The sequence below is a fragment of the Electrona antarctica genome (assembly GCF_951216825.1).
Source record: "Electrona antarctica genome assembly, chromosome: 11".
In the NCBI taxonomy this organism is placed as follows: Eukaryota; Metazoa; Chordata; class Actinopteri; order Myctophiformes; family Myctophidae; genus Electrona; species Electrona antarctica.
Genome location: NC_136792.1, coordinates 46,041,775 through 46,102,722, shown reverse-complemented (window position 1 = coordinate 46,102,722; position 60,948 = coordinate 46,041,775). Strand labels below are relative to the sequence as shown.

The following is a 60,948-nucleotide window of genomic DNA, read 5'->3' as shown; positions in this document are numbered from 1 at the left end:
TGTATGAAATCATATTATTCTTAATGCACAGTAAAATGATTAGACCTTTCTAGAGATTATTGTAAAGTGTGAGGTCTCCTCTATTGTACTTACACCTAATAGTTTATTGGGTCTCATTAGCTCTGGTTTAGAGCTATGTTACTCTCAACTTCCGCCACTCGCAAGAATGCAGACCAGCCTCTCGTCTTTAGCGTAAATAAAAAGAACGTTTTTGCTACACACCAAAACAAAGGCGGGTTGTGTCATTAGAAAGCCTACTTTCCTTAGTGGAAGCACTGAGTCCCCCACCACACGTATAAACGGTACTTTTTGGCCAAAAGAGGATTTTGTTTCCACCGGGAAAAAAATACTTTTAGTTACTCCACTGCGCCTTCTACGGATATTGCCCAGAGAATTGTCTCATAGAGAATATTTTTCCTCCCTTTCTGGCCAAAAAGTACCGTTTATACGTGTGGTGGTGGGCTCAGAGTGCTTCCACTAAGGAAAGTAGGTTTTCTAATGACACAACCCGCCTTTGTTTTGGTGAGTAGCAAAAACGTTATTTTTATTTACGCTAAAGACGAGAGGCTGGTCTGCATTCATGCGAGCGGCGGAAGTTGAGAGTAACATAGCTCTAAATGCAACGCATTAGAGCTATGGACCAGAGCTAGGGTCTCATCATCACTGACAATAATGTCAAACGACCTGCAGAGTGCAATCTGAGGCAGGTACCATGCAGTTGGTGTAGCGGCAGCCTCTTTCGGGAGCCCTGTTTAACTTTTCAGTATTTGGGGGAAGACGGTAATGTCCCAAATACAGAAAAGGCACACAAGGGTCCCGAAAAGCTTACAGAGTTGGTGCAATCCCAGCAGCAGGCTCTGGACCTGTGTTGCATGTCACTCCTTCACATTCTTGCTGTCCTGTCACTTTCCACTGTCTCATCTATAAATACAGTGCCATAAAATACTCAAAAGAAAACAAGCCTAGAATTCATAGACATTTCAATCAAAAATATTTATTTATTTAATAAAAGTTCTATTTCTTATAAGGTTGATCTTTTTGGTTATGCCCAATGTTTTATTATAGTACAATGTATTATTTGTAATATAACGATTCACAGCATGGTGTAAAGAACAGGATCAGTACACAAATCGTTCGTGAGAATGCAGTTTTAAAAAAAAAGGTTATATTAATTTGGTAGAGAATCGGCTCCTAAACCACAGTGTAAGACGAGCACAATATTAGAAATGTATTAACTGCTGTAAATCCTGTTAATGTCACCCAATTACAGGAAGATAAGAGGTATTCAAGGTATAGCCCAGAAAATGGCAGGTTGCGACCCCACTGGTAGTGGCAGGTGGATGGGATGAACCTCTCATCACAGCCCCAGGTCATCTTTCTGCACCTTGCAGCCCAACAAGGCATTTCCAGCTTCCACACACTCAGCCACGCAGCCCACTGGAAAACAGGAACACGTTAGATAACATAATGTTATGCCCAGCTGTTTTTCATCATCATTTAGCAAAATTCGCAGTACAGCTTCAACTCTTGGCCTTCCATGGCCATTCCATTCTTTGTATGTTCCCTGTTCCAGGGGAATCATCCAAACAGAATGCACAGATCAGCAAGAAACTGTCATAGTGTCGCACATTTTGGGGCCATTACCTTTCTGAGCACGAACCCAGGACACTGCCTTCATAGCCAGAAGCTGCCACTCATCCTGGATGTCCATCTTGAAGCCATGGAGCCAGATTAGAGCCAATATCGTGGCCCAAACTTCCTCTGTCACCTGAAATACCATGACATGCAGATGGTGACAGGATATGCCGACAACATAATAGAGAACAAATTAACAAAGAACACTGATCAAATTGAGCGAAATGTACTTGCACAAATCTCCCAATGTAACAGAAACATGTGGCTCGTACTTACTGTTAGAGGCTTAGACTTTTTGAACTCCTCATGAGTCTTCCCAAGCACAGCAGTCAGCTCTGGAACTAGGGTCCAGAAACCAGTAGCCTTCTGGAGGGTGATCACCTGGAGCAAGGGGTCTATGGGTGGCAGCCTGGGCTGAGGGGGTTCTTCAGGAGCTGAGGGCAAACCTGTTGATGTTAGTGCTCAAATAGTGTTCCGTTCCCTATGGGTACCGGAACCTGAACACGATGATTAATGCATCATACTGTAACTGAGGCGGACAAGCTTAGCCTTGCGTAACGATTGTAAAGCGACTACATGAGAAAAGGTCCTTAAAGTCGCTGAGAGGCGATGGGATGGGCCAGGTTGTCAGACGCGCTCCGCTCCACAAACAAAAGGAATTCGCTGGGTCCAAAACAATGTGTTTAAGGGGTTTTATTAAAGCAATGTAACTCAAAGGGTGCTCAAACATAAAGTAAAGTAACCACAGCGATCAACGTAAATAAAAGAAAGCAAAATAAAGCGGTCAACAAAAGGTATGGCGTCCCACACACCCCCTCTCTCTCTGTGTCCACAGCAGGTGAACAGGTGATGTTAAAGGTAACCTTGGGTCCGCCCCTATGCCCGTCAATCATCCACATCAACACCAGTGACAGCCTACTCATTCCTTGACCAATGTATAATCAACATAACCAAACCAATTCATGGCTCTTACACGCCAGCCCCTAATTATTAGGTTATTACATAATAATTACATAAAATACATGATAGGAGGCATGAAGTAACTAATCCAATTCCCAAACTTTTTCTCACATGATCTCTTCAGCCAAAAACGAGTCATTGTTCATGAGGCCAGATGTTCCTGCACAAAGTCATTTTCAGAGTCATTGTAAAGTCAATGTCAAAAGTCAAACCCAGTCAAGATGAAAGCAATCCAAGTAATTGTAATCATATTCAACCTGAATTCAACAGGTCCTGGAATAGTCCAAACATTCGTCCTCCTCTGCCTCCTGAATTAAGCAGATCTTGGTTATTGGCAGTTCCAGGGATCTGTTCATTATTTTCCATTCGTAAGGGTGGTAGGGAGATGTGACTAATTACCCCCTTCACACCTTTGCCTTTGTGCGGTTTTGAGAAGTCCTCTGGAATCCTCGTCAGTAGGGTGAACTCCACGATTTCCAGTTCTGCCTTCTCAAGATCATCCCCTGGCAAGCAACTTGAAACTTTCTCTTTCTCAAAGGTCTCCATATTATTTTCTATTGAACATCTATTTTGGTCCACGTCCAAGTCAGACTGTTCAAGGTCCACTTTTATGTCTTGTTTCTCACAAAGAGACAAGAGCCAGGTCATGAATCTTAAAATCCAAGCTACAGACTTTACCGTACGTGTCCAAGATTCCCAGTATGGGATCACGTGAGTCAGTGCACCAACCTCCTCCTTGGTCTGTATAGCATTGACCACAACAGCCTTCTTGACCTCAGGGTCATCCGATAGTGGTTGATGTGTTTCATCTGGATCCATGTGTAGCTCTTTCCTCCACGAGACATCCATGCGACTCGGCTTGGTGGCAGTAATGACCTTAATTTGCGGGATGGTGATGTCCCTTCTCCTCAATGGTGAGCCGGTCTGATACTGGCCATTGAGCGGTTTCATAAATATATGATCTTCTCTTGAGATGCCAAGTTGTTCATCACTGTTACGTTCTGGGAAATCTGTCTTAAACTGAGGCTGCCACAGTTCGTCCAAGTTCATGACAGACGCCCTGTTCACAGAAAACTCTGGCTGTTGACGATCATTTGCATTCTCGCTGCCTCCTCTCAGTGGTCCATTCACAGTCCAGCCCAGTCTGGTCCTGATGGCATAAGGACCATTATTAACACTGCGAATGACATGCAGCGGTTCTAAAGCCTCAGGAACATTTGTTCCTATCAACAGCTCGATGTCAGCATCAATCTCAGGCAGATGAACACGATTTAAATGAGGCCATCTCTGAAGATCCTTCTGTATTGGAATGTTCCTTTTGTGGACAGGCATGCACACCTGTGTGTAAGCCTTGGGCAGTTCACAGAAGTGCTTCTCATTCAAGGCAGAGACTTCCAGCCCTGATATGATGTGACTAGAAACAACTTTCTCTTGGCCCATTGTCTTCAAGAGAATATTTGTCTTCCTCCCTGTGAGGTCAAGTTTGTGCATTAGGGCTTCAGTACAGAATACTGCAGAGCTTCCTGGGTCCAAGAAAGCATAGGTGTTAACAGTCTTGCTCCCCTTCTTGGACTTAACCTGCACTGGAACAATAGGCAGCTTGCAGTCATTGTCGCCAGCCCCAGTAAGGCCACTCGATACTACTGTGCCGTCCACTGATAGCCCTGACCTCCTTTCAGCTTGGTCAGACTCTTTGTCCAGTTCCGTTAAAGTTATGTGAAGTATTGTTGGATGTTTAAGACCACAGGTTTCACAGCTCATCCGTTTTCTACAAAATCGGTTTAAATGTCCTATACACAGACAGCCAAAACAGACACCGTTTTCTCTCAAGAAATCCATCTTCTCTTGGTGAGGTCTTTTTCCCAACTGGGGGCACGAATCCAACACATGTTCTTCTCCACAGCAAAGACATGTCTTCATTATTTGAACATGTTCCATCTCTTCAACTTCACGCCGAGACATGGGTTCCACAGGGGTCATGGTAGTTGCATAGCTGGTTCCTCTCATTCCAGAATGAGGTTGTGAAGTATATTTGCTCACACCTTTAGTGGTAGTTAGTGACGGAGCATCCTGTATGTTTCCAAATATTGGGTCGGTTAAGATTCTCACTTGTTTCCCAATAAAATCAGTGATGTCCATAAATGTAGCTCTACGTTTGTGCCTTTCCTGCAGTTCACAGGCTACATTTCTCCACATGTCCCGGTGTTTGTATGGCAACTTTCTTATAATGGTCAGCATATTTGCAGGCATGTCTAGCTCGTGTAAATATTGCACCTCCTCCATGGCATTACAGCAGCCTCTAAGGAAAAGACTGTACTCTTGAAGGGCTTTTACATCTTCGATTTTAATGGGCGGCCATGAAAGAGCTTTGTCCATGTATGCAGATGCAATTTTCTGCTCGTTTCCAAACTCCTCTCTTAACAGGGCCTTGGCTTTAGCATACCCCCTCACAGGGTCCAGGTGCTGGCAGCTCCTGACAAGTTCCCGGGGAAGACCCTTTGTCTGCTGCTCCAGATAATATAGACGATCACTGTCATTTTGAGTATTATTCTCAACTCCATTCTCAAAAGCCTTAACAAAAGCATGATACTTTAATGGATCCCCATTAAAGATCGGTACCTCTCTCTTTGGCAAAGAGGAGAGGCATTGTTGCTGTATCAACAGTGTGGTTATTTCATTTTGCTTTCTCATAATGCCAAGCATCTCATTTTGACAGTTATTTGCATTTTCATTTCCAGAATTAACATTTGGATTTCCAGAATGAGTATTTGTATTATCCGGATGATTAGTATTGGAATTATTGAAAACATGTAGCATTGGTGTATTTCCATGGGGGATTTGTTGGACTGGGCGTGGCATATGTTCCTGGACCTGGTGCATAACTGACAGAGGCTGTGATTGTGAATGAATGGATTGAGTGTTATTTTTGTCTTTAGGCCTTGTTCCTGTGTCCACATGATTGTGTGACATTTTTGGTGTGAATGGATTTGCATTGAGGGTTTGCATTTTCCTTTGTGTTTTTTCCACATCTGAATTCATTCCATCCACATGTTTTATTTTTGAGGACCTCCCACTTATGACACTTTGAGATTGTAGCGCGTTTAGTTTTGCCATTTGTGCTGCAATGTCCTCGTCCATTTTCAGTTGCTCCTTTCTCTTGCGCAACCTTTCCTCCTCAGCTTCAAGTTCATGTTTATCTTTTAAAAATTTGTGTTTGACCTGCAATGCTGCCAAGTCAGCTTGAACAATCAGACATTCGGAAGAAACCCTAGAAGTGGTAGATTTCCCTCCTGTATCAGAGTTTTGCATTATGGATTTCCTTCCCACATTTGACACACTGTCATTTGGATGTACATCATCTTGTATGTCATGCGTCATTATTGATGCAGCTTGCGTTATTGAATGAGGGTCCTCCATTTGGCCTACTGGGGGAGTGGCCACATTTTCGTTAATCATGTCAGTTTCAAATCCCAAAAGTGAACTCGTTTCATTTGTAACCAATTGAATTTGCGCACCAGTGTCAACAGGTTCTGTTTCCTTTGGTTCAGTCAACCACTTTTCCACATCACATTTAAATGAATTGCTGTATTTTGCAATGCTGTAAAACCATTCATCTTGTTTTTCCTTTTCCTCGTCATCAGGCAATAAAGGCAATAATGTATTGTGAGACATTGTGGCATTTGCGTAATGTTCGTCCAGAGTAACCAACAAAGATTTCACCCTCAAAACATTTCCCCTTTTTTCCATATTTTTTTTTATTTGTGGTATTAGTGATTTCATTGTATTGACAGAAAGGTGGCGCTCCCGTTCAAGTCTGTCAATTTTGTTCAGCGCGGCCTTGGCCGTGAGCATAATTTCTCGTTTTCCACGTTCCATTTCTGACTGAGAACTGGTAACTTCCCCAGTATTTATTTGACTCATTTTCCTCTTAATTTCAAAGCTATTCGTGCAATTTAACACATCCACATTGCACACATTGAATTGAAAGGAAACCTATCCACAGAACATCATTCATCAGTATTCGGCAATATTCGCACACCAACAGCACAGCAGTTTGACAGACAAGCGGATTTGAATAGACGGCGGATTCCTTTGACAGCTACGAGAGGATTCATCAAACTTTACTCATGAGCGTCAACTCAACCCGTTTCGTGATCAGGTAGGTTAGGCTACTACCTGACTTTCGTGGTTGACTTTGACCGTGACTCACGGAAATCGGAATGTTTGTTGTCAGCAGCGGCCATGCAGAGCCGACGAGCCGTGATCCCCCGTCCTTGTCTCCGACCGTCTTTCTTCAATTCTTGTCCATTTGATCCGAACTTCTGCTGTTTAATGCCTCCGTTGACAATGCCGACTTTTGTTGACAATGTAAAGCGACTACATGAGAAAAGGTCCTTAAAGTCGCTGAGAGGCGATGGGATGGGCCAGGTTGTCAGACGCGCTCCGCTCCACAAACAAAAGGAATTCGCTGGGTCCAAAACAATGTGTTTAAGGGGTTTTATTAAAGCAATGTAACTCAAAGGGTGCTCAAACATAAAGTAAAGTAACCACAGCGATCAACGTAAATAAAAGAAAGCAAAATAAAGCGGTCAACAAAAGGTATGGCGTCCCACACACCCCCTCTCTCTCTGTGTCCACAGCAGGTGAACAGGTGATGTTAAAGGTAACCTTGGGTCCGCCCCTATGCCCGTCAATCATCCACATCAACACCAGTGACAGCCTACTCATTCCTTGACCAATGTATAATCAGGGATGAGCTGAAGGGGGTGCTACGGGGGGTCGTCGACCCCTTAGTTCCCAGGCTGGGGGCTCGCGCGTGCTCCACATGCACGAGCTCCACATGCACGCGCGAGCACTCACCGTCACCCGGCCGCGAGCCGTCAACATTAACACAACAATGGCCAGGTTGAGGACGTAAGTGAGAAAGCAATGTTATGCAAAGCACATTGTGTTCTCACAACAAGACAGGATTCCAGAGGAAACTGTGTTTTGTTGCGACGCCGACGCCTACAAAACCCGTGCATGTGGACGCTCAGTCTCAGCTGTTGTTGGGAAACAAAACGGCTGTGGTAGAAGATCCGAAAACCGCACCACCGCTGGAGGGGAGGAAAACTTTCAAAGCTCAAAGAAGATTATCAGTTGTTCAACCGTCTGTGGAAGCCATCACTGAGGCAAGTAACTGTTAAATCATATGTTATTTATTATCAGATGGGGCTACTATTTTTATTTTTCTTAAATTTGGCATATAATCATTACAAATGTGACTATGCACTAGTGTTACATGTTCTGTTATTAATTATTAAGTAAAAGTATCAATACTGCAATGTAGAAATACTTTGTTACAGGTTAATGGCTAGCCCCTTTCGGGACCCTGTTTACCTTTTTTATATTTGGGAGTTAATGGCCTGTGTTCAAAATGTTACTTGAGTAAAAGTACAAAAGTATTGGTATCAAAACGTACTTAATGTACCAAAGTACTAAAATGTTAAAATAGCAAATCTACAAGCTCTCAACACGTCTTACTGTACACCACTGCAATTAAGTGCAAATAAATGTGTTTGCTTTTCATTTAGCCTACTGTTCATTTAAATTAAACCTGTTAAACCAGTCATGGAATGTGTTTGAATGTGTCTCAATGACCAATTCAGGGCTCACTCAAATGTGGGGGATGGGGAACAGCTCTGTGTGGTTGAATGTGTTTACATTCCTCTCACAATGAAAGACAATTGGTCTCTCTTGTCTCTAACCTGTTGTAATTGTTTCTAATGTGTTCTTTTTTACTTTGTTCATTTTATAGCTGGGAGATAGTGGCTGTACTCCTGACAAGACTTCCTCATCCACCACTGATTCTTCTTCATCTTCACCATTCCCCGATTTATGGACAGATGAGAAGTGGGCTAAGAAGAAGGAGGAACACCCCTGGCTTGACTGTAAAGATGGGAAATTGGGGTGCAAGCCATGCTCTTCTGTTCCAGGTTTATCCGTCCACAAGGCCAAGGGGGCACATTTGTCAGACCAATGGAGTAGCTACAACGTTACACCCAGTGGAAAGGACAGAATCTACCTGATGAAAAATCTTCGGAAGAAAATAGGACTACACAAAGAGACACAGAGTCACAAGGCGGCAGAAAAGATACAAGCATCTGCAAAAGATCAGCCATTGGAGAAATGCAATGACAACAATAATGCATCAGTAAAGTAAAGTCATTGAAGTAAAGATGAAGTAAAGTTGTCTGATTATTTTAAGTACTTATGTGTGGGTGAGTCTATGTAAAGGAAAATAAAATAATTGATTAATTGAAACAAAAATAAAAACAACAAATTAACAATGCAACAAAATAATAAGAAATATAAATACATTAATAATCACATGTTGAATACAGTATTTCAACTAGCACTGAGCTGAGTGGCTATGTGCACATGCCCGCGCGCGTGCACGCGCGTGCACGTGCGCGCGCGTGCACGTGCACGTGACGTCATAAATTATAGCCCCCTTAGTTAAAAAATCCACAGCTCACCACTGTGTATAATCAACATAACCAAACCAATTCATGGCTCTTACAACGATACTAATATCACTGAGTGGATATTAATTGCAGAGGCAGGTGAAGACTGGCTATGCAACACTTCTACCACATGGGGTCACCAAAGCACAGTTTGGTGACCCCAAGAGAACGGGGAACAAGACAGAAGAATGGAATTCAACTTATGGTCGAATACTCAATACTCAAGCCAGAATGAATAATGTTAAAGGGGAATTTGTCACATTAATGGCTTACTAAATTAAGGGTATTGAGGAACAATTACAGGTTTTATTATAATGGGGCTACTACTATATGGGTGTTGTCTAGAATGGCAGACTTTGTTTTATTACAGAAGAGAACCAGTGTGATAATGTTGATATTCTCTATACACAATGCAACATTAGAACCACTATATTACAAACACACATCTATTTTTAACCATGTCACTTTTGTCTCAATTGACCATCAAGAACTGAATCATGAAGGAAAAGCCCCACAAAGATCTACAACTACTGTATAGTATGTTTTCAATTCTTCACCTTGGAAGGAAAAATATACAAAGTGAATATTTCAAGTGCTCCGACTACAAGGCCTACCATCCAATCATTCATCTGATATAGAGGGTATGCGTGTGACATCATCATCAAACCCGGAAGTTATGCAGGAATGCCTACTGACTCACTGAGTGGCAAAAAACTACTTTCTGGCCTTGACAGCCCATACATCCAAACAGAAAAGTCCTATCTGATTGCATTAAACAATGTTAAACTCACTTTGCATGTTGCTTTGCCACTCGATTTGCCACTCGATGTGCCATTCACTTTAAGCATGTGCATACCCTCTACGGCACCTCGGGCAATTAAATGATTATACTGTAGTTGAGAAATGGTTAAAAGCCCATGTTAATGTGTTAGGTCTCAATGATGATGACGTAATGATGATTTACACTTAGTGTTAATGATTCTACCCAAGGTTTCATTCTCAGAAGGGGATTTTGGTTACGTTTATGGATTTAAAAAAAAATGTATTTAGGCATCAGGTTAGCAAAGGTAATGGTTAGGCCTACATTATAATTATTTAGACATGAGTCATGGGTTTGATGTGCTTAACCCATTCTGGGCGGGGACCCCTTTTGGTGTTTTAACTGAGAATTATGTTATACTTTAGCTATTGAAAAATAGCAGATCTACAAGCTCATAGCGCGCCACCGAGTGGCGCGCTACGAGCTTGTAGGTCTGCTATTTTTGAAAAATCGTGAAAAAGATGCGGCACAAATCTTTGAATATATATATATATTCTTTCAGAGCGAATGTTTTTTTTATTTCAAGGCCTGAATGGGTTAAAGTGAAGGTGAGGTTCTGAGAGGGCATTTTGTCAGTGACAGTCTGAGATCGGACAACTAAATGATGTTACTGTACCTTCATCTTCACCACCACAGTCCACTTCTTGGCTATCCGTGTGCCTATTTAGGCATTTACGAATGTCTATAAATGATTACAAAAAAACTCAACATGTATTATTACAATCTAAAGAATTGACATTACAGCACCAAGACGCCGGCCTGACTGGTATGCGTATCCAGCTAATTTCATATCAACTGTATGATGATTGTGCCATGAGAAAACTCTTAAATAGTATTGCATGATGATGATGATGATGATGATAATGTAGAATGTAGCTTGAATTACGGACTTTCTACTTACAGTCATACAGCTTCATTGGTGCCCAACAGAGAACCATTGCAATCATGATACATGGTAGGCAAGCTAGGTTTGGGCCAGCCATCATTCTCCTTCCCTGGACTGGGTGGTCACCCAAATCACTGAATGCTCCTTTAAATGTATTAAAGGGATAGTTCAGATTTTTTGAACTTAAGTTGTATGAAATACTTGCCATTAATATAGTGGTTGCAACTGTATTCATTGATTGCCCGAGTCCCATGGTGGGAGTTCTGCTCTGGTTTTGGTCAATATTAAGTAGTTCCGGTCATTTTGTGGGGGGCACTGGGGCCACGCAGTAAAAGTAAATGAATCCACAAAACGAACGTAATTTGTATTGTTGACCTATTTCTAAAATATTAGCGCGACTTTCGTTCAACTTTGACCCCTCTATCACATGGAACAATTTTTTGGGCGTAGTGATATGGACACAAAAAACATAGTTCTGTGTGATAGAGGGGTAAAAAAAAGAACGGAAGTTGCACTAATATTTTAGAAATAGGTCAACAATACAAATTACGTTAGTTTTGTGGATTAATTTACTTTTACTGCGTGGCCCCCAGTGCCCCCCACAAAATGACCGGAACTACTTGATATTTCACCAAAACCAGAGCAGAACTCCCACCACAGGACTCGGGCAATCAATTAATACAGTTGCAACCACTATATTAATGGCAAGTATTTCATACAACTTAAGTTCAAAAAATCTGAACTATCCCTTTAACGATACCTTAACACTAACCTTAACTACAATTAACGCTAACCATAGGAACAGTGCCTAATAACATTTAGTATTTATTTAGTTGATAAACCGTAACTTTCATTGCTGAGGTAAAGGTTCTGTACAAATTAAGATTTAACAGAAAGAATACACAGTGCAGTGCAACAGTCTACAGTACAACAAAGCCATGATCATCATGCAAGCAGTAACTGTATACAACAAGAAAGCGATAATATGATAATGCTGCGTTGTGCGTTTCCTCCCTTAGGGCTTAGGGCACAAAACTTCAGCAGGTCACTTTGGTACAGTAGGTCTCTGGTGTTCCACCTACAGTAACAGACTTCACCCCATAATTAGCCAAAGAGTATGGTTGTGAGGCATCAGTCATGTTATCCTTGTATACTTCAAAAGCCACATGGTATAAAGCCTATAAACATATCTTCTCTATAAAAACGTATCCTTTTTTTCTGTCGGCCAGTCTTTTTAGATGAAGTTACTGTAGGTATTTTGTTTTGCTCTAAAACATTTGTTACTCTCCAAAGTGTAGGCAAAATCTAAGCCTGGCTTAGACTCTTCCTCCAATATCGATGGTCTGATGATTTCAGTTTCTTTGTTTTTTTGTGAAATCAATGTCTGCCAACTTTGTTCTGTTTAACCTGAGTTATGTTTAAAAATTGTAGTCAATATAAGCCTTGGCTTCAGCCTTTACCTTTTTGGTGCCACTAGTAATTAGTGGGTTTTTAATTTGTCCATGTACGTACATGTGGTCTCTGGTATGGGCCGAAATAAAACTTACTTGGCCTACTACTAATACATTATATATAATATATTATCTGACAACACTGTGAAGTCAACTTGGAGAAATGGAGAGCAAAGGGTTAAAATCTGGACTGACACTCATTGCCACTAGGTGCGTTTCCATAAAGCCGTTTCTTTGCGCATTAAGGCTCTTGCGCAAAATCTCCTGGATGGAAACACATCAACATGCGAATAAGTCTCCATTTTTCGCAAAAACACTTTTTCGCTTGGAGGTTGCGGATTTAGGCTTTTTCGAAAAAAGGGAAATGCGCAAATAGTGTATGGAAACACTTGCGGAAAAGGTTTTTAATTAGAAAGCATTGAACTCGCATTATATCGCTTTTGAACAGTTGGGAAATAAAATAAAACAACGATGGGGAGGCAGTGGAGTGAACGGTGCAGTGGAGTGAACCTAAACGTGTAGGCTATAGGCTATATAGCCGATGAAACAAGTTATTCACAACTGTTTGCAGCTGCAATCAATCAATTTACAGTATAAACGACCAGTATGCTCCAATCGAGTCCCGTGACATATAGGCTACATGTGCCCCGAATATATTAAGACAAGCATTACACAACAAATCGTTCTTTGTACGTTCTTTGACTGTAGGTGTCGTCAATACTGTGAAAGCAGCAGACGGTCGGTCAGCCGCTGACCAGGGATCAGATTACAGCGCAGTATATGGGGTCCCGTCCGTTAAACTGAGATACATACAGCATACAGCATACATACAGCGCATCAAATCAATGGTGTGAACATCGATTAGGACTACTTTACATGAGCCTCACTTAACTGGCAAAACAGTGCAACCTACTGCACATTTCATGAACTTATTGCATATGCGCATTTTATCAGTTTAATGGAAACACCGACAATTCGCTTTTCTTTTTTCGACTTAATGAACATACGCTTCCTTTTTTCGCAAAGGCTTAATGGAACCGCACCTACTGACACTCAGCTGATTGTCACCCAATTGCCTGACTAATCAGCGTCAGTGCATTCACTGCACCTGAGAGTAGGGCGTTGGCCAAACACAGGAAGAGAGGAAGAAAGAGGAATCCTACACAAACCTCCATGAGGAACAACAGTGTGGATCCAATCAGGAGCAACACACACTGAAACATCAGAGCAGAACGGTGCAGCCATGTAAAAGTTGGAGAGACAGCCGGTGAGACAGAACTGTTTATTTGTTTACAGATCATGCCGGTTGCATGCCAGTTCATGGACACTATTGGGACACTTGTTATTGTTTGTTGTTGTCTGTGATGACTGGAAGTCAAAGGAAACATGATGGCCAATTGGACATGAACAATGAACATGATTATTTGATTTAAAATACATTTAAATTGATTATTGATTGATGAAAACGTTTCAATGATACTAATTAATTCAGTTTATTGAATTTACATTTCATGAGATTATTATGTTTAAAAACTTAAAAACGAATTGAGTAAAATTGATTTAAAATGAATTGATAAAGAGACACTAAGTAAGAATGATATTTACAGGTGTTTAAAACAGATATGAAAAGTATGTGTATTGATTTAATGTGCATTATACTTACTGATAGATACATTCTGACATGTTGTTTACACGTCATGTCAAGTTGGCCACTCCATCATATTCTGTTGGTCAACTCAGATAGAACTTGGGCCCAGACCGTGTTCCATATAGGTCATATTTGGTCTTCTTGCCCTTTTTATCATTTTACTCTTAGCCTACTGCCTGTTTACTCCGGGTTGTTCTCCTTATCCTATTTATGTCATGTCACCATCCACGTGCCTAATCATCTCAGCCCTATATTATTATCATACTTATATTATGGGTTTCCGGACGCCAAGTTCAGATTCACTGTCTCTATTAGACTTTCCCCAGTCAAGTTAACTTGCCATACTGAGAGGTCTATTTTGATTTGAGACATGTATTTGACCTTGGTGCCTAGTGAGAAAGTAGATAGCAGGCCATTTCTCTCTGTCGAAGAGTTCACAGCTAGCAGGGAAAGAATGTTATCTTCAGGTTGCCATAGCAACGCCAGCCTCTGTGCTTTCCCGGTCTATGGCCATCAATGACGGAACCAAGGAAGATGTCACGATACCAGTCTCATCATCCATGTGCTGGTCCAATGAGTGCTCGACAACCAGCACCACCGTGGATATTGCGGAAATGAACTATCTATTCAGCCAATGAACGTTTATCAACAACTGACGTCAGATGCAGTATAAGCCAGGAAGATGCTGTGAAGAGGGGCAGTTCGGATCCATATTGGAACAATTGAATACTCTAAATTATAGTGATGTATTGTACTATTATTATTATTATCTGAACCATGTAGCACATTTTCTATGTAAATTGACTTTATTACCTACTAAAAATTACAGTTAAAACCTTAAACTTCCTCTCAGAACTTTATTTCGTCTGTCTCCAATTCGTTTTTAAGGTATCCTTCTATTTTTTATGGTAGAGTGACTGTCATTCAAGATTTAAAGGGCTACTCACTCATTTTTAAGGTAAATACAGCACGTATTTGGTCTCCCTGCTGGGTTATTGAAGATATATATATTTACAGTCCTTTCTAATTAGCATTACAGAATAGATATAATTTATTTTTATCCATTAATACGATCCTTGGGGTCGCCGGAATTTTATTTCCATCAATTGGTCGATCGAGCCGGAGTCAGAACCCTGCAAGTGTTAATCACTAGACAGGGGGACAGGAAAAAGAATCAGTGTTTTCCAAATTTACAGTTCTTTTTTTTCCCCATTTTTTTTTTACCCATCATAATTCTTTTTTAATTAGACATTTTTGTGTTGCCTCGTTTGAAGAGCTGCTCTCCATCTTGACTCCTTCGACGTGAACAACGATATAAGGTAGGAATCAATTTACAGAGAAAATGTGCTGCATATAGTACCCTACTGTACATCATAGAAATTATTTACGTCTTTAGTAAATAAAAGCAGACTCATATGTGACGGAGCTATCATGGCCACGTCAGATATGACGTCTGTTCCCTCTCCCCCTCAACACACCTTTTTCCCTTTTTGTTTTATATTCTTATTTTTATTATTTTTTTTAGCGCTGTGGCATAGCGTAGCTTTTGCTTTTTACTAGATAGTTTAATGATTATTATGATTCATTTATCTCGTTCCCCTCCTCAGCTGAGGCGATTTTTTCCCTGTCCGACTGTTTTAATTTACGCTTTTCTTATCTACATTTGTTTTGTGTCTCCCATTCCACTCCCGTTAGCGTGCGCTTACTTTGTAATGCATGTCAGTGCAGTCTCAGTGTGCGTGCATTTCTCCCTCCCAGTCTGTGTGTGTGTGTGCTGTGGGAACGCCATCTTGTTTTATAACTTCAGAAGTGTATTAGGAATAGTTATTTTTACAGTTTTTACTGCATTTAAATTTTTTATCATTGCCTTAAGATTACATCTGGATATTTTTCATAATATTACATGTAACATTAGGTACAAATTTCAGTGTATCCTATTTTGCCTGAAAGAGCAGCCCTGGGTCTGTCTATCTGCGTAATATCTCTCATGTGAAATGCACAGTGTGAGAACAGTCTCTTTCTGTCTATCCTCCCTCCTATATGTGAAATACATAGTGTGAGTGACATATGTCTCTGACATATGTCTGTCTCTCTCTATTCTCCCTCCAATAAGTGATATGCACAGTGAGAACGGTCTGTCTCTGTCTGTCCTCCCTCCAGGTGAGATTTACGGGGAGAACGCTGGGCCTGGGTCTGTCTCTTTCTCTCTCTCCCTGTGTATGTGTGGAATACTCCCTTTTTGAATTAAATAAATTATTTTCAGTCATAAAAGTTTTAACATTCAAGACAGAACTTATTCTCCCTATTTATTATTTTTTAATTACTACATTTATTTTGTCCAATTTAGTTAATTTCATTTTTTTACCTGCTAACGTATGGTCACAATAGGTTGTCTATCATTTCCAACTTATGTTTCAGAAAGTATGTACAGCTTTCTATATCTATAGTTTTGCTATCCCTCTCCTAACTTCATATTTTGTGACATAGCTCTTTTACTGCAGTCAGTAGGCATACTGTTGGAGTATTACAGTCTAGGTTATATATATTTTTTTTCCCCTCCTTTCCAAGATTTCTTTCCTGCCTTGAGTCGACACGAGAATAGAAAGAGTTCTTACTTATTTTATCTGGACCGTGACCCTCAATAGTATAAACTCTTAGTTATTCTCCCTTTTAGAATTTTCCCCCTTAAAGGAACATTTCACCATTTTCCAAAGTGAACAGATCACACTGTTCTTTCCATTCATTTTTTAAGTATATTCTCCTCTCTTTTAACTACAGGAGGGAGATTATGAAGCCCATTTTCATTTCTTTCATTTGAACACTTTCATACCGGCATTTATTTTATAAATTTATCTCCATTTCATCTTTTCCGGCTATAGGCAACTAATGCCTATTTTGCCATTTATGGGTACGATGTCTCTGACATACCAGTTAGCACTGGGGGAATGAGCGTTGAGGGTAGCCATCTCTTCAATCCCGTATACTTTGCTGATTCGTGAACTACGAGACAATTTGACCGTCTATTTTTGGCCATTAAGTGCTAGGAGCCATGAAGTGCTATCTGCTAGTTTATCGAGAGGCTTAACCTGTCACGTGTTTTTGTGTAGGGTTGTCTGATTTTCTTCCTCTGCGAGGAACACCTTTTTATGACTTTTGTGAAAGTCAATTTATAACCGGTGCAAATATTTGTTTAAATTTATCATTTATTAGTCATGTTTTTGCCCATATGATTTAACCTGTCTCACCCATGTGTTATAGTTTTCCTATATGGAATTCTGCCTGCCAAACTACACAGTAAACCCTCAAGTATTGTATTTTTTTTTTTTAACACCCAGTTACATTGTTATTATTCATTCTCACCTGATATTTTTCCCTGTATAATTCTGATATTTTGTTTTCTTTATGGCTTACCCACAGGATTTCCAGAACCACTATCACTGGCGTAGACGTGAAGGGCGGGGTTTCAGAGGATCGAGGTGAGTGATATGCTGGTCATAGTGCACTCTCTTGTTCTCTCTGAACCTCAGCCTTGAGTACTGTATTTCCCAGTGATAGTGAGTACTGGAAACCCAGCCTCAGTTCATTAGTAATTATTGATTATTGGTTATGTTTTCTACCTCACCATGCTTTTAAGGTTAATTTTATTTCACCATGCCTCTAATGGTTATTTTATTTTTATTTAATTACTCTGATTCACTCATTATTATTATATTTATTTTGCACCAACCACACTCATTCTCGTACAGTTGTTTCCCCCCCCCCCCCCTTCCCCCTTCACCCATTGTCCTTCCATTTTCTTATTTTCTTTTACTTGTTTTTATGTTTTGAGAACACTTGCTTCTTTGTTATATAAACAGCTATCTTATCACCATCCCTCCCAGTTTTGGGTGCATTCCAATCGGGAACGCAGCCTTCCCAACTTAAGGTAAGGGCGGAGTTGATAGATAAATTCTGACATGTTGTTTACACGTCATGTCAAGTTGGCCACTCCATCATATTCTGTTGGTCAACTCAGATAGAACTTGGGCCCAGACCGTGTTCCATATAGGTCATATTTGGTCATCTTGCCCTTTTTATCATTTTACTCTTAGCCTACTGCCTGTTTACTCCGCGTTGTTCTCCTTATCCTATTTATGTCATGTCACCATCCACGTGCCTAATCATCTCAGCCCTATATTATCCTTTATATTATTATCATACTTATATTATGGGTTTCCGGACGCCAAGTTCAGATTCACTGTCTCTATTAGACTTTCCCCAGTCAAGTTAACTTGCCATACTGAGAGGTCTATTTTGATTTGAGACATGTATTTGACCTTGGTGCCTAGTGAGAAAGTAGATAGCAGGCCATTTCTCTCTGTCGAAGAGTTCACAGCTAGCAGGGAAAGAATGTTATCTTCAGGTTGCCATAGCAACGCCAGCCTCTGTGCTTTCCCGGTCTATGGCCATCAATGACGGAACCAAGGAAGATGTCACGATACCAGTCTCATCATCCATGTGCTGGTCCAATGAGTGCTCGACAACCAGCACCACCGTGGATATTGCGGAAATGAACTATCTATTCAGCCAATGAACGTTTATCAACAACTGACGTCAGATGCAGTATAAGCCAGGAAGATGCTGTGAAGAGGGGCAGTTCGGATCCATATTGGAACAATTGAATACTCTAAATTATAGTGATGTATTGTACTATTATTATTATTATCTGAACCATGTAGCACATTTTCTATGTAAATTGACTTTATTACCTACTAATAATTACAGTTAAAACCTTAAACTTCCTCTCAGAACTTTATTTCGTCTGTCTCCAATTCGTTTTTAAGGTATCCTTCTATTTTTTATGGTAGAGTGACTGTCATTCAAGATTTAAAGGGCTACTCACTCATTTTTAAGGTAAATACAGCACGGTATTTGGTCTCCCTGCTGGGTTATTGAAGATATATATATTTACAGTCCTTTCTAATTAGCATTACAGAATAGATATAATTTATTTTTATCCATTAATACGATCCTTGGGGTCGCCGGAATTTTATTTCCATCACTTACATTAGTTTTTTATTTTCCCTTTAAGGTTTTTCACCTGCTTGCTTACTCAATGCCCATGCATGTACAACTGTACTCAACTACAAAAACTAAGTAAAGAAGGAAACCGTGTGGTCATTGTTTGAGTGAAACCCAGTTAAAATCTCCTTATGGTCTGTACCATCCCTTTCAAGCAGGGAAACTGCAAAACACACTAAATAGCTTGACAAACACTGTTATATTATATTATCTTACACTATTCCATTCATTATTATTGTTATTGCTACTACTTGTATTTGCCTGTATGTCCTCCCTGTCCCTTCTTTCTATGTCTCCGACAATACATGTAAAAGTGTCTTGAGACAACTTGTTGTGATTTGACACTTTAATAAAATTGAATTGAACTACTACCAATACTACTCCATACATACAGTACATTTTAATTGTGTTTGAGGTAGTATTCATGCTGGAACAGTCACGTTTTCACAGACCCCAGCGGTACTTACTTAAGTTACTTGACACTGGGATATCTCTGCGTATCAGAGGTCCTTGTACGGCCTCCCCACTGCCTTTGTTGACGGCGATGAAAGCAGTGAAGGCACTGCTCACTCCTGATTGGATGCTGAGTTCCACCACCCTCTTCTTCTCCTCTGCTCCATCCTGCTGCCCTTGCTGGTCTCTCTGTTCCAGCTCCAGGGAGCGAATCAGGGTCCGAGCGCCCAGCCTGTGGACTGTCAGTCTGCACACAGGAGAATAAAGAGGGTTGTTTTGGGACTAAATGGTCACTTATTGTGCCTCACTGCTCGATGAGTAAAGGATACTTTACCCAGTGTCCTTGGTAGGTTTGAGACTGAAGCCAAGCTTATCCTGAGAAGGTTGATCTGCCAGGCTGTACTTCACTGTCACACTGCCTTCACTGACCCCTGAAGCCTGGGGAGGAAGAGAGAGAGACATTGGATTCAAATTCAACTGCATTATGAATTGTTTCTGCCGTGCAAATTGCAACGTAAACTCAACTTCTTTGAACATGAGAAAATAATATAAAAAGTACTTACAATAGTAAGACACACACACACACACACACACACTGCCCTTACATCTCCAGTGAGCTGGGCATAGATGAGCGACCTCTGGCCCCGGAAAAGGGTTGTGATGGGCGGAGACAGAGGCGTGACAGACATTCCCTTTGGCAGGTCCCATGAAACAGAAATATCCACCACAGCTGGCTGCAGGGCAAAGCGAAGTGACTGCATCACCTGTTGTAAACGAATGAGAATGACAGACCTCAAACAAGATGCAGAAAGCGGTGCACACAATACTGTAAATATAACGCCACGGTGGAGAGCTGTTATTGATTTGGAATACTTTGTGACATTTTGTCTTTCCTATGCCAGCGGGATATGGCTGCACCTCTCACAGATTATAGATCTTACTTTGGGTTGCAACCTTTCTGTTCCAGTGATGAACTGGGCATGACCTCCTCCCTGCTTGGCCATCCCAGTGATGAGAGCAGAGCTGGCCCCCTCCCCAATCCCAAAAGTGAAGCACCTGCAGTAGAATAGGATAGAATCAATATACGGTACCGTGTGTAGTGTAACACAACAATGCAGACTTGTCAGTTGTAACTTGTTTGTCCATACAGGCGATTATGTGGGCCCACCTGTGAGAACTGGCATTACTTCTCACCAGATCGAGCACTTCCTTGGTATTACACACCTCGCCGTCAGTAAAGACAAAGAGCTGGGATGACAAAACGGACAGCTTCATAAAATAACACTTATTTGTCTTCACTTATTATATTCACGTATGTGTGACATCAAATTTCTCATATAATCACATGCACGCGCGCGCGCACACACACACACAGGTAAATCACAGGACAGTATCCCATGCTCGCACCGTGTGCGTGCGTGCGTGCATGCGTGCGTGCGTGCGTGCGCATGGTGAAACACTGGTGTGTGTTTGCGTGCTACCTGTCTGGGCTGATTGGGAACGCAGGGCTGCTTGTAGATGTGTTCGAGAGGACTTAGGATTTCTGTCCCGCCCAGATCAGCTGACATAGTCTTGACCTTCTTCAAAGCTTTATCCATGGTGCTCTGGCTGTACTCCACACTCGCACTGCCATAACAGAGTGAGGGTATGGAAACAACTAAATCTTTATCCTTAAACTAATTTGCCATTTTTTACTATTTTATTATTTGCCATTGACAATGAAAGGAGAAATTTGGTCAAATGTCCGCCAAATATGACAATGATATGATAACAAGAGCGCCCCTCACTTCACACAGGTTTGTGTGTGTGTGTGTGTGTGTGTGTGTGTGTGTGTGTGTGTGTGTGTGTGTGTGTGTGTGTGTGTGTGTGTGTGTGTGTGTGTGTGTGTGTGTGTGTGTGTGTGTGTGTGTGTGTGTGTGTGTGTGTGTGTGTGTGTGTGTGTGTGTGTGTGTGTGAATAATTAGTGCGTTTGTAACTCACGGAAAGATGTGGTCATAGTCACTTCCAAAGCCAAATATGTTGAAGTAGCAGCCCATTGGCAAGCTTTTCAGTAGCAGTAGCAGTGTGTCCTACACATTTTGATAGATGGATAGAAACATATACAAACACAGCAACATCCTCAAGTGTTCATTCATTTTGACTGTGACAGCTTGAAGTTGTCTTGTGTGACACAACCTCATCCTGTGACCACGTCTTGTATGAAGCAAACGATACAAATTAATTATTGTGTTGATTCGTATTGTCTATGGTGTAATATACCACTGCCGTTCACCCAGCTCGGCTATTTCTAATCCCAAACCGAATAATATAATTTATTTGTGCAAACAGATATTACAATAATTAATAAATACACTCATGTCATTATGTCATTAATATATTGTTATACTTCTCTATTAATTTACATTACTGAATGTTTTGTGTTGGAACCTGGGGCATCATAGCAAGTAAAGCAAGCGTATCTTCCATCTGGCAGAGTCAGGTTACATAGCAAGCCCTACATAAAACTGTTTATCGTCAAAGGCAATAGGCCTATATTCTCCTCAACCCATTTTGGGCGGGAACCCCTTATGGTGTTGGCATTATGTTATGCTTTAGCTATTGAAAAATAGCAGATCTACAAGCTCATAGCGCGCCACCGAGTGGCGCGCTACGAGCTTGTAGGTCTGCTAATTTTGAAAAATCGAAGAACGACTGACAGAAACATAGCTTTTTCAGAAAACTCTGAAGATTTTCAACTGTAAAATAGAAGGAGCAAACAAGCATGCAGCAGTACCCTGGCACTGCCAATGCGACCCTCTCCCCCGTGACAGGATGTCTGCATGCTCCCTGAACGATCCACTAAAAACAGGAACTCCCCACATGGAGCCAGTGATGCCATCACAGCTTCAGGGAACTCGGGGTACAGGCTCAGCATGATCACTGGGTCACCCATCAGAGAGCCTGGAAGACAGGATAGGGGATGAGGATAAGACACATTGACACCTTTAAAATCAACAGGCAAGTCCAATTTACTAATTGTGTTAAATGTCTCATTTATTTTGGATATTTTCCAAGTACACGAGTTTCGCTGGAGGAACTGTAGTTCTAAAGATTTCTGACAAGACAACTTTATCGTTGGATGTCGCCTATATTTGAAATGTTCTTTATGTGACGCAATAAGCTCCCCGAAAATGAAATTGAAAATGATTTTTATCACAGCAACATATACTACAAAACAAAGAATAAGAAAAGAAAAACAAATGGAGATTACCAGGCTTGGCAGAATCCTTTCCTGCCTCTACAATAGCAGCGGGCTGGTGGGCGTCTTTATAATAAACCAACAGTTCAATGTCTCTGTCAAACTTGTGCCCATCGCTCTGCAGGCGTTCTTTGCGAAAAGGTGCGAAAAGAAAAGTCCCCTGTAAGATGCCACTGCCAGCCAGGCGGACCTGGGATTATAGAGAAGACAATGTCAAAACGTGTGTGTGTGTGGGGGGGGTGGGGGGGGGGGGGGGTGGGGGGAACACGGATCACATTTGGAACTACAGCATCCAGGTTGAGGTTATGTGCTCAGATGAACCACTTGTACTTGAGCCCCCTCTGGTGGTACTCAGAGGAGTCGCCCCAAAAAAGGAGGAAAAAGACAAAAGTGGAATGAAATATTGATATTAATACAGGTAGTTGTTCTGACCAAGCAATTTGTTGAAATAGGCTCTCCAGCCGTGCTGAAATGAGCATGACAGCACACCTAGCCGTAAGATTTTTGGACGCTTCATTTTTCAAACACAGTTCTTATATGAAGAGATCTAAAATCCCCCTATGGGGATTTCAATGCAAAGAAAAACATTACTTTTACTTTACAACAAACAAGTGAAAGTAAAAAAATCACACCCGTGTGAAGTGAGTGGTGCAACTCCGTGTGGGGGTCCCCGGAAGTTCCAGACCCACAGGACCACGGCCAGGGTGCCGGCCCGGTTCCGGCCCGGTTCCGCCCCACGTCCGAAACGGTAGAGAAATGAGAGTTACCATGTGGGGGTCCGCGGGGAATCCCCGGGGGGGCCTCGGAACATCCAGACCCCCAGGAATGCGGCCAGGGTGCCGGCCCGTTCCGGCGAGCCGCCCCACGTCCGAAACGGTTGAGAAATGACAGAGTTACCGTGTGGGGGTCCCTACTGTACCCTCTACTCTACTGTACTGTCACTGTACTGGCACACCCGAAATCATCATATATACAGTTAAAATGTGCGTGTGAGTTTGTGTGTGTGTTAGGTTATGCACAGGTGGTGAAAAACAACCATGCTGTTTTCGTGCTCAGACATACCCACCCACCCAGCCACACATATAGCTCCGTAAGGGAGTGGTTGCACCACTCAAAAACTGACTGACTTGCTTGTTGATTTTGATTAAGTTCAATGTCTTATTCAGGACAATGCGTCAATGGCATGGTTAATAGTCAAGGCCAGTGGTGTAATGGTGATTTTTTTTTTGCACGTCACGCGCATGTACACACACGCATGTGCACTCGCGCGCACGCGCCTACATGTGTGCAAGCACACAGAACAGCTGATAGCCTAAGCCTATATATTTTATAGTGTATGAGAGTTTTAGACACACAAACACAAAAGTAGACTTAAAATAATCAGACAAACTTCTTTACTGCGATGCAGTAGAAAAACTAAAACTTTTGCTTTGGATATTCATCTTCTTTGATGGAGGAAGAGGCAATATTGTTGCGTTCAGAACACCACATAAGCAGTAGCCTACTGGAGCCATACTGCTGTGCTGTGTTGCTTATCGTGTATGAGTATGTGGGTTCAGGTAAACAGTTAAACATGTTGTTATGCAAAGTAGTAGCCATTTGATTTGGCACGGTACTTGACACGCCGTGAAAATAGGGGGCTGAGCCCACCGCCAGTAAACCTAGACCACTGGGTACTTGGTGCGTCTTGGAAAGCCGAGGTTAGGTGCATCTTCTCTTGAATCTAGGGGGACGTGTTCTAGTGTGCACAAGCGTGCACCATTCCGTTCCTGCGCATGCACGTCACAATCCTTTTGGTACCACAGCGTGGTACTGCGTTCTACGAGCATGGCACCACTGCTCAAGGCTGTGTGTGCCTCGATTGAAGTTCAATGTCTTATTCAGGACAATTTGGCAATGGCATGGTTAATGCTCGAGGCTGTGTGCCTTACCGTGGCCTGGGTCTGCTCTGTGTTGAGGTACTGAAGAGGGTCCAGGGAACAGTTGGACTCTACTTTAGAGATGGGCCGAGGAGAGGTCACTCGGGCAGAGAAGGACAGACTGTAGGGTTTGTAGACCACACAGACAGGCTGTTGACTGCTCCATCCACTGACACTTTCACCACCTGAGAGAGTAAATGTGACAAAATTTGACTGAGGGACTGCCATTGAATTTTCGTTTTTTTTTCATGTCATATGAAAGCAGGGAATCATATCTTCAAATTGATATATTGGTTGTTCAGTTTGACCGACCAGTTTTGGAGATATGGCTTATAGAGTAATATCTTGCAGAAAACGGCGAGTTGAGAAAAAAGGCTTGAAAGGTTCACTTCTGTGGTCTCTAACATTACACCTAGCTACATGTTTAAGCATTTATTTCATATTTACATGTCGATTTCAGCTCTGACACTTATTTCAGACATGCTCTAATATGTGAAGAGTCTGCCTGTGCTATTAACTCATTTTGAAAGGAAAAAAAGGAAGAAAACAAATATTTTCTCCTCTGGTGAAAAGCTGGAATTTGCGCAATGGCAGGCTCTCAGTCAAATCTGGTCACAAATGTAATTACAGTACCATTACACACTACCTATCAGCTATCATCTGCAAATTGTCTCTTTTCTTCCATGGCCACCTTCACGACCCCCTAAAAAAGAGACCAGTTAGAGACCAGGATTACTGCATGTTTTTTGTCAGCGTACTTGGAGAGAACACTCCCACAGCGCCCTTAACGGGAATTGAACCCAGGACCTTCTAGCTATGTAGCCTGGGAAGCATATTCCTTTTCTGGTTTATGATCTGGTCGGGAGCGGATGATATCTTACATAATGTTGTAGTCACTGGTTTGTAGTCATCAGGTCGGAACCAAAACCAGAATAAGAACTGCCCAAAATAAGTCCCTGCGATAATAATTTTTGGGCCTACTCAATAAAATCCTTGATGCGACGATTTAGAGACCAGACCAGGCTTTCATCCGAGGTGGAAAGCCTGGTGACACGAGGTGACTAGCTGTGAGGCAACAGCGCTACCGACTGCGGCACCGTACCCCCTATAATCGAACATTTAATTAACAAAGTTGACTCTGGTCATAATGGACCAGCTGCACCTTGAAAATAGTAACTTGTGCTTTGGAAGTTGAGTAAGGTACAAATGGAGAGCAAAAGATTCATAAATGTTTGTGTGGGGGATCTGCAAAAATTGTAATCAAGACGTCCTTCATCTTGAGCAACTTAGAACGTACAGGTCAGAGTAAGTGCCATGAACAATTTAATTTAGTTAAGGACGTATAGTGCTAAGAGGACAAATATCATATGCTGGTTGTTTCCTACGTTGAGGTTGGTAGTGGGGGTTGTTTCCTACCTTGAGGTTGGAAGTGGGGGTTGTTTCCTACCTTGAGGTTGGTAAACGTTCAGTTCACTAGTCTACACTCTACTCTACAACTGCCTTCATTTCATCTGATTGTCTGTCTGGCAGGCACTTAACAAGCGATCGTTAGAGAGAGGGGCAGAGAAGAGTGGCTTTGCTCAACTTGATTTATACTTATATTCTCCACTCTGATGAAGGTACATGTTCGATATATCATGCAGCCTTACTTATTAGCCTATATTTTGATTTTCGGAGACTCCGATGATTAATCGGAAAATCGATTAATCGGTGGCATCCCTAGTAGCGGGGGTTGTTTCCTACATTGAGGGTTGTTTCCTACCTTGAGGTTGGTAGCGGGGGTTGTTTCCTACCTGGAGGTTGGTAGCGAGGGTTGAGAACAGCAGGCAGACAGAATCTCAGCCCATCGTCAGCCTCCACAGTCAGCTCAATAACATACACCAGCCTGATGGAGGCACTCTCTCCTGGAGGCAGACTGCCCACAGTCATTGAGAATACATCAGGGCTCTCCTCACTCTCCTCCAATAGATAGGCCTGCTGGCCTGAGCTCAATGCGTCATCATACTCCTCTCGAGCCTGAGCAATAAACACATTTATAGACGTAGGGAAATGAAAAATAATGTTTTCACACTTTTAGAGCATATTCGTTGTCGTCATATGGGCACACCTAACAATCTATGACAAAACAATGGGAACATTTCCATCTTTGTGTATTTTGAATGCCATCGCTGCACGTTGGGATTACACAGCTGGTTTTGATTACAGAACTACTCTGTTTTTAATCTCATTCAAGATGACATCCAGACAGTGTATTACTCATTGTAAGTTTTGCTGCCCGTATCTCCGACTTAATTGTAAACAAACAAATTAAACTCAGCGCATGCGACGCGCATGTAGCGGAGCTACAGTACGTCCCAAGGTCCCATACCCTGAGGGGATGCAATGTTCTGATTGGTTCAAAAACACACAGCTTTCCGTTTCAGAGTTCAAATAAATAAAATGCTCCCAAATGCCACTGCACCCGTGTTTGGCCACGAACATCTAGATTGAGGATTGAAATATTGATCCAGTTGGGGATACATTCAAGGAACCAGTCCAAAATCCAGTTTGTGAAAACCATTACATGGTAAATGATCAATAACAATCAAAGCCACGTGAAAGTAGGTGGGGTTTCTAATCCAGGCTATCAAGTATGTCCATTGTTAGCTCACCTCCTGTTTCTCCTTCACCTCGGCCACAACCTCTGTCTGTCCAATCTTTGCACTGAAATGACAGACAGCAGCATCGCCAGGAAGAGGGAAGACAAAGACGGCCTCTATGGGGCTCTTCTCGTTGTTCTCGTACTGCAGAATGGAGGTCACTGTCGCAACATGGTCGCTCACCTCAACCTCCACATTAATGCCTTTCAGAGGAACTAACCGTGGATGATAGATGTAATCCCCTGCACAATGGAATGAGGGAACGTGGGAGAGCGTGAAAAGATGTTGTAGCTTACACACTTATTACACACTTATAGTTAGTCAACTCGAGTTGAGGTTTGAGGCTTGAGGTTTATTCCCGTTTTCAGAGAATCCTTATGAATCCTTTATGTACTTTTATCTTTTTGCCTGATGAGGACCTGGGTAAACAAATTACGTTCTGTATTTGTATGGAATGACAATAAAACTTCTTGAACCTTGTTAACCTACAGTATTTAGACCTGATGCCAATTCGAAATCGTCAAAAGCTTTCTGAAAAACATCATATTTGTATTCAAAAAATGTAAACAAAAATAAATGTTGCTATGCAGAAGAACCAATGTTTATTCATTCTAGAACAATTTCTTCCATAAAAATGTAATCCTTATATGTTTTTCCAAGTATATTGGGGCTCAAGTCGAAGACGCACCACTAAGATTCAACCCTGATCACCATTACACATAGGTTAGAAGTTATTTAACAAACCATGTTGTCAACATTTAAGTTGACAACAAGTTGACATTTAAGTTAAGAGTCTCACAGTCTTGATTTAAAACATTAGAATGTATTGATTGTAACCCAATAAAGAACACAGAGTTTGAAGGTTTTACCTGGTTCATTCTTGCAATAGATCAGTCCATAATCTCCTTCCCGGTTTGCCATAGTGTTGCTTGCACTGTTCCTATATGGCTTCAACAGCACTTGAAATCTGAAAGTAAAATACATTTCTCTTGAGATAATTAACACATGTAGTGCTAAATTGTTAATAAATCAGTTAAAGTCATGCCTGTATGAGTGTAGGTAGGTAGTGCATTTTCTGTGTAGGTAGTGCATGTTCTACACGCCAGGTTACTTAACATGTCAAAGCAAATGTATCCAGGTCTAAAAATGTGTATCATACATGTTGGGGATTTGCCAATGTATAATTAAAGCCATGCCCATGTGAATTATTTAGCTAAAGATAAGACTGAAGTGTAAATGGTGACTGTGGGGAAACATTTACCAGAGTCAAAGTTTCAAATACAAGGTTCTGAATATCACACTTTACCTGGATGGTTTTATATTGTTTTAAGTTACCATTATGAAAAGACATGAGACTATTTGCAAAAGGATTTAAACTTGAAAAAACTTTTTGTCGGATGGATCAAACCTGACCCCTATAACAGTAATAAGGTTTTTGAGAGGTTCTTTAGAAGTGATTGATTAACAATTTGTAGAATGGATACAGTTCAAGTATCTGCTAAGAGGATAACACCAGAAAAAGCACTTGTTTACATAAGGGTCCTCCATTTTCAATTCATCAAAACATTTAAAGACATGATACAGATATACACTTCTATGCAAAATAAAAGAAATCATCATATACTATACACGGATAGAAAAAAGGGTAAACGTGTACAGTATAGAAAAAAGAGGGGGTGGGAGGACTTTACAGGGGCCAGTTTCAAATTGCAGGCGCCCGTAAGTGCTCTTTGAGAGGAGTTTTGAAGGATTCTAGGGATTTACATCTTAGACTTTGAAGGAGTCTAGGGATTTACATCGTAACGGCTGTTGGTAGGGCTTTCCAAATTTTGGTGGCATCCTCGAAGAAAAACAAATTTAAAAAGTGTTGTACCCTGCCCTTTTTTCTTCGATCTAATTATTTGATCGGCCCAAAACATTGTGTTTATTGTCATGATTTGTCCCAACAAGAGTTGGCTTTGTCTGAGGCTCAAATGTCTTTAAAGAAATACTTTTCATTCATATTTGGGAAATATGAATGGGAAATTCTCTTCAGGGCCGCTCACCGGGTGGCGGGACTATGACGCTCTATTACGGACGAACGGTATAGTCCGGGAGCCGTGGGGCTGAACGTGGTTTCATCAGATAAAGTGTCTTTCTCAACTGATTCTTGTAGCTTGGGGTCACCACTCACGAATACAAGTGATATTCCTTTGGCAAATTTAGTTATTAACCCCTTAATGCCTGAAATACTAACAAATCCCTGAGTTTTATGGTATATCATGTGAATTACTTGGTCTAAATGCATCAAATTTGCTTTCTACATGCGTTTGTGGATGTGGATCGGCACAATGTAGTAGATTTATGATGAATGCATTATTAATTCATGCCTATTAACCCCTTCATGCTTAAAACCCCCAAATCCCATAAGATATATCGTTTAAATGCATCAAATTAGCTTTCTAGAGTGTTTATCCATGAATGTGGATATGTACAATATATTTGATTTCAGAATAGGGCATTTTTAGATATTAACCCCATCATGCTTAACACAGCAAAAGCCCATATAATAGGCCTACAATAATAAATGCAAAAGCAACACATTTGCATTCCAAAATAGCAGATGCAGTACCATGAAAACACAGTATGTGTCTTAACAACTTTGGGTACATATATGTATAATAATCTGCAGAGCAAAATAAACACAACCTACCACTTTCAAAGCCAATATGAAATAGGAAGTGCGGTAGGTTACGTCATTTCCTTAAAGGCAACCGCCTGTACTCTTAAAGTCACAGAACACTGGATCACAATACAATATAATGCCTGGGCAAGTGGAAGCACTATTAACCATGTTACACATCTCAAGGGGCTTATCCTTTCAATAAAAGGTATATACATTTGCATTCCATCCTCTGTGAACATGGCTGCAGTTAAGACTGGTGCCAGCTCATAGGCAAGGGCGTCCTCCACATGAACATCACAGTCACTAGACAGGAGTACGATGACCATTGAATAGATAGAATTTAGGTCATACACTTTGGAGTGTATCATTTGAATTGGATTTGGCTGTTGTTGCAACCATCTTCACTTTAGATGGGATGGTCTTGTAAAATACCTTTAAAGGGGCATTCCACTCATTTTCAACATTTTACTATGTCATTAATATACCTTAGAGCTGTTGTGTGGAAATAACAAAAAAGTCCCCCCGATTCTGTGTTTCCTAGAACTGTAAGTATGAAATGAATGAGTATGATTTTTTTCATACTTATGTAACGTGTGATCTGCGTTGTGTTGTGGAATAATGAAGTTCCGGACGACTTCTCTCTTTGTTGACACTGCAGTTTAATCTGGTAAATACACAGACGTATCTGGTCAGTTTCTGTCTGTGTAACACACCCAATCCTCAGCACGTCATGGGCATGTCTCATGTTAGACTGACCAAATCAATAAACATACCGCACAGTTTTCAATGAAATAACAACACAATGTACCTGGTAAATACACAGACGTATCTGGTCAGTTTCTGTCTGTGTAACACACCCAATCCTCAGCACGTCTATAACAGAATTAACAGTGTGACCAAGAGCATGTTTTTAGAACAACTAGTATTCATCACAGTATCACAGTAAACATACAGACTCTTGTTGAAAATATAGTGTGCTGAGGAACACATCTTACCATGGGCATGTCTCATGTTAGACTGACACCACTCTAAACGTGGACACCAGTGTTATTCAATGAGGCGCCGCCCACTAACCAATAAGAAACGTCATTACTGATGGAGCAAGTGGAACCCACTAAACTCTGTTACACTTACAGTTCTAGGAAACACAGAATCGGGGGGACTTTTTTGTTATTTCCACACAACAGCTCTAAGGTATATTAATTACATAGTAAAATGTTGAAAATGGGTGGTTTTCTCCTTTAACCAGGTCTTTTCAAAATCTTGCAAGATTGTGCCTACATTGACAACTGGTGTGATATCCACATGTATGAATACATCTGGGAGAAAGTAATGACATCTCATAATCCTATTTTTGGGAGAAATGTTCAGTGGATGTTTGGTGCAAGATGCTCAAGATAGATGATCTGAAAGGGTTAATATGCAACCACCTGAAAATAAATATGCTACAGTTTCACTAATACAGATGGTGGAAAGCAGATTTCATACATTTGACTTGATTATTGTGCATACAATCTCATTCTCAAAAGATGTGAGTGGCATGTTGGGGTTTTCAGGCATGAAGGGGTTAATAATATGCATTAATAAATAATGCATTAATCATACATTTTATACATTTATACAATGTGGATTGCATATCCACATTCATAAACACTGTAGAAATCAAAGTTGATGCCGTTTCGGGCATTAAGGGGCTAATAACTAAAAATGCCCAAGGGATATCACTGGGCACCCTCTTGAATTATTAAGAGGTACGTGACCCCAAGCTACAGGAATCAGTTGACAAAAAAACTTTATCTGACGAAACCACGTTCAGCCAAAAATCACCCTTCGGTTCCCGGACTAAGCTGTCATTCTCCATTGGGGCAAGACGGGCAGTGTCGGTATAGGTCAATCAGAGGCAGGCGGGGCGTTACCATGTCTATGCTTAGACGTAGAACAGATATACGCTGTGCAGATGCATATCACAAAATGATTTGAAGACGGATGCTTCTTTTTGTAGCATGTGTTCCAATCACCAAGTCATATTTGAATAGCCATCCCATTTGTCTTACTCAGAGATGTGCACACACATGATTTCAAATGACAATATAGCTGCAAGCAGCGATAAGGCGGGACCAAGAAAGAAGACAATACGGAATAAGAACAATATGCACAAATAAGACTGACAAGTTGTCAGTGCCCGGATTTGAACACACAACCTTGTGGTCTGAAGGCAAGAGCTCTACTGACTGAGCTATCTGGACACAGTCAGTTGTATTTGTAAACAGAACATGACCCTCTACTATTGCATTTTCAATTCAGTGCTATAGCACCACCCTTTGGCCAATTGGAGTCGTTCGGCATGAGGAGACACATATGTGTACGAAAACCGACTGCACCGTTCAGTCAGAACTGCAATTTTTGGCGGAAGGAGAAGAAGAAGAAGGAGAAGAAGAAGGAGAAGAAGAAAAATAAACACAAAAACAATAAGTGACCAAAGGCACTGCGTGACTTCTTGGTCCCTTAATAAACCCAAAAACAATAAGTGACCAAAGTCACTTCTTGGTCCCTTAATAATACTGCTAAATGGTAAACGGGGTCTGGATTGATTCCATGATGTTTCTTACCTGGCGTTGCTGTGCTGAAGTCTAAGAAGACGACGTCAGTGCTATGACAGGACAGACGTACTCAGTGTGACAGGACAGACGTCCTCAGTGTGACAGGACAGACGTCCTCAGTGCTATGGCAGGACAGACGACTTCAGTGCTATGACAGGACAGGTCTAAGAAGGACTGTAACTGCTTTAAGAAGGACTCCACTCCACCTGCACATGAAAGGACAGGAAACACAGTGTCATTGGAGGATGCACGTCTGATTGGTCAACTTGTTGCTCAGGCCTCGCCTACTAGGACAACATTCAGCTATACCATCAGTTCTAACTCACACCAATAGACTCGTCAGCACATCCCCCCCCCCCCCCCCCCCCCCCACACACACACACACACGGAAAACAACCACACTGGCTTCCTGTCAAGGTCTGCATCTATTGCAAAACACAAACTCTTCCTCCTTCTCACCTACAGATGTCGAAACGCCCTCCCTGTGGCTCCTCATGCAGTCGCTCTCAGGCATAAACCTTCATAAACTCCATCATACCTCCTTTTATGAGGATTTCCTGTTCATGGTATAAAGAAGTGTATATTTGTACTTCTCTAAATGTTCTGATGAATTGAACAAGGTGGACCCTGTCGTAAACAAGTGTAATGCTTGTATTGAGGTGTGCTTGAAATGTACTGTAATTCTCCAATCGGTTAATAAATATTGAAATGTACTGTAATTCTCCAATCGGTTAATAAATACTTCAATCAATGAACTAGCCGATCTACATCAACAAGTTGGGATCTTTGTAATGATTTCACATTAACAACATTAAAATCACAACTGAATAACTGTAGAAATGTGATCAGGAGTTTAAAGGTCTCCTTGAGTGTGAGTGTGTGTGTGTGTGTGTGTGTGTGTGTGTGTGTGTGTGTGTGTGTGTGTGTGTGTGTGTGTGTGTGTGTGTGTGTGTGTGTGTGTGTGTGTGTGTGTGTGTGTGTAGACATTGTTTCTGCCTGACAGACAAAATGGTGCATTTATATAGCGCCTTTATCCAAGGTGCTTTACATAGATTGTGCATTACATTCACACACACATTCATACACCGATTGTGGCGGAAGCCATGCAAGGTAGCTACCAAGCCAAATTTTCATTGGCTCATAAAAACTTATTTTTTTGACTTAAAAGAAATGTACTACGATTATTTGTCCGTATAGGTCCAAAGTTCACGTGTAGTCTACCAGACTACCGCGTTTCGCGAAAACCGACAGCACGGTTCAGTCAGAACAGCTATTTTTGGCGGAAGGAGGAGGAGAAAGAGGAGAAGAAAAATAAACACAAAAGCAATAAGTGACCAAAGTCACTTCGTGACTTCTTGGTCCCTTAATAATGTCACTTCCTACTTCTGCTATGTGGTAATTACCCACCACACACACTTCCTATCTCTCTATGCACACACACACACACACACACACACACACACACACACACACACACACACACACACACACACACACACACACACACACACACACACACACACACACACACACACACACACACACACACACGCGCTTTCAATTCAGTGCTATAGCACCACCCTTTGGCCAATTGGAGTAAGACTGCTTTCAGTACTATTTGGCATGACCCTCTACCATACTGTAAAATATAATAAACATATGACGCTGCATGTATGTATTAGAGGCAGAAGAAGAATTTTCACAAACCAGCAATTTTCATTGGCTCATAAAAACTTAATTTTTTCACTTAAACGAAACGTGCTACGATTATTTGTCCGTATAGGTCCAAAGTTCAAGTGTAGAAGTTTTCGTGCATTTTTATCAAAGATCCTGGGAGCAGATACATTTTAACTGTTTTTCATATAATTCAAAATGGTCCCTTAATTATTTGAAACTGAATTACCAACTCGTATAGTGTATTTTTGTGTATAATGTGTAGCAATGATCCTGTAAGGCTGTAACTAACTATAATTTGCATCAAAGTACCTCCAAAATAGAGGGTAGGCCTACATATGCATGCATAAAGTGAGTGGCAAATCAAGTGGCAAAGTGAAGTGCAATGGACTTCTCTGTTTGGGCTGTCAAGGCCAGAAAGACGTTTTTTTCCACTCTGTACTAGGCGTTCTCGAATAACATCAGGGTATGATGATGATGTCACAAGCATACCCTCTCTAGGCTAAACTTTAGCCTATTTCTATTTTATGTTTTACAAGTTTTTTTTTTTTTTTTTTTTAGAAGAAATATATTACACACAATTCTGTTAAAAGATACAGCACAGACAACAAAAAACTGAAAATAAACAAAACAGGACAAATAAAGAGAATGACAATATATCAAGGTTTGGGAAAAGATGATTCAAACTACAGCTGTAGCAGTTTTTCATTTTGTACTAGTTGAGAAGCACTAAATGACCTGGTGACGTAAGATGACGCGTACTTTGTTGTCAGTTACGGTACATACTTACCTCCTCAGCTACTGGGAAGTCAGATGTCAAGAACTGAAAAAGGAAGTTAGAATCTTCTCAAGAAAGGAAAAAATGTCAAATGTGTCACAATCAATGACATGTGTGTCTCATATAAGTTGCAATGAATCTGTTAACATGGGGGTAGGCCTAATATAGGAATATTTCGGTTTTCAATCTGTTTTGTGCTCTGGACCACAATTATAAAGGCTTGATTGAATTTGTTGGGCGTATCGTGCATCAAATTAAATTAAGCCCTTAACAGTCATGATTTAATGTCAAGCTTTGATCCCCCCCACACCACGCCCATATATCCCCAGACCCCAGCCAACACAATGCATGCCAGGGTCCCCCGGTCAGCATTGGCCCCTATCTGGCTCATAATAATTTGAAAACCGAATTTGTATTCTACAAACTTCAATCAATCAATCAATCACCCCTGGTCTAAAGTGAATCAATTAACAATCATGCTTAGGCCTACCTTGTTTTGCAAAGCAATAGTCTGACTCTGATTCCGAAACGAATTGGCAAGAGTCCAACTTCTTTTTACATCCGAGGTGGAAGCATAGGGGGAGGGCATACTCTATGGGGGAGGGTGGAAGCCTGTGCACTCTGACGACGGCGGTGTTGGCACTGTTTTTCTGGCAAATCTAAGTGCGTATGTCACACTAGTCGATACATAGCAGGGATTTTTGTCCAGTGTCCACTTTAGTTGACTTTAGTCTGGAAATGGGACATTTTTTTATCTTTCACCTCGCTGTATGGCGTGCCAATTTTTGTTTTACACCTCTGCTGCTTAGCGGACAGTGTGGTGTTGTAGAGGAGGTCTCCCCGGACATGTGCATATGTCACACTAGTCGATACATAGCAGGGATTTTTGTCTAGTGTCCACTTTAGTTGACTTTAGTCTGGAAATGGGATATGTTTGTATCTTTCACCTCGCTGTATGGCGTGCCAATTTTTGTTTTACACCTCTGCTGCTTAGCGGACAGTGTGGTGTTGTAGAGGAGGTCTCCCCGGACATGTGCATATGTCACACTAGTCGATACATATAAGGGATTTTTGTCCAGCATCCACTTTATAAAGTCCATGCACTCCAGTGAATGGACTTGGGCACTCCAGTGCATAGACTTGGGCATTTATCCATTTAGATAACTTTTTTACGTTATTTACTTATTATATTACTTATTTTTACACAGAAACATAATGTGTGTCTTCACAATAACTGTAATGTAATAATAATACTAATAATGTAATGTAATAATTATTTAATTAACCACGCTTTTATTCTGAAAGCAACCGGATGTCTTAAATTTGCTAGCTCTCAAACAGGAAGTTCTAGATTTGCCAACAAGACGGAGCCGGCGGTGTTAGCAAATATAAGAATATCCGGTGGACGATCTCTTCAAAATAAGAGTACCCTATGTTTCAATTGTTACTGTTCTGACATTAAAAATAGCGTTTATTCATCCATTATCCTTTATAGCCTAGTAGCCAAAAAGTGAACCCGGACATGTTGAGTAGGCTACACCAAGGTTTTATGTTAGAAATGTTTAGTATGGATCCCCAGAATGTAGAAACTGCCGGATGCTAACTTGCACATGTTTGATTGATTGATTGATTGATTGAAAAATGTATTAACAGTTTGCAGAATTACAGTACATTTCAAGCACAAACTCAATACAAAGGCTGTTAACTGTGAGTGGACAACCCAATTAAGCATTACACTTGTTTCCAATAGGGTCCACAATGTTCAATTCATCAAAAACATTTAGAGACGTACAAATAGACACTTCTATAAAGGACAGAACAGGAATTCATCATAATGTCATGTTGAGCAATTTTCATAATTGGCATAATTTGCCTTCTATAGGTTGTTAATGGTATGGTCACATTATGCCAATTATGAAAATTGCTCAACATATGCAAGTTAGCATCCGGTAGTTTCTACATGCTGGGGATCCATACTAAACATTTCTAACATAAAACCTTGGTGTACTCAACTTGTCCGGGTTCACAATGGGGCTCTATGGGCTGGCTACTAGACTATTATTTAATAAGGTACCGTTAAAATCTCTCTTTTTATGACAAAAGCTAAATGATTTTATAGACAATATTTCTAAATTGTTCAAATTAAATTGGTAGATAAATTAAATAATAAGAATGTAGTAAAATAAAAACGTATGCCTATATTATTTAATGACATACATATTAGCCGGGGAGCCACAGGCCCAAAAGCTCAAGGAATAGAGATTAACCTGTGATGTCATGACATACTTTTTATTCGTGTTTTTTCTATTCACTTGGTCATGTCCACAGAATTTGCTACAAGGTCTGCTCTGCCGGAAACATCGGGCAAACTTTTCCAAATGTCATCATGCTTTAAGTATAGCATATATGACATGTCAAACATTACTCTGAATCCATTCCAAGCATTTGTTTTTGTGATGACGGCTATGGCCGCTTTTTAGGCCAAGGAGTGTTTTTTGTGCAAAACGAATGATTGGAATGGATTCACATGCTACTTAAAGCATGATGACATTTTTGCCTTATATTGGTTGTCTATAGCCTGGTGGAACCACTCCCCCTGCTGGACAACATTTGCATTCTGCCAGAAGGGTGATTCTGGGTATCTCTCGGGCAGAGACGATACAAGTCCGGACCAATTCTGGCCGGAGCGATATGCGGCTGTATGGGGCCGCTAGAGGCGGGATCAACGTGAGACTTGTTATGAAATATTGAAGTTGTGCCACAGCGCAAGTGTAAACTCAACCTAACAAGATTACAACTCGAAATTATTATGGAGATCAGATCAGATTTTTGTCCCGCTGCTTCCGGGTTCATCGTTTCTGCATGAGAGAGCCCAGATGCAGGAGGGAACTTGTGAACTCAATACTGCCGCAATCTGGCAGTCAGGTTACGTTGTCTATGGTGTGGTATAAAAAAAATGCCCATAACTTTTTTCGCGATGTTTCCGGCAGAGCAGACTTCTCATTCTGTGGACCTTAATGACCAAATGAATCACAGGTCCTCTCAAATTGAAATTTGGGTGACTGGCTCCCCGGCTATATAGGCCTATTATGGATACACAGTATAAATATTAATATATTTGTATTTGTATTATATTTCTGTAGGTGAGATAAGTATATAAAACCCACACCCCACTATAGCTAAGCGGAAAATTGCTGTTTTCAATACATGATAGTTCAGTTGGTGATAAAAGCATGACATTTAGTACAGGTGAACTTCATATGACCCTAATCGATAATCAACCTCGGGCCACGCAGAATTCCTACATTTTTCAAGATGGCCGGCAGTTTTCAAAATGGCTGCAAATGGACATACATTTTGGACTATATCACTTTGCTGGGGCTGAATCTTTGATCCCCCCCTAATTTTTATATAAGAGAATATGTTCTGGAGGTATTTCTATTAAGTAAGATAAAAAATAACATTAAGTTCCAATATGGTGGCATGTTTTCCAATATGGCTGCCGGTAAATTGCATAACTGTACATCTGCTCATGGTTAATCCACAGTTGGTGATACAAGCATGACATTTGGCACAGATCACCTTTACCACCCTAATTGGTAATCAACCTCGGGCCACGCATAATTCCTCCATTTTCCAAGATGGCCGCCTAATGGCCTAATTATATTAAACAACGTCAAACTCACCAACATTGCAGCTGTATGAAAAGCTTGAATTATCCTCTTTCTATCTGCAAGGTGTTTGTTTCATAAAAATCCACCCTAGACAATTTATGAGCTACTTCCTGTCAAGAAATTCCTTGCATGTGATTTTTGGAAGCGCTCGTTGAATATCACTCAACGGCCCATGTGTACCACCTATTTTGAATTTGCACATAGTGCAGCAGGCAGCAGGAGGTTGCTTTACTAATAATGACCCTAATACAACAGTGGTTTTCAACCAGTGGTCCGGGGACCACCAGTGGTCCTTGAGGGCCGGGGTTCCAGGTGGTCCCCAGCTAAATGATGGAGAGTTGGTAACCAAATGGACACTTATTGATCTTTAACTCTTGAGAGTGTAACATGAAACCAAATGGACCCTGGACCCTTACGGGTCCATTTGGTTTAATGTTACACTCTCAAGAGTTACATTATTGTTAAACATCTGCCTTACTTTACAAGAAGTCTACACAAAGCATGGCATTGTGGACGAAATAAAATATTCTTTAGTTTTTGGGTCTGAGATGTCATCAAATGGTGGTCCTTGGCTCAAATGCCGAAAAAATAATGGTCCTTGATACAAAAAGGGTTGAAAACCAATGACTTAAAGGACCACTTCACCACTTTTTAACATCTCTTCATATTCTTTTATGCGCAGACTGAGACAGTATAATGTGGAAAAGAATGTTATGGCACTTTTTCATCGATCCTTTGTGGAGAGTGCGTTGACATTTTGTTTTGTCTCATGGTATGGCTCATTATCATTGGTTAATAAGAACAAACTCCATAAAATCATCAACGTGTCCAGCAAAATAGCTGGGGTACGATTTGAGAGTATGTCCTCAATGTATGAGACCCGGGTACTCAGGAAGGGGAACGCTATTACTAGGGACAATACAGTGAATACACACCCGTTACACAGCCAATACCATCTTTTACCATCAGGGCGACGGTACATGGTACCTTCCCTGCAGGCTAGGGCCTCAAGATCGTTTGTTCGTATAGGACTTATGTATAGGACTTATGAACAAGCAGGCCCCATCTCAGTTCCGTGCATAAAGTGTGATATGATGCCTCTTGGAACTATGACTGGTGGCCTTCTGTTGGCATTGTTTCTTTATTGTCTATGTACTGTTTGTTTGCATATGTTTTATGTATATCCTGATGACTGCTGTGCACAAAACAAATTTCCGAAAGGACGAATAAAGTATCTATCTATGTAGGCCTGGGTGATTGGGGAGCGGCATGCACCTGGTGGACAAACCAGTTTTTACCAGACAGACAGACAGAGAGAAAGACAGCACAGCACAGAGATCATGCCATAAGGAAGAGAGAATGTGCCTGTTTGTAATGTATCACTGCACTTCGAAAGGAAAGTAAATGCAACCAAAAATGACATTAACCTGTGGACTCTGTTTATTTGATCTGCGTACATCCAAAGTCTCTGGGTGCATCAGTGGGTTTGTTGGCAATGTGGAAATGTTTGGAACCAACAAAAGAGCCACCACATAGTAAAAACTGCGTCCTATTGGATTTAGATGTATTGGTTTTCAAAGTAACAAGGAGGACTCGAACCAGGAATTGGAACAAACTTAAGGGAATTAACTAACTGGACGCGCAGCTCAAAGCCACAAAGACTCATCAATTAGGAGCCTGGTATGTAGTGGACACTGGACATTGAATTTAAAAGCTGTATAGGAAAACAGCAATAACTATTGGAGTTATTTTATTTTCGTGTTTTTCCACTGCTTAACTTTTATTGGTGACTTGTTTTGCTGGCCATTTGCTGCACTGCCGTCCATTATTATTCTTGTTTTGTCACTGCCGGACTTTTATTAGTGACACACCTGTTGTTTTGCACTGCCTTTATTTATTTGGGCATTTGCATTTGCGCTGCTGCACTTTCTTGGAAGTTTACACTGCACTGCACTTTACGTGTGGTAAAAAGGGAATTGCAATGTCTGACTCGGATGTCACAAGAGCAGGAAGCGATGGTGCGCTACAACCTCTATGGCTACAACCCGTAGAAGACTGGTGGGAAAATATCGTGCAAAAGTGGATGGCACCAGAGATGGAGCGGGAGCACAGAGAAAGCATTTTGGCCACATATGATGTTGTGGTGGAAGAAGAGACACCCCCAGGAGAGGATGGAAGAGGGACATGGCAGGGAGCAGAGGAGGCGAGTGTCTCTGAGCCGAAGACCCCTCAGGCTCTGGAGAACATTCTGCAGCTGAAAGAGATACAACAGGAACAGCTGACCGACCCTGCAGAAGAGGACGAGGAGGACGGTGAGAATGAGATGGCTGTGGAGATGGGCGGCTCCTCATCTTTCAGCGTCATATCTGAAGCGGAAGACGTCTATGGACAGATGTCTGAGGGAGAAGAAAACTGCAAGCAGGGTGCCATGATCAGCAGTTTGGCTGAATCAGCTGCTGTGAGGAGGCTGAGAAGAAAGGTTAGAAAGCCACTCTGTGGAGAAAGGCGTCCTTCCCCATTACAGAAAGCCAGTGGTGGAAGGAAAAATGGCACCATAAAGAGAACTACATCTGACCATGACCAACAATGTGGCAAGAAAGAGCTGCCTCTGAAGAAGAAAAGAAGAAGCTGGCATAGGAACCGAAAGGAGGACAAAGGGCCTGTCCAGGAGAAGAGGGAGCAGAAGGAGAACGAGGAGGGTGATGTGCCGGAGGAAAGGGACAACCACCTGCTCCGCTTCCTGTGGTGGCTTGAGGGCTACATCAAGCCTTCTCCAGACCACTGAGAGCTTTAACTTTTCTTTTCTCCATCTTTCCCTTTCTTTCTTTTTTGCAGTTTCAACAAAAAAGAAGATTCAGTCAAGCTTAAATACAACACACATACCACATACCTTGAATAATGTTTTTTGTGTTTATGTATGGCTTCTTTGAAATGTATTTAGTAATTGTGTCCATACTGTGCACAATTAGGGGGGAGTGTAGAAGCCATCCTCACTGTTTTGTATGTCTATTTATTATTATTATCACAATTGTTGTAGTTATTATTGGGTATTGGTTTGATGGGTTATTATGTATTTGAATCACTGTTTGGACACCAAGGGCACGCCTCCCCAGGCCTAATTGATTGATGGAGAGCATATGTAGGCCTGGGTGATTGGAGAGCGGCATGCACCTGGTGGACAAACCAGTTTTTACCAGACAGACAGACAGAGAGAAAGACAGCACAGCACAGAGATCATGCCATAAGGAAGAGAGAATGTGCCTGTTTGTAATGTATCACTGCACTTCGAAAGGAAAGTAAATGCAACCAAAAATGACATTGAACCTGTGGACTCTGTTTATTTGATCTGCGTACATCCAAAGTCTCTGGGTGCATCAGTGGGTTTTTTGGCAATGTGGAAATGTTTGGAACCAACAAAAGAGCCACCACACTGGGACAGAAAGCAGGAATTACAGCTGTCATGGCAAAAGTATTAACAGATTTGGAATGTGATCAGCAGGGGGTGCCAGAGGCTTTGGAAAGGTTTCCTATTGTAGTTGCCAGACATGTCAATAGGAATAGGTTATGAAATTTCAAATCTTGAATCTCAGTTGATGTATAGTTATCATTCAACCACACTGCTTTTATCATAATGATGATTCAAGTTCAATTAGGCACATGTTTTACTCAATAAACCATTCCTGCAATTCATTGCAGTAAACATAGTAGGCCTATTGTCCTATCAATTTAAATTTAGAGTTAAATTTACTTAGTTTTTGCTAAATGCAGTCATGGGTTCTGTCCGACGAAACAATGACCTCCGATTAAACTAGGCCTACTATATGATGCCTCAGACAAATCACATAACTAATCATGTACTACTATTTCTGGTGTCAAGTTTGTGCCAAATCCGGGTTGAACGAGATCAGCGGAGCTCCCTCTGGTGTTGTGCCTGGGTCTCTCACATTATTGAAGTAGTTTGACAGGGAGCCTACACAGGGCACTGGTCCCTTGAATATCCTGAAGAACAGGAAAGTTGCTTAGTAGTAGCCTACTCTGTCCTATAGATCTGGACTGGTGCATATAGCATTAGGAGGATGTCTCCTTAAAGGACCACTTCACCACTTTTCAACATCTCTTCATATAATTGGTCCTCACTAATGTTCATGATAAAACACCACCATTTTTCCCTACTCAGTCTGTGTCTCATAAGAGGGCTTTGGGCAGTTCGGACACCCGTCCACCAGTGACATCATCATTAGGCAGATTTTTTTTTAAACAAGATTTGTTTTAAAATATATTTAGATTTTTATTATCGTGAGAACGATGGCTTCAACTTTTGCATTGCAACTTTTCAGGAAAAGAAAGCCTGCCGTTTCTATTAGCTTGGATTCACCATCAATGATGTCACTGGTGGAGGGTTTCTGAACTGCCCACAGCCTTCCTATGAGACACAGACTGAGTAGGAAAAAATTGTGGTATTTTATCATGAACATTAGTTAGGACCAATTATAGGAAGAGAAGTTGAAAAGTGGTGAAGTGGTCCTTTAACATCCTCCTAACGCTATGGACCAGAACTATCTGTCCATAGCACTAGCTTTCTCACAGAAAGCACAATGATGTGCTTTCTGTTCATTGGATTAAGCTGGCATGATGAACAGAACACACAACCTGCATCACAACCTGCATCCTACCAGAACAGCAGTGGGTGATATGGACAGCTAGGGCAGCCAGCCACCCAGACATGTAATGTTGGGATCATTAACATCAACCGGCTTAGGGTTGACGACAGGGTACAGCAACTTGCAGTGGGCCTGGTCTAAAATATTCGCTACACCACTAAGATACCCATGCACCTGTCAAACTACTTCCTTAATGTCGACGAAGTCCACGATCACAACACCAGAGGGAGTTCAATAAACCTGTTCAGCAACTCAGATTCGGCTCAAACGAGGGGTTAAATTCACTTCTCTCCTGTGACACTCAAACAGCCCTACCAACAGCCGTTAAGGAATGTGAATCCCTACTCCCTAGCCTCCTTCAAAACCAGCACTTACGGGCGGCTGCAATTCGAAAATGGCCCCTGTAAAAAAAAAATCCCCCCCCCTATTTTTCTGTGTATTTGCAGATATTTTGCATAGATATACAGTATGTGTATATTTCTATCAGTATACTGTCTTTACATGTTTTGATGAATTGAAAAAGTGCCTTTTCTAGTTTTATCCTCTTAGCAGTTATTTTTATTGACCTGCATACCTTCCTTGGATCAGTTGGATGTACCCATTCTGCAATCTGTTAACATTTTCAATCAATCAATCAACCATTTGAAGGGGTGCTTAGAACGGAATGAGTAATGTCGGTTGGTGAACAGTTTCTTAGCGGCATTTCACTTTCACAACGTCTTGTCAATCCGTCAAACTGTCATCAGTTTGACACACATTCTCACTCAAACCAATAGCGTTCACCCTGCTACACATGCACACACATGCTCACGGAGGCTAGAACACATCTCATATACAGTCAGGCACTTTCCCCAAACAGCTTGCGTAAGGTGGGACTCACACATTTCATGTGGATGTTTCAAAATGACATGGCATGGGGATAAGTGGAATCTATATAAGTGGAGGTCACAGAGAGGGGTGTTGTGTCAGGGGACTGTGAAATACGCCCAGGCTGCACAATGCTTCCAACCTGTGAGTACAGTGCTGCCTCTCAATTACATACATAACAACATCGTTACAGGTTCTGCTTACATTGTCCACTAGATCAGGGGTTCTCAACCCGTGGGTCGCGACCCCTCGAGGGGTCGCCAAATTATTTTGGGGGGTCCCCAAATTATTTAAAAAAATATTTTTTTTTGCAACTGAATGGCTGTAAAGTGGAAATGAAGAATTTACATATAGTACACATAGTACATGCATACACCTTCCCTAATGATGATGGTTTCAGTATTTATTTATGGTGTATTGTCTCTATTATTAAGGTTATTACAATTTACAATTTACAATTTAGGCATTTAGCAGTCGCTCTTAATCCAGAGCGACTTACATTAAGCAAGAACAAAAAGCATGGGAATACATCACATATATAAACAGCATTTATCAAGAAACATGCGTAAGCTAAGAACGTAACTAGAACATATCTATATATAATGACACTATACATATAAGCTAAACATATATATTATACTATGCTGTACTGTTATTGTGCTGTCTACATGACATGCTATAAGTCTATTTCAAATGCTGTGGGTGGGCACAGTGGGTTATTGTAGCAGTCAATTTATATTGGGGGTCGGGAGGGGGCGGGGCGGGGCGGGGGTCCCGAGACGTTGCCAAAGCATTTTCGGGGGTCCCCGGCCAAAAAGGTTGAGAACCCCTGCACTAGATAATAATTAGCTGTGCACAGAAAATACATGCACGCACACACAAATACAGACAAATTAACACAACAAGCAGACATGGCAGGGTGCGTTTTCTTTCTCTTTTTGAGTGGTGCAACCACTCCCTTACGGAGCTATGTGTGTGGCTGGCTGGCTGGCTGGCTGGGTGGGTGGCTGGGTGCCTGGGTCTGAGCACGAAAACAGCATGGTTGTTTTTCACTTTACTGTATATATGATGATCTTTTCTTCTGTTTATTGGATTTTTACAATTTGTTTCCCCTCCCATGTGGGGTCCTTGTTCATATATGCATACATTTGTGTACAAGTACTGTATAATAGCCTACATAGATACCCCTCGTCCCACCCGTCCACCCACTGTGCCCACCCACTCTTCCCCGATGCAGAGACAAAATAATAAATTATGATTGAACAGAATATACCTTGCTTAGACGTTAGCCAAACAATTTAATGTTTGTACATTGTAGCAATGTCTGTAAGAGAAGGAAAAAAGAGAGAGAGGAGAAGAGGGTGCGTTCTCTTGTATGAAGTAAGAATTCCCCAGAGTAAAACAAGAGTACAGGATATGAGGTGGCCATTCTGAGGCTGGTGACTACTAACAAGCAAAACTTTTAGAGACAGTTTTTATAGCTGGAGGCATTATTTTTCTTGGCAGGCACATCAAACCAAGCCGCTTCAAAAGAGGTTTGGAATGACGGCACAGCAGGCTATATCTCAAACTCAAAACTCGAATACACTTTTATTTATCACATTTATCAGTTTACACTGAGCAGCGGGTGCAATTATTTTTGCGCAATCTTCCTGCAACTGTCTGAACTAAGTTATAGTTACACAAATAAAAGAGTTTAAAGGAGAACGCCACCCATTTTCAACCTTGTCTTCATATACAGTAATTCGTCATCACTGCTGCTCAGTGCTCATTATAACATGCACAATTTCCATCCACTCACGTGGGGATTCAAAGCTATAAAGATATGCACCTTATACTAAGGTAATTACTGTACAGTGTAGCCTACGTCAAGTGTTATAGTGTAGCCTACATCAAGTGTTCCTCAGTCTATTATTATATGTGTTTACTCATTTGAAACGCGACAGTAGGTAAGGCCGAAGGGACTTGGCACACCCGTACCTACGGAGAGTGGACAGATAACTGGAGAGGTGCCAGTTCACTTCCTGTGACTACACTGTTGAGGTGACCTTGAGCAAGGCATTTAACTGCTCCTATAGGGGGCCGCTACATGGCAGCCATATCACTCTGCCATCTCTCACAAACAATGTATGTCTGCACTATAAGCTCTGTTTTTAGGCTTACTGTATGTGTGAGTATAAAACAAGGATTCTTCAGAATCGCAGTATGCCTGCAGACGCGAATATGCCGGTGGATTGTGATATGAGTCTACTGTCTGGCCAAGAAGCCAGGCTAGTGGGTTTGGAGTAAATGACAGAGCAATTATTCAACAGCACAAGTTGCCTGGAGCAAATCAACATCACTGCCTTCAAGTTTGATTCAGCATTATACGGAACAACTTTGATAATTTACATTGACTTAACTGGTAGAGGCAGCTTCCTTTGCTCGACTCCACCGGCACATCAAACATTCTATCTTCGGTGCTTGTCTGTGTAGTCCAGACTCCTGCGTTATACTTTTCACTGCGGATTAAAAGCAAGTTGGACTTCAAAGGCGTTGGGCTTTTAGTATGGCTTCAAAAAGGTGTTGTGAGGACACATATTTTTCACTTCATCCATTACATTCCCCAGCCTATATGCATTTCTTTATTGCTAACTACCACTACACGGTAGTGATATGTTTTCTTGCAAACTGTCCGAACTTTGATTGTCTCAAAGATGACATATATAATATTTCAACTGTCAACCCTTTGGCCTCACACCATCCAAGAAGGCAATTAACACTAGCTAGCTACTGTTCCACACACTGCTGCTGCTGCCAGGAATTCTGAATCCCACGAAAAGATGATACTGGACATATACGTACTAATGACGACAAACTCTGAACATATAACGATGATGATATACTGATGGGGACATTGATACCCTGCCACAATATTATCACTGTTCGCTGGCTGTTAACAACAACAACAACTGCACAATAATTAATCTTGAGTGTTCATTTAACTCTGAGAGTGTACAAATGGAACAAAGGATCCAAACTCACAAATTGTAATCATCCACACACATTAAAAACATACAGTAGCGAGTAAGCAGAGCAAAGCAAAGTTCTTTGTTTACCCAGGGTGAATGGACTAAGCTCAAGATGCTTGTTTACAGCCAGACCCTGCTCATAGAACATTTCATGGTAGGGGTTCAATGCCTTGCTCAAGGGCACTTCAGCGGTGGTAATTTTAACGTGCCGGTCCGGGGATTCGAACTGGCGACCTTCCGATAACAAGACCGCTCTGCAAACCGTTCGGCCACCGCTGCCCGCTGCCCGCTAAAGTAGCCTATACTCACTCATAACTTGCGCTTATACAGTAGATTGCATTTTTATTTAGTTTGGTCCATTTGCTGAACCAGTTCCGTGTCAATACATTTCATTTCATGTAATCATACTAATCATATACTGTAATGCACTTTCTTCTGCTGCTGGAAGTTGAATATAATAAGTTTGGACCAAAGGCAGCTTGCTCAATTCAGAAAATTACATATATTTGCAGTACTCCACCTACTGTAATTATTTATCATCAAACTCCAGTATTCCTTTATAAAAATAGGAGGCAACCAATGGATAGATCCGGCCATTGCACAGCAAGCAACACCTGGGCAAATTGAATTTGTTTTTTTTTGTTTAGAATTGGACTTTTAATTAAAATTGTAATAAATGGAGTGCTGACTTTTCGTTATATCACATAAATTGATTCCGACTCCGACTGAATTTGGAAGAGGATCCTTAACAACCGTATTTCTTTTAAATTTGTCTTGCTCTTGGTATGGAAGAAATTGGGGTTTGAGGGAGGACATGCAAGCGATGATTGAATTCAACTGTTGTTTTTTTCTTCAGCTCCTCTCAATACTTCTGGAAAGGCAAACGAATTAAATTAGCAACATATCTTCTCAGCCTCGACTCAAAAATAATTAAGTTAATTATAAAGTTGAGAATTTGTGTGGAAAGCCATGCTTGGCAAAATGAAAGTATACCTCAGTGGAAGCTTATATGAGAGCTATTTATTTTCATCTCTGCTTCATTATTTCTGATTGGTCTCAATGTTTCTCTGTACAAAGTTATATGAAGCTAATACATATCTCTGGGTAACGCACAGTTTGTTCTGCTCAACTTGTGCTGATTTTGGGCTTCATCCATGTCCTCAATCGAAGCACAAAAACTGATTTTACGTCCAGTATTATAGCCATATTTAATTGTGGCCAAAGAAATTAGGTAAGCAAACACAATTACAGAGCTGTTGGCTCCAAAGCAGGAATAATAATAAAAACGTCTCTGATATGCCAGGGGAATACTGTATATTTTACAAAGTTGATTTATTTAAGATGATTGGTGTGAATTATTTGCGAGGAGAATAAATACAATTCATTTTCAAAGACTGAAGGGATACGGGGGGTTATGATGAATTCCTGTTCTGTTCTTTGTCTATATAGAAGTGTCTATTTGTACGTCTCTAAATGTTTTGATGAATTGAACATGGTGGACCCTCTTGTAAACAAGTGTAATGCTTAATTGGGTCGTCCACTCACAATTAACAGCCTTTGTATTGAGTTTGTGCTTGAAATGTACTGTTAATAAATATTTCAATCAATCAATCAATACACTTACAGTAGTTATCAAACAATTGGGCTACTCTAAATTTGTAATAGAAACGTTAGTTTTACCCTGATGCCTCATGAGTTGTGTTCATACAGTATGTTCCAACATGAACCTGGAGAAACAACATAAAAGAATAATTTAAACTGTGTGGTCGTTTTCAAAAATTAAGGCTCTAACTCCAAGAACTAATCAAACCTTTAAGTATTACAGAGGTTCTGGATTTGTTTTTCATATCCTACGGCTCGGTTTCAGTCAGATAAGGTTCTCAGAAGGTATAGTTCTACGCCTGCATTCTGGTTAGCCAGAACTTATAGATTTTTATTTATTATTATTTTTTATTTTTTTTGTGAACTTGTAGAACATCTTTTTTCATATATTTCTTTAATGGTGCTTTTGGTTATAATGGAAACGTATAGGCCTATATAAACAAAAAAACATCACGTTCACAAGGTTCTGGAAAGTTTCGGTTCTGGGTTATAGCCTACCCTTCATAGTCAAAAAGAGCCATGCAGCCAAATGTGAACCAATTCATTCAGTTCCATTCATTCAATTTGTTTGAACTCTCTGAACTGCGAACGTGCATCTCCTTCTCACCAAGACACTAATGTGCAGTATGTACTCATGCCAAGGCACCTCTCACACAACACATGAAAGATATGTACTATAGCATTTCAGACCAGAGTTCAGTAGTATGTAGGTGTTAATGCATGCATGATGTAATTAAGTCCCAAGTCCGAGATGTTTTCTGTGAAAAAATAAAAAAAACATCAGGTTGAATGTGGTTTGCACCCACCCCTGCGCGCACTCATACACGCACATGCACACACGCACATGCACACGCACACGCACACACACACACACACACACACACACGCGCGCACGCACACAATTTGTTTACCCGGTTGAACCAGTTAGCCTAGCTACAGTATACATATTGTTCAGGGCATGGACAAAATGTACTGTAGCCTATATCCCTGAGGCCCCTTTTCCACCAGTTGGTTCCCAATGGGAACCGGTTCAGTTCTTTTTGTTTCTTCCATGAGCCTAGAGCTCCAACATTGGAACGTTAATTATGAATTGAATGTGCAAAACCAAACCATACCTATATTAAATTGTTATCACCATGAAACTTCCCCAGTTGATTACTTACACAAAGACAATGATTTATTGTATTACAAATTTAATATATACTTTTTATATAGGACAATATGCAAACAATTGAAAATATGAAAAAGCTACTGTGGAAGGGTTATCATATGTTAATTTACTTATATTGATCCTATAAACAAGTGTATAGTTTAACCCACTCAATTCATAATTAACGTTCCAATTTTGGAGCTCTGGCTCATGGACTAAGAACCAAAAAGAACTGAACCGGTTCCCATTGGGTCTGGGCACACCTAAGATTCCATGCGCGGCCAAAGGAAGCTGTCTGCCGGGGTCTCTTCCAGGCCTGATTCCCGGAAAAGCTTGCCCCAGCGGCATTCTGCCGCGTTGGTGGAGCTTCATTTCCATCCACCAGCTGTCTAAAAACCAGGAAGAGACCCCGGCAGACAGCTTCCTTTGGCCGCGCATGGAAGTTCAGATGTGCCCAGGCTGATAGGAGAAGCAACCGGTGGAAAGGGGGTCACAGTGTCATACTCATAAGCTATCGTATGTACATAACTTTATTTGTTACCTGTTCAACTTCAATTTCTATCTGTCTTTTCTCTCACTCTACCTACAAAACGATGGAGTGTGAAAAATAGGACTCTGAAGGTATCTGATTCTGATTTACATGACATCCAAGTAAATAAATGTAGGCCTATTTAAATAAATCGCTGTATAAATGCATCATTTACAGTGGCAGCTATGGGTTCCTATTTTCGCTCTTCTGCATACTGTATGTATGTCAAGTGAAGATGTATGTCAAGTGAAGACCAACAGTTTAGTTGTAGTGACGTAGAAGATTTGCTTTTCATGTCTTATGGTCAAAATAAGAAAACAAACAAACAAACAAAAACAACCGCACATACAGTACAGTCCTAAAACTACCAGATACATTGCTATTATATATATATATATATTCTCATAGGCTGACTGAAAAGCTGCAGAGAAGCTAGTCTCTATTGCAGGCCTGTGAATACCAACCCATCTGCAGCAGAAGGTTAAATGCATGTGCAGAAACTGAAGTATAATGAAGATTATCTGGCGGTATACAAGCAGACAGTATAAACACGTGTTGTTTTAAGATGCATTTGGCAGAAAATTATATTAATCCAATTCAGTCCAGACTTCGTGTTGGAGGAAATGCTACACCTGTACACTGTGACATACACTGTGAAATGTGTATCATATTCTATAGTAATTAGTAATTACTGGTGGGTTTACGAGCTCAGCTCTTGACACATACATACTCAGCCATAAAATAAATATTGAAATGAATGACATAAAGCTGCACATCGGGAATCATTTCATCAGTTCAGTTTCTGTCAGACCACAGCCTTGGTGAACGCTTCTCTGGTCAGTTTGAGTGTCTATATTGTAGAAATAGACCACCTGGGTTGGGTGCAGGCAGGCCCCAAAAACAAGGTTTTGGGGCCTAACATGTCCTAGCTAACATGTGCAATGTCTAGACCAGGTGTGGGCAACTTTGACGATGGAGAGGGCCACTATATTTCCACACTCACTCCCTAGGGCCATATATTACTGTGGTTGCAAAAAGTAGCCGTTCTACAAGCTCAAAACGCGTCGCGCTGCGACGCGTTTTGAGCTCGTAGATCGGCTATTTTTGCTATATTCGAATTGAAATCTTGAATTTTTGCTATTTTTGAATTGGAATCCTGAAAATTAACATTTTTATGTAATTTCAAATGCCTCTAATTATACTTGTGTTGAAGCAATGAGCTACTAATTTAGACTGAAGTAATTAAAGCGGGTCATGTTTGCATGTTGTGGAATTGTAAACAGCTGAAACCAATAATATATCAGTATTCTGACATTAACCTGAGGGCCACATTAAGTGAAGGTGGGGGCCGCATGTGGCCCCCGGGCCACCAGTTGCCCACCCCTGGTCTAGACTCTAGAGTCTAGACTACTGTTGTTGGGCACATTGTACCTGGGCCGTACTGGCAGAACATTTCATGAACCACTTCTGGCGCGGTAGCAGTTCTCTGGTCTGGAACTTCATCATGTTTCTGCATGGCCACTAGGGCATTAAGCAACTAGTCGACTAGTTTACTAGTCGACCTTGTTGGTACTAGTTGACTAGTTGATAAGAAAGACAAAAAAAGTTTATTTTTTCTTTTTTCTTTTTTTGTAGGCCTCAAGATCAGGTAGATTATAGTTATAGTCACCATGTACACAGTTTTTCAATGTACAAATATATATATATATCGACTAGTCGACTAGTAAACTAGGCAACTAGTCAACTAGTAAAAAAAGACTAGAAGTGAATGCCCTAATGGCCACTTGGCGAAATAGTCTTTTATTGCTACTACGATGACATGTAGCGGTTCATCATGTTAGTGACAGGAAAGTGGCACAGGATGTTGACTCCCACACCTGCCACCCCGCCTTGTATATACCGTTGCCACGGGGAATAGTAGTAGGCCTAATATTCTGAAATGGAGCTGCGTAGAGCTGGGTTTCCAGCCAGGGGGACAACCAGATTGATTCTAATAGAATGGGTTCACAGTTCACACTATAGGGTGACCACCAGATTCAAACTGTTCATTTGAGGGACAGACGTTACGTATCACTTGTGTGGGACAGGGGGGCGGGACAGGGTTATCAACTTATTAAGTGCCTTGATTGTCATATTCGACCATAGGCCTAATATTGCCTACAATTTTGTTATTAAACCCCTCTGGCGTCTCACATTTTGTTTTAAAATGTAAATTTCGGGTGGTATGGCCGAGTTGGTATACTGTAGCCTATAGGGGATATTTCTCGCAGGAAAAGAGACAATGACAGAGCTTTACAACAGAAAGCCAACTATTAGGGGAATAACTATAGAGGGTATGCGCATGCATAAAGTGAGTGGCAAATCGAGTGGCAAAGTGAGTTTAACGTCGTTTAACATCGTTTAATGTAGTCTATAGGACTTTTCTGTTTGGATGTCAAGGTGTTGTATCTGGTGACTCTGGTCTATACCATACTGTTAAAACTGGGAGAGCACCGAAGAAAGTTTGTGAGACACGGCAGACAGAGCAGATGAGATGTTGTTGTATATTTCAGCGAAGTACAGCACGGCACGGGTTAAGGCTCTCGCCAGCAGACATGCTCCACACACAGGGCTCACGCCCAACTGACAAAGTGGTCGTATTCTAGTTAACCGTTTAAGCATTTTACATGAGTGTGGGGTGTCGATAGAAAGATGCATACACTTTAGTGACAAGTCCTTTGATCAACAAGTCTGTACAAATAGCCACAGGAGAGGCTCCATCACCCTGAGAAGAACACACACGGCTGAACACACATGCAGGAACACATATTACTTAGAATTATGGAATTCCAGATTCCACACATGAAAGTCGTTTAACTTGAAGGTATGATGATGATGTCATGTCACGCACATACCCTCTATTTAGTGCATTTGAACATGGCAGGGTACTCGATTCGTGGGACGCCTGAAAAGTCTTGGAAATGAGGGTCTGTCTCACGCAAAGGGGGACATCACCCTACTTCAGTGATATGATCCACTTTGATCTACTTTCCTGGTGTTATATAGACTTGAACTTGAGCAGGAGTGTTCAGAATCAAGAGCACTGGCAGCATGTGGTACAGTTCTCCCTGGTAGAGGAGGGCCCTTACGGAGGACCCTGATGTCTTTATAGTGCCTTTTCTGGTTTTATCCTCTTAGCAGATTTTGATTGTATTGACCTGTACTTTCCTTGAACTGTCTGCACCCATTCTACAAACTGTTAATACATCAGTCAGTCAATCAATCAATCAATCAATCAATCAATCAATCAATCAATCAATCAATCAATCAATCAATCAATCGTTTTTCCCAATTATTATTTAGACACTATAGTAGTAGGCCTAATATTCTGAAATAATAAATACAGTGTTTCCATTTTATAACACATGTAAGACACACATGCACACGTGCAGACCCTTCCTCACAGTCACACCCAGGTCACACCTGACAGAGGAATGGTAACTATGTTTATAGACACGCCACGGTCCCTTTAAGAGGGGACCCTTCCTGGGCGGGCGTATAATGACGTCTCACAGCCGCACAGATTTCGTCGGCAGGCTCATCAGGAAGAGATGCTGCCTCTCTCTGTCTGTCTCCTTTTAATCCGTGGAATATTAACCTTGTAATTCATTCATTTACAAGAAGAGGACAGCCATGGACGATCGATTATAACATCGATGGGAATCCCAGCTACTGTACTTCAAGAGTTTTGTCAACAGAAAGGAGTCTTATTATCCCGCCGTGGGTCATACAACATGGACCATACTGGACACAGCAGGGCTCGTTATCGAAGCAAAAATGATAAGCTGTGATTTATTTTAATGGGACACTTGTCCGTTATTGAAATGAAACGACGTTCTCAATGATCGAGTTCCACCTGGCTTCCTCTGAGTCTGTCGGCAGCCAAATGTGTCGAGGGAAAGGAATAACAGTCCTTGAATAGACTTTGTTTATTATTAAGACATGGCTAACACTGTCTGTGTTGGCACATTGTTGTGTATTATTGGCCAGGCTAATAACCTCATGAACTAATAACACCGCATCTAAAACATTCCTTCCCGAGCCTCCTCTATATAGCTCTCTCTCAGCCAGAAAGACCCGGTCTTTATTTAAGTTGGTATATAATGTTTGCTGCTTGTTGCCCACTGCCACAGGGAGCAGGCTGCACGTCATCTTCCAAGACTGTCCTGTCCATGTTGTTGTTGGTGGTGGTTTCCCACCATTGTTTCCTTAATAACAATTACAACCAGGCCTCTAAATAAGAGCCTGCCTGCCTCTCCAACTCATTCCAGCGACTGACTCTGTGACCTGGCTATACACAGTAAACAAACACACGAGGAGGCCAGCCTCTGTCAGTGTCAGTGTGGTGGCTCCCTAGCAGGTGTTCGGCGCAGGATGGGGACCTCGCAACAACTAGGTAACCCCCACCCCCCCACACGCACGTACGCACGCACACACTTCAATTCAAAGGAGCTTTTATTGTATGAGAAAACATGTTTACATTGCCAAAGCAAGTGTCAAAATACCAGTAAAATCAGACCCGTCTGAAGTGAGTGGTGCTGTACTGTACTGTACTGTACTGTACTGTACTGTACTGTACTGTACTGTACTGTACTGTACTGTACTGTACTGTACTGTACTGTACTGTACCCCCTGGCGCGTGTGTGCGCGCACACACTCTACTGGCCACTATTCGCTGTTGCAGCACGGACACGTACACATACATACTAGAGCTGGGATACCCGACCGAAACCCGACTGGGCCCATCGGTACCCGACGGGTCGGGCTAGGGTCGGACGCATTAGCAATCTTTAGCGTAGCTGGAAGAACCATTGAACAGAGGAGGACGGCGTTATGGTTAAACCCACCCACGGTGGATGTGATCTCTTTCTCCATGACAACATGTAAACCGTGATGGTTGGATTAATATAAATAGTTTGATTTATTAGCTGTTAAACAGTGAACAGTTGAGTATGAGTAAATAACTCGATCCATGCAAATAGGCTACCATTAATATTGAATAGCCTGCCGCTGGCGCTGATTGTTTGATTGAATAGCCTACTTTATTAAGAGTTTGCAACTTGCACGAACAGTCTGTGTGTGTGTGTGTGTATGTGTGTGTGTGTGTGTGCGCGCGTGTGTGCGTGCTGCTGAGCTGCTCTATACTATTTACTAATCAGCGTAGTAGTAGGCTATAGATATAAAATGTGCCCCTTTCATGGTAATTTACAAGGCACAGTGTGGCATAATGTCTAAACGTAACAGTCAGGCAAGGCGAGCTGTACATTATAACAAAAACATGTTTGCTGTCAGTGTAATAATGAAAGTGCCTTCCTCAAAGAAAAATGAAGGGGGAAAAAAAGCGACGGTGTCGGGCCCGGGTCGGACGCATATATTAATAATTAAGGTCGGGCTCGATTCGGGTAGGACATCCCAGCTCTAGTACATACATACATACATACATACATACATACATACATACATACATACATACATACATACACACACATATAGCTCTGCATAGGAGTGGCTAGCACCACTCAAAAACAGTTGAAAATGGGGAAAGTATAGCCTGGTTTCCAACCCATAGACCCCGCCCACTCCACTGAGTGAACTGCTTCTTCATGGCCAGTACAGAATTCATTCCATATGTTGATGTGACCCCCCCCCCCCCCCCCCCCCATGCCAAAGCGCCAGCGCTCGCCCAGCAGTCTGCCATCACCCAGGCGGATGCGAGGTCGCTTCTCGCCCTCAGGCGTCTTACTGGTAGTTAGTATTCTTCACATATTGAATTTCTGAACCCTATAACTATATTATTCGTGTAGTAGGCAAACATTTGGATATACAAATATTTGTTTTTCTCTTTTCAGTGAAGCTCAGTTCATGTGGGCAGTATATATAACCCTTTTCCTATAGATGGTGGGTTTGACCCCAGAACCCTTTGTACTTTATTTTATTTTATTAACATAGCGGAAGCTGTGAGGGAATTCTGGCATGGAATAGATGGAGCAATTTGTAACAAGTCAAGTGTATTATTACTGTTATTATTTCCATGGCCTTCTCCGTACTTCTACTTCACCTTCTTCACTTTCTATATTGAAGTGATTGCTTTGAACTTTTCAACGCATGAAAGACAATCAGAGACAGTGGCAAGAATCATTATAATAATACAAATAAATCACACCTGTGTGAAGTGGGTCGGCCTCCTTATCATCACATTCCGGCCAATCACAATTGGCGTCCTCATTTTTCTGTCCTGCACTTTTTATCCTTAATACATACATTGCTCAGCCAATCAAATCATCGCTATGGGGTGCTCACCCAATCAAATCATTGCTATGGGGTACACACAAACACACATCTGGGCATAGGAGGGACTAGCGCCCCTAAAAAAAAAAAAAAACAGACTCGGGGAGATTTTTCTAGTCCCAGTCATATAGGCATGTTCTGTATCCGTCACTGTTTGGTACCTTGTTTGGTCTGTTTGGTACCTGTCTGGCAATGTTTTTGTCAATGGGCATTTGGGGAAATCCAGCTCTCATCATGTTAACTATGGTATGTTAAAATCGGGTCATTCATTGGCATGGAAGACTTTTTGGAGAGGTGCGCACCGCTCCAATGACTGAGTGTGCGTGTCCCTATGTGTCTATGTCCGTATGTCTGTCTGGGGTATGGACAGCAGTACCACAGGGTGCCCTAAAGTGGCACTGTTGAGCAGCCTAAAGGGCCTTTCAATTTTCAAACTGAGCACTATAACAATACAAGTATAAATAACAATAAAACCGTATAGTACAGTAAAGTACAGTAACTATAACAAAATTATAGTTTTTCTTTTTCAATTAAAACTGATTTTGGTATACGATTTGAATCAATGCGTGAGTTTTCTAAATATAAATGTCCCATCCACTGGGCCAAAGTTCTGTGGTGCAAAAACGAAAGAAAAAAAAATCATTGCGTTATTGTTTCTGTAATAAACTAATCTAAATGAATCAGTTTAAGTCCCACCCTAGTAATATCACTTATATGCTGATGACACATTTGGCTTTTCAACCCCTTTATCAGTTAAATCGTTGATTGCGTGGTCACTGCACTTTGGCTTGGTAGGGCAGTATAGAACTGTTGTAACAAATGACGTGTTACTTACTGGTAATGTCCGTGTTAATTAAATCAGTGCCCTACCTTTTCTGAGAGAAACAAAAAAGCAAAACAAAAGCTGGAGCTGGAGACTGGCTCTAGTGTTATTATTTTTTAACCCATTTTGGGGCGGGAACTCCTTTTGGTGTTAGCATTATGTTATGCTTTAGCTATTGAAAAATAGCAGATCTACAAGCTCATAGCGCGCCACCGAGTGGCGCGCTATGAGCTTGTAGGTCTGCTATTTTTGAAAAATCGTAGAACCACTGACATAGAAACATAGCTTTTTCAGAAAACTGTCAGGATGTAGAAGACATTTTTTTAATCTGATCTCAGGTCAAAATGGGTTAAATCAAAGATTTGCCACGGACATGTCACATAGAACCGGTCTTGACACGGACACGTTTGTCCGTGACCATGCACGGTCGGGCACATTGATGACCCCTGATACTCATACGTGTTTATCACAGCAGCAGCGCCAGCTTGTCACATTCTCCATCACCGTGTGGTATGTTAAACTGCTCACTGATGAGACAGATGAGAGCTAAATCTGATGGTATTAAAAAGCAGCAGAAGAATCACTGGTCAGGAGGATCTATCTGTCAAGCATCTGTGATATTGATAACACCTGCTTTCTAACGCCGGGGCTCCACTGGGTGCGTTGCGTTGTGATGCGTTTGGACGCCGTCCAGGAGCACCCTGCATTGATTCAAAATGGAACATTCCCTGCGTTGACGATGATGCGCCACTGACGCGTTATTAATATGTATCCCACCAACGTTCTAGTAAAGCCCTGCTGTGATTGGCCAGTAGTCGTTGTGATTGACGGTTCTTGTTTTTGTGACCAGTCATTAGTCCTACAACTACAACCTATCTCAAACCCTCACCCTAAACCTAACCTCCCACGGGGCAGCACACCTAAACCTAGCCTTAACCCATGTCTAACCAATGACTAGTCTAAACTAAGTATGCACGCCCCTAAACCTAACCCGAACGGCCTAACCTCAGTAATACTATGCCTTCCCGGGAGCCAATCAGACACATGGTGAGGCGGGTCTACCCTAGAACGTTGGTGGGATTCATAATCACACGCCACTGACGGATGCCCGATGGCTGCAGTGGAGCTTCGGAATAAGCATGGGTCTTATCTGATAATAACACATTTTGGCCTGACGTCGAAATAAAAAAAATGTCTTCTAAATCATGACAATTTTCACAGTGGTTCTCAATATTTCATGTCAAGGACCCCAACAATTATATGTAATCGGCCGCTGACCCCCATCTGAAAATATGTTGTTCCAGGAACCCCCCAGAAGCAAAGATTTGAGTTAAAAAGGTTCGCTCTGAAAGAATATATATTCAAAGATTTGCGCCACATTTTCATGATTTTTCAAAAATAGCAGATCTACAAGCTCATAGCGCGCCACTCGGTGGCGCGCTATGAGCTTGTAGATCTGCTATTTTTCAATAGCTAAATTATAACATCATGTTTAAAACACCAAAAGGGGTTCCCGCCCAAAATGGGATAATTAGAGAGCCCTCTCAGCTGTCCAATGCACTACAATGTTCCACAAAAAAAAGGTTAAAAAGTATAAAGGCCATAACTAATCGTTTCTACTCACAGTTGGCACAAAACAAGTGGGTTGTCGTGAGGAGTCACCAAAATGCAGTACAATTGATCAAGGCTGAATGAACAACAGAGGGGGAACAGAGGGCATGCCCTGTGTCCCACAGGGAAGAGTGCTTTTTTTTGTATCTTACTAAAGGTCAAGTTATGCAGTAAACCTTTGAAAAGCATTTAAGTCTGTTGAAATAAATTAGAGACCTTTAAGTTAAGCTCCAGGGGCTACTCTTTTTTTTCTCTTCCAGTTCCTCACAAAACCCCATACAGTTTCACATTCTTTTGTTGTTTGATCAATAATGACTGCTCAGGAGAGAAAGTGTCAGTTTGCTCTGCATTTACATGCTGAGCAATCCACTGTTTGTGTAGCTGTAGATTAAATATGAAATTGTAAATATTACAAATATATTATTGCGACCGCAGGTCGCATTTACTATGGAATCGTGCATTTCCCGTCAGTGTGTTGGTTGGTTGGTTGGTCACCCCAGGCAAGCCCCCATATATGGTGTCCAGGTCTTGTGACGTCACGTGACATCATCAGGGAGATCCCTGACCTGCTGTCGCAGTTAAGCCCATATATGGATATCCCTGATGTCATCAATATTGGCCAGCAACTCTACATCTGACCTCAAACCTCAAACCCTTAGATCTCCATATATGGATATATGTCAGAACCTGTTCTGACATTCCATATGTTGATCCTTCCCCATCCATCCTTCCTCTTCGATGTCTCCCTTTTGACTTATAACTGTCCACCCTGTCCAACCCTGTACACTCAAGACATGCTCCTTATATGGCCAGTACAGAATTATTTAGAAGACATTTGTAGAATCGGGTCTCAGGTCTCAATGGGTTAAGCCAGTTGAAAATCACTGCACTACGAGGAATAATATGAAATTACTTTGTCCTAACCCTAACTCTAGACATGGAGGTGATGACCCCACTCATTGAGAACCATAGCGTGGCTTCGGAGGAGGTTTCCGATGAGGACCATGACCCTGAGCTGCTTCCTGTCCAGCTCGCCAACCACCAAGGCATCTCGTAAGACTCGCACGCACACCACTCCTACCGCACATCGATTCTTTACACATCCACACACCACTCCTACCGCACATCGATTCTTTACACATCCACACACCACTTCTACCACACATCGATTCTTTACACATCCACACACCACTTCTACCACACATCGATTCTTTACACATCCACACACCACTTCTACCACACATCGATTCTTTACACATCCACACACCACTTCTACCACACATCGATTCTTTACACATCCACACACCACTTCTACCGCACATCGATTCTTTACACATCCACACACCACTTCTACCACACATCGATTCTTTACACATCCACACACCACTTCTACCGCACATCGATTCTTTACACATCCACACACCACTTCTACCATACATGTCTTTACACATCCACACACCACTTAGTTCTACAAATAAGACGCGTAAACGCGGGAAGCGAACGAAGCTTTTGTGGCAGTCTGACACACACACACACACACACACACACACACACACACACAGACCTCTGTATCGTGTTCTACCATCCATCTTTACACATGATCCAATTGCAAGTTTGATTGGATTGATTGATTTTTTCCTGCTTAGTACTTTGTCATTAGACACACTTTATTTAGCTTTCAGCTTGATTTAATAATGCAGTGAAGAGAGAGAGGAAGGAATGAATGAAGGTAAAGAGTGGAGACATCCTGAGCTGAATTC

General features: G+C 41.4%; 2 protein-coding genes across 2 annotated transcripts in view; one reads left to right on the top strand and one right to left on the bottom strand.

Moving 5' to 3' along the window:
• Nucleotides 1–974: 974 nt before the first annotated feature.
• On the bottom strand, nt 975–28,137 carry LOC306932930 (von Willebrand factor A domain-containing protein 5A-like; the record flags this gene model as incomplete). The annotated part of the gene is made up of 18 exons (XM_079514903.1): nt 975–1,437; nt 1,645–1,768; nt 1,912–2,069; nt 10,538–10,603; nt 10,823–10,951; nt 19,444–19,667; nt 19,755–19,858; nt 20,026–20,184; nt 20,362–20,476; nt 20,589–20,668; nt 20,902–21,046; nt 21,401–21,489; nt 22,194–22,360; nt 22,671–22,848; nt 24,590–24,762; nt 26,371–26,593; nt 27,229–27,458; nt 28,086–28,137. The coding sequence occupies 18 exons, from the start codon at nt 28,135–28,137 to the stop codon at nt 1,358–1,360; spliced, it is 2,496 nt and encodes an 831-aa protein (XP_079371029.1). The 3' UTR covers nt 975–1,357.
• A 25,845-nt stretch (nt 28,138–53,982) lies between these two features.
• Nucleotides 53,983–60,948, top strand: part of slc36a4 (solute carrier family 36 member 4) — a 247,794-nt gene continuing 240,828 nt past the window's right edge. The window contains exons 1-2 of the mRNA XM_079514352.1: nt 53,983–54,862; nt 60,124–60,241. Coding sequence (XP_079370478.1) covers nt 54,841–54,862; nt 60,124–60,241 — 140 coding nt within the window. The 5' untranslated portion in view covers nt 53,983–54,840. The remainder of the gene's footprint in view (nt 54,863–60,123; nt 60,242–60,948) is intronic.